General features: G+C 43.5%; 3 long non-coding RNA genes across 3 annotated transcripts; 2 read left to right on the forward strand and 1 right to left on the reverse strand.

Annotated features, from left to right (window-relative positions):
• Positions 1-2,826: 2,826 nt before the first annotated feature.
• On the forward strand, positions 2,827-31,747 carry LOC134808161 (uncharacterized). Its single transcript, XR_010150572.1, has 4 exons — positions 2,827-3,193; positions 24,097-24,287; positions 26,202-26,338; positions 30,485-31,747. It is a non-coding gene; the product is annotated as an uncharacterized LOC134808161 (long non-coding RNA).
• On the reverse strand, positions 20,941-40,119 carry LOC134808162 (uncharacterized). The gene is made up of 4 exons (XR_010150573.1): positions 39,922-40,119; positions 39,622-39,654; positions 24,025-24,200; positions 20,941-21,634 (listed from the first exon to the last, which is right to left on the reverse strand). It is a non-coding gene; the product is annotated as an uncharacterized LOC134808162 (long non-coding RNA).
• Positions 40,120-50,140: 10,021 nt separating this feature from the next.
• On the forward strand, positions 50,141-52,511 carry LOC104001927 (uncharacterized). The gene is made up of 3 exons (XR_001708975.4): positions 50,141-50,237; positions 50,341-50,475; positions 51,426-52,511. It is a non-coding gene; the product is annotated as an uncharacterized LOC104001927 (long non-coding RNA).
• Positions 52,512-72,089: the final 19,578 nt, after the last annotated feature.

A 72,089-nucleotide genomic window follows, 5' to 3' on the forward strand; every position in this document is an offset into this window, starting at 1 on the left:
TCCTCACTTTGCACTTCTCAGAGTCAGGTTCTCTGTGTCCCTGGCGCTTAAATCATTTTAGGCTAAAGGAAAATGATAATGAAGACACACATTCTCCTTCTCATTCACTGCCTCTGTCTTTTGGTGGTTTCTATCTTAATGGATTAGATATAGTTTGGCTCTGTGTCCCCACTCAAATCTCATGTTGAATTATAATTCCCAATGCTGGGGGAAGGACATAGTGGGAGGTGATTGGATCATGGGGGTGAAATTCCCCCTGCTGTTCTCATGATAGTGAGTGAGTTCACACCAGATCTGATGGTTAAAAGTGTGTGGCACATCCCCATTTGCTGTCTGTCTCTCTCTCCTGCCACCATGTAAAGAGGTGCATTCGATTAAATGAAATGAAATAATATTTACTAACTACGTCCTCTTCACCTTTTGCCATGATTGTAAGATTCCTGCGGCCTCCCAGTCATGCTTCCTGTTAAGCCTGTGGAACTGTAGGTCAATTAAACCTCTTTTCTTCATGAATTATCCAGTCTCAGTAGTTCTCTATAGCTGTGTGAGAACAGACTAATACATGGATCTTAATCCTAGAGATGGACTCTTAAGCATTGTCTTTTTTGGGACAGCACTGGAATAAAAATTTTCAGATTTGCGTGAGCCAAGAGAAGAGAGCAATGCTCTGAATTATCCTTGGGGAAACAAGGGGGAAGACAAAGTCTGCGGCACCCTGCAACTCACCCCATAAGCTGTTGGCCTGCTGTAAAGACATGTAGGGTGTTAATTCCTTATATGACAAAACAAATTTTGATAAATTTGATTAGAATTTTATATCTTGTGCTGTTTTCTAGGATGCACATGGGGAAGACAGACATTTTTGTAATTTTAATAAAGTTCTGTAGGATGATGCACTGTGTAGCTAAAGGTGGTTGTTGTTGTGATCTCATGTTATGGTTCTAGATTTCCAGGTAGTAATTTTAGTGTAGAGTAACATAATGGTGCCAGCCATTCATTTTATGTTGTGTGCTTTTCCCACTCTCATACCACAAAGGCAATGTTAAAGAATTACAGAGAATTGGCCGGGCGCGGTGGCTCACGCCTGTAATCCCAGCACTTTGGGAGGCCGAGGTGGGTGGATCACGAGGTCAGGAGATCGAGACCATCCTGGCTAACACGGTGAAACCCCGTCTCTACTAAAAATACAAAAAATTAGCCGGGCGTGGTAGCGGGCGCCTGTAGTCCCAGCTACTCGGGAGGCTGAGGCAGGAGAATGGCGTGAACCCGGGAGGCGGAGCTTGCAGTGAGCCGAGATCGCGCCACTGCACTCCAGCCTGGGCGACAGAGCGAGACTCCGTCTCAAAAAAAAAAAAAAAAAAAAAAAAAAAAAAAAAAAAAAAAAAAAAAAAGAATTACAGAGAATTGATTATGAGGCCAAGAAAATGAAAGGCTACTTTTGAATGATGCTTTAATACAACTTTAAAGTTAAATGTGAAGGAAACAGATAGACTTCTAGATTCATTCAGAGCCCAAGGCCCTGTTACTTCTAAAATCACAGAGTTAATAATCTCAACTTGGGGAGACTGATTTGCTGTTAAAGATCATGCAAAGAGCGAGGCTAGTGAATATTAGTGATCCTAGAAAACTGATTCTCAAATATTTTATTACGTTGCAGCTAACAAAATTGTTAAGGAGAGACCTGAGTAGAGAGACTCCTGAGTGTAACACTTAGTACCCTGAAAGTGTAAGATTTGGACTCCATTTTATGAACATTTTAATCCACGTGATCATTGTTTTGATTGAAATGTCTATATAATTGAGCCTGGTCTTAACATTTCCTTAAATATTCACCATTAGAAGTAGTCTTCTGTGGAAAAAAAAAAAAAAAAAAGGATCTCTTAGTTGGCTGATCTTGGCTTGCTCATTTTAATACTAGGAAAATGATGTTAATTTTTTTAAGAAAGACTTAATGGTGCCATGATTAAGGGTGATGGTTAGTGGTGCTTAAAAAAAACTTCCCTCCCCAATTTTATGATATTTGTGCATTTTAGAAATTTTTGAATATCTATTAAGGAAAGCACTGAGCATGTCACAGATAACCTCTGTTGATATTTTTACATAAACCTTTCTTTTTACTGTGCTTACGACATTTTTAATAAAATAAGATCACATTGTGCAAAGTAAATATGGAGTCCTTTGTAATCTGTATTATTTTAAAACTGAAGTATTAAAGATTATTCCATTCCACTTAATATTATTTTTCTGCATCAGGCATTGGTCTGTGACCCCACATAAGGAAGTGATGGCAGTGATGCCACTGCCCATCAGGAAGGCAGCTGCAGCCTCACACACAACAGCGTTGAACCTTAAGGTCATGGCTGGGAATGTAGACCCGTCCAATGTTCTCAATTTGTTTTCCAGTGAGGGCTCTAGGACGAAATCCTCTTTCATGAGTCATGTGAAAGATGAAATGTGTGGCACTGAGTTTTGTATTCAAAATAGAATAGAATGTTCTAACATCTGTTACGTTGCTGTTTTGCTTATTCTTGTGGAACTTAAGAACAAAGTGAAAACACCTATTGGTTAGTTGCTTTCAAATAAAATGTATTCATCGCTAATTTGTCCTTGTAAAAGCGTACCCATTCCTAATGCAGGTGCACTGGCCGTGTGCACTCCATGGTCCCAGCAGCTCTCGCTCCCTGGACTCCCGCCGTAGTGAGCGTTTACTAAGGACATGTTGATCTGGAAAGACAAACCCAACCCAAAGGAGATTAAGGTACAGGGAATACGTTTGTGGGTCGTTCTTTTCTGAAACAATATTTTACTCCTTTTGCTTCTTTTTAGGGTATCGTGCAGCAGTTTTTGGTGTTACTGACGACCAGCTCTGACGAGAGTCTTCGGTTTCTTAGCTTCAGGCTGGACTTTAACGAGCATTACAAAGCCAGGGAGCCCAGGCTCCGCGTGTCTCTGGGTACCAGGGGGCGGCGCAGCTCCCACACGTGAAGCTCGCGGTCCTCCCAGGGAGCTGCGGGTGATGTTCGTTGCACTGCTAGACACGAAATTCCCATCGACGTCCTGCAGGAACTGCATGCTGCAGGTGTCCTGCCCTTCCGCCCACGAGTGCGCCATGTTTCAGCGGAGCGGCGTGTGGGAGAAGCCACGTCGTGTTGCACACGTCGGAGTCGAATGCATTTGTAAATCACTAAGTCAGGTAGGCTGGCTGCACCGTTCACATATGTCTCTAAAAGTCTTCATCGCCAAAAGATACCATAATTTGCTGAGGCTTCTGAATCTTAAGTGCTCCATGTTATAACTTATATTTGTCACTTTAAAAGAACTGTTTGTTTAGCAAAATCTACGGCAAGGGTATATTTATAAAGTGATAATGTCATTGCTGTTATTTAGCATCCTCTTCAGAAAGTTTTTTTTTGCAATATTATTAGATTAAACTGAAATACATAGAAAACATAGAGAGCATTTTATTATCTTGGTATTCAAGGTTGTAAAGTGTGAAAATTTTTGTATCTTACATATATCTATTCTTTTCTCTCTCCTTTCAAGGTTTACACTTACAGATTTAATTTACTATTCTAGATAACTTCTAAAATAGTACAGAACACGAGTAGGAGTGTTGTGGAACAAAAACATCCTTAAACTTAAATTTCTTGACGCCACCAGCTGAAGCAGTGTGGCAACAGGAATGACTAGAAAGTTAACAAAGTATTTTATTTTTACAATTTTGATGAGCATTATAAAGAAATCGATTTGGATAATGAAGGTTTCTTTTTTCTTTGACTAATTTTTCCTTGTAAATATTTATATACTATTGACCAGATGCTGGGGAGAACGGTCATATCAGTAAAAAGTCACGTCATATCAGCTTGCCTTTATTATGCTGTATAAGTGAAAACTTAGAAAATTGAAAGCAATTATCTTTCAGAGCATTGGCTGTTTTTTGAATAGTCTATTAAGTGAGTCCATTTGCCAGGGGGGCGGGGATTGACAGGATTTAATTCAATGTAGTACAGCATATGAATTATTTAATCATAATTAGAAACCAAGAAATTAGATTTTGTGTGACTTTCGGTGTAGAAGCAAAGGCAATGTCACCACTCAGGTCTCAGGAGCGGTGCTTTAGTTATCTGAATCTGCCTCTGACTCCTTTAGGTGTGGATTCCCTTTAAAACTAAAGGGGCCATCAAGAATCCTGGCCATGCAGAAATGAATTCATGGCAAAGGCCAGAAATTCTTAGGATAGAAACTTAATTTAATTTTAGTTTTCAAGTTCATAAAATCAGAAATTTGAAACAGGTTTTTCTACTGCAAGGTTTTCTAGAAATTATGGCGTATTGTTTATCTTCAAGAGAGGTTTACCAAGGTAATTGACCATGCAGCCAGCTTTTATTTTATTTTATTCAGAGAGTTGTTCCAGAGATTAATCCTCGGTAGAAACCACCCTAGCAAAGGCCCCCCTCAATTTTAGGGATTACGACTCCATTGGAGTGTAGGAGTCACCAGGACTTAGGTCAGATCTGTGGGCCATGGAGGGCTTCCGGGAGGTGCGGCCCTGGGGGGTGCCTGCGGGTCTGGAGGGTGGGAGCTGGGATGGGGTGAGGCCTCTGAGGAGCTGCGTGAGACCCACTCCCGGTCATTGTGGGTGCACAATCAGGCCCCTTAGGGAGCCAGGGCCCCAAAACCCAGCATCAGCCAAACATGGATGACTTGGGGGTTACACACTGGGGTTGTGCGTAAAGGAGAGCTCCTCTCAGGGGTGGGTGCGCCCGGCCCGGGGGTGCCACGTCTTCACCCAGAAAACGAGGCCGAGTCTGCAGGGGCCCTGCTGCATGGATGGAGGTGTGGGTGGTTGGTAGGACCCCAGGCCGGTCTCCAGTAGACCCAGGGGCAGGAGTGCAGGTGCCCTTCCTTCTGGCTTCCACAGTGGGAGGCAGCAGAGCCCGCCGGCTGGAGATAGGGGCCCCCCGCAGTCCAGCCCCCTGCACCTGCAGCACAGGCTCTCGGCGAGGAGGACCAGGCCTGGCTGGAGGCTTCCAGGGCTGCCGGGCCACCCCCAACCCGTCTCTTTTCCTGTGCAGGCCGTGGCCTGTTTTTAAGGCACCTCCTCTTTCTCCATCGTGGCTTCTGGCCCTACCCCCAACGGCACAGGCCACACACCCGGGCATGCAAGCCTCCTCCCGCAGCCGCTTGCTCCGGTCCTGGGGTCTTCTGGCTCTGAGGCCACCCCCGCTCCCCCATCCCTGCTCTGCTCTGAGGTGCCAGCCAGAGCCGCTCAGGGTCCTCCGTCCGGTTTCCCGTGGGCCTAGCAGCAGGGCCCTGGGGCCACCACCCTCACCTCCCTGCCTCCATCTCAGAAACTGAAGCCTGGGAGCCCCCTGGGCCACCTGAGTCGGGGAGACGCAAGCCAATCCCGGGGACGGGCCCCGGCCCCTTCCTAGTGAGGGGCACGCTCTGGTCAATCGTGGGGCAGAGAAATTTGCTTTTTAACATAAAACGTATCCTTTGTCCCTAGAATGACAGGCTACCTCCCTGCCTTATTCTGTGAAGATGTAGTTCTTTTATTAGCAGAGCTTATTCTGAAGGTAGAATAACAATAAATATATAAGCAGTTGGAGAGTAAAATCATTACAGTATTCAAGTCTAAATATATTACAAATGCCAAGTTTTATTGGAAAATTATATATAAAATTCTTATATACATTTTAGTAAGCCTCCATCTTAGTATCTAAAACTTCATCCACTTTAATTACCAGAAGGCCATGTATTTGACTTTTAGAATCAGTTACATTTTCTTTTAAAATAAGTTCTGCTGTGGTTTGAATGTATCCCCCAAAGTACACGTGTTGGAAAATTAATCCCCAATGCAACAGTGTTGAGAGGTGGGGCCTAATAAGAGGTGATTAGATCTGAGGGCGCTAATGTCTTTTGGAGTGAGTGGGTTAGTTATTGAGAGGCTGAATTTGTTATAGAAGTGAGTTTGGCTCCTCTTATGCTCTCTCAAGCACTCTCTTGCCCTTGCAACTTCCACTATGGGATGACACAGCAAGAAGGTTCTCACAAGATGCCAGCACCTTAATCTTGGACATCCCAGCCTCCAGAACTTTAAGAAATAATTTTCTTTTCCTTATAAATTATCTAGTCTGTGGCATTCTCTTATAACAACACAAAATGGACCAAGACAGGTTCCCTTTCTTCTCTGTTGTAAAATGGAAACTTACTAATATTAGTAAGAATGTCTTATGACAAAAACATTATTTTTTTCATTTTTTAGATTTTAAAATGTATTGTAAATTATAAATAATAATTGTATATATTTATAGTGTACAACACGATGTATTGAAATATGTATATATTATGAAATGGCCAATAACATTCTTGACAATTCTATATTAATCTTTCCTTCTTGCTATAAATAGAGGTGTAATCTAACTGTATTAACAATAGCTTATTAAAATCTAGGGAATGTGCTTAAAAGTGAAAGTAGGAGCTGTGATTTAATCTTTTTTGGGAGTTTCTTTTAGTTAGATTTTTAAATTTTGAGACCATTGTAGAGTCACATGAAGTTATAAGGAAAAATACAGAGAGATTCCGTGTATTCTTTATCCAGATTTATCCATGACAACATTTTGCCAAACTATAGTACAATATTACAGGACATGGACATCAATAGAGTCAAGACGAAGGACATTTCCATTACTACCAAGATCTCTCATGGTGGCTTTTGCAGACATACCCACTTCCCTTCCACCTGTGCGGAGGGGTGGCCATCACCACTGCTGTGGCTGCCTGCTGTCTAAGACGTCTGAGCTCCTTGGGGGAAGGGCAGCAGCCAACACTGCAGCTGCAGGGCCTCCCTGCAGGAACTCCAACTCTAGCCAAGGGCTCAGGGACAGAACTCTGATCTCCCTGGTTCTGATTCCCTAGGGGGAGGGGTGGTTGTAGTCGCTGCAAACCAGCAGACTTAGTCTGTCCTTCTGCTAGCTCTGAGGAATCTGGGCAGCCCAGAAGTGTGGGTTTCCCCCAGCACAGCACACCCCCTCCACCAAGGGACAGCCAAAGTGCCTCATTAAACGAGTACTGTTTCCTGTGCTACCCAACTTGGTGAGACCCTCTGCCCCCATCAGGGGTTGTCAGACATGCTATATACAGGAGCATTCCTACTGGCATCAGGTCGGTGCCCCTCGAGGTCAGAGATCCCAGAAGAAGGAGCAGGCACCCATCTTTGCTGTTTTCCAGCCTCTTCGAGTGATATCTCAGGTGCAGGAGTAAACCAGATGAATAGGGCCTGAAGTGAACCCTCAGCAAACTGCAACATCCCTACAGAAACGGGCCCTGACTATTGAAAGAAAAACAAACAAACATGAAACAACAATAGCATCAACAAAAAAAGTCCCCACAAAAACCTCATCCAAGGGTCAGCAGCCTTAAAGATTGAAACTAGACAAACTCATGAAGATGAGAAAGAATCAATGAAAAAAATGCTGAAAACCCAAAAAGCCAGAGTGCCTTTTCTCCTCCAGATGATTGCAACACCTCTGCAGCAAGGGTGCAGAACTGGACAGAGGATGAGATGGACAAATTGACAGAAGTAAGCTTCAGAAGGTGAGTAATAACAAACTTCGCTGAGGTAAAGAAGCATGTTCCAACCCAATGCGAAGAAGCTAAGAACCTTGATAAAATGTTGAAGGAGCCGTTAACTAGAATAACCAGTTTAGAGAGGAACATAAATGACCTGATGGAGATGAAAAACACAGCTTGAGAACTTCGTGGAGCACACACAAGTATCAGTAGCCAAACCAATCAAGAAGAAGAAAGAATATCAGAGATGGAAGACTATATTACTGAAATAAGGCAGGCAGACAAGATTAGAGAAAAAAGAATAAAAAGGAACAAACAAAACCTCTGAGAAATATGGGACTATGTAAAAAGACCGAACCTGTGACTGACTGGAGTACCTGAAAGAGATGAGGAGAATGGAACCCAGTTGGAAAACACACTTCAGGATACTATCCAGGAGAACTTCCCCAACCTAGCAAGACAGGCCAACATTCAAATTCAGGAAATACAGAAAACCCCACTAAGATAACCCCACTAAGATACTCCATGACACACAATCATCAGATTCTCCAAGCTCGAAATGAAGGAAAAAATGTTAAGGGCAGCCATAGAGAAAGGCCAGGTCACCTACAAAGGGAAGCCCATTGGACTAACAGCGGATCTTTCAGCAGAAACCCTACAAGCAGAAGAGAGTGGGGGCCAATATTCAGAATTCTTAAAGAAAAGAGTTTTCAACCCAGAATTTCATATCTGGCCAAACTAAGCTTCATAAACAAAGGAGAAAGAAAATCCTTTTCAGACAGGCAAATGCTGAGGAAATTTGCCACCACCAGGGCTGCCTTGCAAGAGCTCCTGAAGGAAGCACTAAATATGGAAGGGAAAAACTGGCACCAGCCACTCCAGAACACACAAAAATATAAAGACCAATGATACTATGAAGAAACGGCATCAACTAGTGTGCAAAATAACCAGCTAGCATCATGATGAAAGGATCAAATTCACACATAACAATATTAACCTTAAATATAAACAGGCTAAATGCTCCAATTAAAAGAAACAGATTGGCAAATTGGATAAAGAGTCAAGACCCATCAGTGTGTTGTATTCAAGGGACCCATCTCACATTCAAAGATACACATAGGCTCAAAATAAAGGGATAGAAGAAAATTTACCAAGCAAATGCAAAGCAGAAAAAAAGCAGGGGCTGCAATTGTAGTCTCTGACAAAACAGACTTTAAATGAACAAAGATCAAAACAGACAAAGAAGGGCATTACATAATGGTAAAGGGATCAATTCAACAAGAAGAGCTAACTAATATATGCACCCCATACAGGAGCACCCAAATTCATAAAACAAGTTCTTAGAGACCTACAAAGAGACTTAGACTCCCACCCAATAATAGTGGGAGATTTTAACACCCCACTGTCAATATTAGACAGATCAATGAGACAGAAAATTAACAAGGATATTTAAGACTTGAACTCAGCTCTGGATCGAGTGGACCTAATAGATATCTACAGAACTCTCCACTTCAAAACAACAGAATATACATTCCCCTAGTGTCACATCGCACTTACTCTAAAATCAACCACATAATTGGAAGTAAAACACTCCTCAAAAAATGCAAAGGAACTGAAATAATAACAAACAGTCTCTTGGACCACAGTGCAATCAAATTAGAACTCAGGGTTAAGAAGCTCTCTCAAAACCACACAACTACATGGAAATTGAACAACCTGCTCTTGGGTAAATAATGAAATTCAGGCAGAAATCAAGAAGTTCTTTGAAACCAATGAGAACAAAGAGACAATGCACCAGAATCTCTGGGACACAGCTAAAGCAGTGTTAAGAGGGAAATTTATAGCATTAAATGCCCACATCAGAAAGCTGGGAAGATCTGAAATCAACATCCTAACATCACCATTAAAAGAACTAGAGAAGCAAGAGCAAACACATTCAAAAGCTTGCAGAAGACAAGAAATAACTAAGATCAGAGCAGAACTGAAGGAGATAGAAACATGAAAAACCTTCAAAAAATCAATAAATCCAGGAGCTGGTTTTTTGAAAAGATCAACAAAATTGATAGACCGCTAGCAAGACGAATAAAGAAGAAAAGAGAGAAGAATCAAATAGACACAATAAAAGATGATAAAGGGATATCACCATTGACCCCACAGAAATACAAACTACCATCAGAGAATGCTATAAACACCTCTATGCAAATAAACTAGAAAGTCTAGAAGAAATGGATAAATTCCTGGACACATACACCCTCCCAAGACTAAACCAGGAAGAAGTCAAATCCCTGAATAGAACAATAACAAGTTCTGAAATTGAGGCAGTAATAAATACCCTACTAACCAAAAAAAGCCCAAGACCAGACGGATTCACAGCCAAGTTCTACCAGAGGTACAAAGAGGAGCTTGTACCATTTCTTCAGAAACTATTCCAAACAATTGAACAGGAGGGACTCCTTCCTAACACATTTTATGAGGGCAGCATCATCCTGATGCCAAAACCTGGCAGAGACACAATAAAAAAAGAAAAGTTCAGGCCAATATCCCTGATGAACATCAGTGCAAAAATCCTCAATAAAATACTGGCAAACCGAATCCAGCAGCACATAAAAAAGCTTATCCACCATGATCAAATTGACTTCATCCTTGAGATGCAAGGCTGGTTCAATATACACAAATTGATAAACGTAATCCATCACATAAACAGAACCAATGACAAAAATCACATGGTTATCTCAATAGATGCAGAAAAGACCTTTGATAAAATTCAACATCACTTCATGTTAAAAATGATCACTAAACTAGGTACTGTTGGAACATATCTCAAAATAATAAGAGCCATTTATGACAAACCCATAGCCAATATCATACTGAATGGGCAAAAGCTGGAACCATTCCGTTTGAAAACCAGCACAAGACAAGTATGCCCTCTCTCACCACTCCTGTTCAACACAGTATTGGAAGTTCTGGCCAGGGCAATCAAGCAAGAGAAAGAAATAAAGCGTATTCAAATAGGAAGAGAGGAAGTTAAATTGTCTGTTTGCAGATGACATGATCCTATATTTAGAAAACCCCACTGTCTCAGACCAAAAACTCATTAAACTGATAAACAGCTTCAGCAAAGTCTCAGGATACAAAATCAATGTGCAAAAATCACAAGCACTCTTATACACCAACAATAGACAAGCAGAGAGCCAAATCATGAATGAACTCCCATTCAAAATTGCTAAAAAGAGAATAAAATACCTAGGAATACAGCTAAGAAGGGATGTGAAGGACCTCTTCAAGGAGAACTGCAAACCACTGCTCAAGGAAATAAGAGAGGACAAAGACAAATGGAAAAACATTCCATTCTCATGGATAGGAAGAATCAGTATTGTGAAAATGGCCATACTGATCAAAATAATTTATAGATTCAATGTTATTCCCATCAAACTGCCATTGACATTCTTCACAGAATTAGAAGAAAAACTACTTTAAAGTTCATATGGAACCAAAAAAGAGCCTGCATAGCCAAGACAATCCTAAGCAAAAAGAACAAAGCTGGAGGCATCACATTACCTAACTTCAAGCTATACTACAAGGCTACAGTAACCAAAAGAGCATGGTAGTGGTACCAAAATAGACATATAGATCAACGGAACAGAATAGAGACCTCAGAAACAAGACCACACATCTACAACCACCTGATCTTTGATGAACCTGACAAAAACAAGCAATAAGGAAATAATTCCCTATTTAACAAACAGTGCTGGGAAAACTGGCTAGCCATATGCAGAACACTGAAACTTGTACCCCTTCCTTACACCTTATGCAAAAATTAACTCAAGATGGATTAAAGACCTAAATGTAAAACCCAAAGCCATAAAAACCCTAGAAGAAAACCTAGGTAATACCATTCAGGACATACCCATAAGCAAAAATTTTATGATGAAATCGTCAAAAGCAATTGTAACAAAAGCTAAAATTGACAAGTGGGATCCAATTAAACTACAGAGCTTCTGCACAGCAAAAGAAACTGTCATCAGAGTGAACAGGCAACCTACAGAATGAGACAAAAATTTTGCAATCTATCCATCTGACAAAGGTCTAATATCCAGAATTTACAAGGAACTTACACAAATTTACAAGAAAAAAAACAAGGAACCTCATCAAAAAGTGGCCAAAGGACAGACACTTCTCAAAAGAAGACATTTATGCAGCCAACAAACATATGAAAGAAAGCTCAACATCACTGATCATTAGAGAAATGCAAATCAAAACCACAGTGAGATACCATCTCATGCCAGTCAGAATGGCAATGATTAAAAAGTCAAGAAACAACAGGTATTGGTGAGGCTGTGGAGGAATAGAAAGACTTTTACACTGTTTTTGGGAATATAAATTGGTGCAACCATTGTGGAAGACAGTGTGGCGATTTTTCAAGGATCTAGAACCAGAAATACCATTTGACCCAGCAATCCCATTACTGGGTATATACCCAAAGGAATATAAATCATTCTACTATAAAGATATATGCACGCTTATGTTTATTGCAGCACTATTCACAATAGCAAGGATATGGAACCAATCGAAATGCCCATCAATAATAAACTGGATTAAGAAAATGTGGTACATATACATCATGGAATACTATGCAGCCATAAAAAGAAATGAGATCATGTCCTTTGCAGGGACATGGATGAAACTGGAAGATATCATCCTCAGCAAAGTAACACAGAAGCAGAAAACCAAACATCGCATGTTCTCATTCAGAAGTGGGAGTTGAACAATGAGAACACATGGACAAAGGGAGGGGAACAACACACACCAGGGCCTGTCAGTCGGGGAGGCGAGGGGAGGGAGAGCATCAAGACAAACAGCTAATGCATGTGAGGCTTAAAACCTAGGTGATGGGTTGATAGGTGCAGCAAACCACCATGGCACACGTATACCTATGTAACAAACCTGCATGTTCTGCACTTGTATCCTGGAATTTAAACAATTAATTAATAAATAAAAACAAATTAAAAAAAAAAACTTCACTCATAGGCTTTTAAAAGTCCTACAAAGCTATTACGAAAGTTTTGAAAAAGCTGTGCTTTGAAGAAAGAAGAATACATAAATTTTAAAAGATGTGTTTTTTACACACATTTTTGGACAATAAACGTGTACTTCACACTTTATGCTTTCCACCCAATCTGTTCCACACCTATTAGTTCCCAACACCTGGTGATATTTGGGAAGAAAAAAAGATTGCACTTTAATTCTGACCTAATCCACATATGGCATTCCAGTTGTTTTAGGAGAGGTAGACCATGACCAGACTGTGCTGAGCTCCCAGGCTAGGACAAGCAAGTGTTGGCAGGCACACCTAGGACCCATCCTCTGCTGGGGGCGTCCTGCCTTAGGTTTTCCCTAGGGTGCATTCTCGAGGTGGGAGTCACAGCCCGGCATTTGGGAGGATGAGAAGTTGTCTGTCTGTTCCTCACTTTTTCACGCCCTCTCCTCTCTTGGGAGTGCAGACCCATCATTAGCTGTGAAGTCATGCAGCCCTGTGCAGCCCTACCGATCACTTTCCTCTTCCCTGTGCCTTCCTGGCTGTGTGAGGGAGGGTGCCAGGGCATTAAGCCTGTGAAGCAGCCACTGCCCAGCAAGTATAACTGTGCCTTCTGACCAGGGCCCTGACTCAGTGCATCACCAGTCCCTAGCATGAGACCTGGTACTGGTGTGGCAGCTGTCATGTTGGTGTTGGGGAAGAGGTACAGCATGCTGGCCAGAGGCATGGCTCTGACCCCTGCCCAGCCCAGGGTTCACCCCTGGCTCTCCTCTCCAAGGCTGGAACAGATTTTGCTTAACTTCCCTTTGCCTCAACTTTCCTGTCTATACAATGAGGATGTTCCTGCTGCTATAGACTGAATCGTGTCCTACCCAAATTCATGTGTTCAAGCCCTAACCCTTAATGTGACTGCATTTAAAATAGGACTTCCAGGAGGCAATGAAGGTTAAATGAGGGCCTAAGGATGGGGTCCTAGTCCTACAGGATTGGTGCCATATAAGGAGAGGTTTCCTCTCCATGCTCACACGTCAAGGAAAGGCCATGTGAGGACAGTGGGAAGGTGGCCGTCTGCAAGCCAGGAAGAGAGCCCTCACCAGGAGCCAACCCTGCTGGGTCTTAGTCTTAGGCTTTCCAGTGTTCAGAACTGTGAGGAAACAAATGTCTGTTGTTTCAGCCACCCAGTCTGTGGTGTTTGTTACTGCAGCCTGAGCTAGGTCACCTGCCCTGTAGAACCACTGGGAGATGTGAGATGAAGGTGGCCTAGCACCTGGCACAGGGTACATCTTGCAGGGTGGCTCTTACTCCCACAAGAGCTAGCTTCAGAGTCTCTAAGTCCACTGTACTCCCAGGATCATTTTCTCATCTGTCCCTTTTACGACAGGTGTGAGGCTAAGAGAAAGTTCTGTGGAGACTGAAAAGCCATGTGCACCTGTAAAGCCCAGGTGAGGCCTGGACTCAGACCCACTACAGTATGCAGAGGTGGATCACTAGTTCTGCCTTTCTATGGACACCCCAGGGGCTCTGAAGTAGACTTTGAAAGGAGCGTTAGGGTAGAGGGACAGCTCTCTAATCCCTGAGAACTCAGAGAACTGATTTGAAGTAGGGGAGACAGAGGAAGGATGTCCATTATTCTTCAGAACACAAAGTTAGATTAAAAGGGCTACTGGAGTAGCCCCTGTTCCAGCCCTCATGTTAATTCTTTAAAGAACTTGCAGTAAGTTCAGCTTTCAGAAAGCTGTTCACTGTTTGTCTATTTATTTCTTTCTTTTATGTATTAATTTGTGAATATCTGCTATGAACAGCTCTAGGTAGATGCTGGGAGTAGAATGTGGAGGAAAAGAGAAATTATCTCTGCCATGTGGAATGCAGAGACTATCAATAATACTGCAAATAAAAATATGATGACAAATTATGATAAGTTCTATGAAGGGGAAAAATAGAACTATGAGTGGGGACTTGAAGGGAAAGCCACTTTAGCTTGGTTGTTCTGGGAAATCATCTTTGAGGGAACAGAATGTGAGCCAAGGCCTAAAGGACAAAGTGGAGCCGTGAGCACATGTGACATTCTGTGGAGACCATAGGGACATGGTGAGAGAGTCTGAAAAAGACAAATGCAACTAAATAAGCAAAAAACACCTTAGAACTCCAGAAGTTGTAGAAAATGAATAGAAATGCAAATGATCTTGTCCATAGAAATGCAGATTGTGTCCAGTAGAATGCAATTAATTATTGCCCTGTGGATAGTGACCAGTTTTGCATCTATTTATAAATTCATTTCTATATTCTTTGTAGGACCTGAAATGCGGCCGTCATTTATACTCACAAACAACTGTATAAATATGACTAGAGTCATTCCTTACATGACTATAAAACTTTGAATTCTTCTTTGTAACATCTCTATGTCTGAACATCTGAGCACTATATGTCTTGTGATTGTTTGTGCACAATTCAAAGCAGTCTTTACCTCTTGTGGGAGTGTGTAAATGTTTTCTTATCTCTGGATGGTTGTACAGCAAAATAAACTTTAGATCACAGCCAAATATTGGGAGATCAGGGATTCTCTGGATAGAAGGGAACTCCCAGGCCTCAGCAAATTGTCCTGTTGGTTTGAGCCATAAAGATAGCTTTATGAGATCGCTCAAATTGAGTTAATTAAGGTATAATTTGTGGACACTTAGATGATTTCTAAGTAAGATAGAATATGAAACACTGATTACTGAGCATAATTTAAGTTTATATACTTTTGCTTATTTTTATAAGCTAGATAGAGGCTACATCTTTGGGTCATGCTGATGAACTAAGCACGGTAGGAGATTTGTCAAAGGTCAGGGGCACTTCCACTCAGAGTCCCTTTGTGGTTGCCCAATTGTAAACCAAGAGGTATCTGAGACAGTTCTCAGTCAACTTAGAAAGTGTATTTTGCCAAGGTTAAGGACATGCCCGTGACACAGCCTCAGGAGGTCTTGATGACATTTGCCCAAGGTGGTTGGGGGCACAGCTTGGTTTTATACATTTTAGGGAGACACAAGGCATCAATTAATATGTGTAAGGTGCACATTGCTTCGGTCTGGAAAGGCGGGACAGCTCAACTTGGGGAGGAAACATCCAGGTCATAGGTAGTTAAGAGACAAATGATTGCATTCTTTTGAGTTTCTGATTAACCTTTAACTGAATGCACAATTTATAGGAATAGTCATTTATGCCTTAGTCTGGCTTAGTGAAACAAGAGGGCAAAGGAAGCAATCAGATATGCATTTGTTTCACGTGAGCAGAGGGATGACTTTGATTTCTGTGTGCCCTTCATCCACAAAGAATTTCCTTGTGGGCAAATTGTGAGGGAGGTATGTAGCTTTTTTTATCTTGGTACCTATCTTATTTAGGAATAGAATGGGCGGCAGGTTTGCAGCTCCCAGCTTGTCTTTTCCCTTTGGCTTAGTGATTTTGGGGTTCCAAGATTTATTTTCCGGCCGGGCGTGGTGGCTCATGACTGTAATCCCAGCACGTTGGGAGGCCGACGTGGGCGGATCATCTGAGGTCGGGAGTTTGAGACTAGCCTGACCAACATGGAGAAACCTCGTCTCTACTAAAAATACAAAATTAGCTGGGTGTGGTGGTGCATGCTTGTAATCCCAGCTACTTGGGAGGCTGAGGCAGGAGAATCGCTGGAACCTGGGGGGCAGAGGTTGTGGTGAGCCGAGAGCACACCATTGCACTCCAGCCTGGGCAACAAGAGCGAAACTCAGTCGCAAAAAAAAAAAAAAAAAAAAAGATTTATTTTCCTATCACAGTATTGATAAGTTAAATTATAAAATATCTTAAGTTTAAGGAGCTCTGTCTGGCTTACAGAAATAAATAAGCACTTATATAAAGTGAAAATTTCTAAAACTTCAAAAAAATAAGGAAATTGAACTTCATTAATGAAAGCATGCTTTAAATGTGGTGTGTGTGTGTGTGTGTGTGTGTACAAAATCCAATTCAGAAGTGTTCTAAGAATTCAAGTTTAAAGAATAAGCAAAACTTTGGTAAATGAGACTAATTCAATCCAGTCTAAAATCTAGTTTTAAAACAGCTCTCCCTGATTTATCAATGTTAAGTAGAATACCTAACTACTTGGGTTTATTCTTCCTAAACTAAAACAAGTTTACTGATCAAATCGGCTAATATTGCTCCCTTGTAATATACAAGATTATAAAAAAAGTAAGTTTTTCAGTAAATGGAATCCTTATTCTGATGAGCTGTTCTCTTCAATGGCTGTTATGTTGCACCGTCAGCTTGAAAATAGTTTTCAAGATCTTTACATAACCTAAGATCTTAGAGTGATTTCAAACTGAATTAATTAAGGTGTAATTTGTGAATACCTGGATGATTTCTAAGTAAGATAGAATATTGAAACCCTGATTACTGAGCATAATTTTAAGTTTATATACTTTTGCTTATTTTTATATGCTAGATAGAGGCAATATCTTTGGGTCATGCTAATAAACATGTTCATTTTTACCACATTGGAAAGGGATGTGTCTGGCTTGTAGAAAGTGGTATGAAGACATTGCTAGGATGCTAACATGTTCAGGTATGACAGGCAGTGAAACAGAACTCTCGGGATATTCAGATCTAGAGAGAGAGATTTCATATAGGGAACTGGCTCCCATGATCATGGAGGCTGACGAGCCCAAGGTCTGCAGTCGACAACCTGGAGACCCAGGAGAGCCCCTCCTGCGGTATAAGTTCCAGGCCAAGCTGTCAGGTTTGAGACCCCAAAAGGGCCGATGTTTCAGTTTGAGTCCAACGGCAGGACAAGACCGATGTTCAGCCCAAGGTAGTGAGGGAAAGGAGTTCCCTTTTAGTTGGCACGGGCAGGGGGCAGTCTTTTTTTGTCCCATTCAGGCCTGAACTGGTTGGGTGAGGCCACCCGCATTGTGGAGGGCCATGTGCTTTGGCCAGTCCACGGATTCAAATGTTAGTCTCAACCGGAAACACCTTCACGGACACACCCAGAGTAACGTTTGACTAAATACAGGGTAGCCTGCGGCCCAGTCAAGATAGCACACAGAATTCAGCACCACCCTAGCCCCCAGGTTTCTATTCTGAAATATAGGTGAATACACTCATAGCAGCAACAGCAGGGAGACGCATCCAGGCCTGCCTGTGGTTTTGGTAAGGAGAAAGGTAGTTTTGTCCTCAAATGGTGGTTTTACCTTTTTGATCTCTGGGCACCTTTAACACTCTTAGAACTTAACAAAGACCTCAGCTTCTGTTTATGTAGGTCATAGCCATATTTATTACATTCAACACTGAGGTTGAGAACTTTTAAAAAAATATGTATTGTTTCACTGGAAAGCAGCAATAATAAACACATTGCATGTTAACATAAATGAAATCTCAATATTATTGCAAAATCAATTTTGACCTCGTAGACCCTCTGAGATCTGTTTCAGGATATTTAGGATCATCATGAAGGACAAAAATTGGAAAAAGATTTTTATTTGCCTGAGTTTATGATATCTGAATCTGAAAATAAAGGCTTTGAAATGTGTAAAATCTCAGCGAGGGCCACTGAATTTTGATGGGCTTGCCCCGTGGTGACTGTTTCCGACCTTTCCCTACAATATGCAGGGTCATCTTCCCTTCTCAGTCACCCTCGATGTCTGAGTGGGCTTCTCAGCCTCCATGGTCACCAGGTGACATCCAAGCATCCTGCCTGCCTTCCCCAGGAATCCTGCTAGGTGGATTTGGCCACAATCCCCCATGGCCCTGAGATTTCCGCTTACTCATTTTCCATCCACTGACCCCACCCTACTCCTTAGCTACAAATTCCAAGTGCTTGTGCTGTCATCAGAGCTGAGCTCATCTCCCTCCACTGCGAGACCCACAGCAGCAGTCCCTGAACCTGTGGCCACTGCCCTTGAGTAAATTCTGCTTTCCCTCTTCAGCAAGTATCATTGGATCATTTTTCTCTTTCGCCGTAGCTTTAGCTGAGTAATTGGAAGTTTCAAGCCTTCAAAAACACAAGAAACGCCTGCTGTACCCTACTTGCAGGGATGTGTAGAATCAGGTGCAATAATGTGAATCAAAGTATATTTAAATATTGTGGAAGTAAAAGGAGACCACTCAGACGAGAAACGCAGAACCTATCATTCGGAGCTTGCTGTAGCGAGGGCATCAGCTGCCGTCTCAAGAGTTTGAGAGGTACTGGAAGGCAGGCAGGGGAGTGGGAGAGATTTATGATGAAGACAAGGGGAGGCTCCTGCAGGCACGCCCTGAAGGTGGCTGTTGGCCTGAGGATGCTGCAGGCTGTGGCTGAATGAGGCACGCCGTGTGACTGGTGAGGGAGCGTGTTTGGCTCTCTATTCTTGCTCCTGAGTTGGAAGTAGGGACAAAAATTTGGGAAATTATTAATCTAGTGTGGACCATCGGGCCGATTGTTCCAGAATTATTGTTTGCAATCTGACTTCCTGCAAGTTTGACCTGCATTAGACGGCTGCCCAGGCTGGGCTTTGTGTCTCCACCCGGAGCTGGCTTCCGGGGCAGCAGCTGCAGGCTGTGTGTCCAAGCTCTGTTTTTATGTCTGCCCTGGCCACTGTCCATGTGTACACTTCGTTTCTCCACATGTATTAAAGTACTAATAATAATTCCTAATATGTGACTAAACTGATTTATGACATTAGTGTCCAATATTTCTGAAAATAGAGTATTTTTAAGCAAAATTCCAAAATATTAATTGAACTAAATAGACACTTTCCCAGAAACTTCCTTCAGAAAGCAACAGCTGCTGCTATTTAAAGATTTCCCTGAAATCAACTGCCCGGAAAGTTGAGCTGGTTTAATTGTGAGGTCCTCCGGGCTCGGGCTCAGCACAGAGGGTGGGAGCAGGAACAGGTGGCTGGACTCAGTGCCCAGGCCACTCTGTGCCCGGTGCCTGATTCTTCTATCAGAAGTCACAGAATTGGGAAGGAGCTCAAAAAGGGGCTTGTCCGGACCTCTCCCTGGAAGAGTACGTCTACATTATTTGTTAAGCAGTTCTACTGAGACCACAATCATCTTACTTGGCAGCTGATTGTGGATTCTAACTTCCAGAAAAGTCAAGTGGGAGGAGAAATTACATGAGGAGCCAAAGGCAGCCATGGGAACAAGGCAGGGAGTCTGTCTGTGGGACTGAAGGCTCCACACGAAGACGTCGCGACTGTTCTGGAGCCTTCGCTGGCTGAGGCTGAGTCATAGGAGACTGTACTGTCAGCGGGAGACCTCCCACCAGGCCTGAATTGGCCGACCTCACAGTAACACACACTCAAAAGCCCTTGGCTAAACACTCTTATTCCTGTCCTCTCTTTAAGACTTCACTTTCTTAGCAGCAGGTGTTGCCAAGGGATTTTGTTATTTTTAATAGCTTTATGGGATATGTAATAGTCTGTTTTCACACCGCTAAAAAGAGCTACCTGAGACTGGGTAATTTATGAAGAAAATACGTTTAATCACCTCAAAGTTCCATAGGCAGTACAGGAAGCATGGCTGGGAGGCCTCAGGAAACTTGCAATCATGGTAGAATGCAAATGGGAAGGAAGCAAGTCTTTGTATGGTGGGGCAGGAGACAGAGAGAGAGCAAAAGGGGAAGTGCTACACACTTACAAACCACCAGATCTCGTGAGAACTCACTATCCTGAGAGCAGCACGGGGGAAAGTGTCCCCATGATACAATCACCTCCCACCAGGTCCCTCCCCCAACACCGAGGATTACAATTCAGCATGAGATTTGGGTGGGGACACAGAGCCAAACCATATCAGGGTGCAAGTGCATACATAGCTTGTGTAGTGGTGAAGTCAGTGCATTTAGAGCATCCATTACTAGAATGACATGTTGTACCCATTCAAATATTATTTTTAATGCACTTTAGAAAATCTCAAGCATATATAAAAATTGTCACTTGCACTACAATAAAATGCTTCCCCTCACCCTAACCATTTGAGAATAAGTTGAGGTCATGATGTTCCACCGCCCCCAAATGGCCTCAGTGTACATTTTTTATGCATTTTTTATGAGGGGTTTCTCTCACACAGTTACAAAATGCCTATCCAAGTCAGGAAAATAACATTGTTACATTATATATTATGTAATAATACATTTCAGAACCATTACCACTATCTTACCCTTAGGCCCAGTTTAGCATTAACCCTTAGCCTCAAGTTTAGCATGATGATGAATATACTGATTAATAGAATCAAATAAATAGCCTTTCCATATGTCTATGATAACTAACTATAAGATGTAATTTAGAAACATTTCTCACATATGAGAGGACTTTAAAAAGTTTATGAAAAAATGGAATTAAGAGATAAAAGTTTAAAATATGATTTTATTTCTCAACACGAGTTCCATCAAGTTCCAGACACTTTTGTAAGAATGATACCATTCATTTAGTCCATCCCTAAAGAACTAAGTGTCCTGGGAATTTAACCATGTCAGTGCAGTCTTTTTTACATTATTAACTGGGAAAAAATGGGTGCCTTTTACAGATTTTTTAAATATTAGGAAGTAAAGAAGTCAGAAGGAACCTATCCAGGGTGTATGGTTAAAGATTTCCCATTGAAACTCTCGCAAAATCGCCCTCACTTGATGAGAGGAATGAGCAGAACCTTTGTTGTGGTGGAGGAGGACTCTCTGGTGAAGCTTTCTCAGGTGTCTGTCTGTTAAAGCTTTTGCTAACTTTTTACAAGCACTCTCATAATAAGCAGATGCTATCGTTCTCTGGCCCTTCAAGAAGTCAACAGGCACTATGCCATGAGCATCCCAAAACACTGTTGCCACGACCTTTGCTCTTGGCCAGTCTGCTTGTGCTGTGACGGGGCCACTTCCACCCTCGGTAGCCATTTCTTTGATTCTGCTTTGTCTTCAGGATGGTAAAGGGAAAGTTCAGCTCCCGTGGCAATTCTTTGAAGAAATGCTTCTGGATGTTGATCCCATTTCTTTAAAATTTCCATCGAAAGCTCTGCTCCTGTCTGCAGCTAATCTGGGAACAATAGTTTTGGCACCTGTGGAATAGAAAGTTTGCTCAACGTTATTTTTTCAGTCAGAATTGTGGAGCTCAACCCATTCAGATTTCTATAGTGTTGGCTATTGTTTCTGCTGTTAATCATTGGTCCTGTTTAATTATTAAATGAACACAACTTTTTTTTCCTCAAAAATTGATGTAGATGGTCTACTGCAGAGGGCTTCATCTTCAGAATTATCTCATCACTTCTTTAAACAAGGTATCCATTTGTAAACTGCTGATTTCTTTGGGAATAGCATCTCCATAAATCTTTTCATAAAGCATCAGTGGTTTCACCATTCTTCCACCCAAATATTTGAGATCGGGTGCAGTGTTTCACACCTGTAATCCCAACACTTTGGGAGGTCAAGGCAGGAGGATTGCCTAATACCATTTTGAGATCAGCCTAGGCAACATAGCAAGAGCTCATCTCTACAAAAAAAATTTTTAAAATAGCTGTGTGTGATGGGACACACCTGTCGTTCCAGCTACTGGGGAGGCTGAGGTGGGATGATTACTTGAACCCAGTGGTTTGAGGTTATAGTGAGCTATGATCATGTTATTGCACTCCAGCCTGGGTAACAGACCTGGTAAGACCTTGTCTCTAAAAAAAATAAAAAATTTAAAAAGTTGTTTGTCCTTGCTTCTGTCTTAGCAGAATTCATGTTGTTCTGACAGGTGCTCTTTCCAAACTGATGTCTTATCCTTCTTAGTGCCTCAAACTATATCCTGTCCAGACATGTTATAACAAGTTAGTATGAGTTTATTTTAGTGCAAAAAAATTGAATTCACATATAGTTTTTTTCATAATATGCATTTTTCATGGACTTTTTGAAGACCCCTCATAATGGCAAAACTATACTCTACTAGGGATATAACCCTGACACACCCAGTGGAAAATATACAAAAGATGTCTGGTTTTAAGAAAATGTAATAAAGTTGGGCATTTCTTCTTAGTTTTTCAGAAATGGCCCCAAAGCTGAAAGAATAAGAAACAGAAATGCTTACTGTATTATACAAAATATGAATACATTTGAAGCCCTGATGCTCTGAACAGGAGAAAGAGCTGCTGAAGGCAGTAAATTCCCCTTGTAATGGATGAAGTTGTGAAAGGAAGATACACTGTTTAGTTAAAAAAAAAATAAAAACAGACAGTGCAGAATGACTTCTATAAAATCGTTAAATTTATGTGTTAAAGAAACAACACACAAAATCCTAAAATGACACTACATGGTTTGACTACACCGTGTACAGTCACGGACTGCAGAGCAATGTTTGAGTCAATGGCAGACCACATACATGGTAATGGTCCCATAAGGTTATAATGAAGCTGAAACATTCCCGTTGCCTAGTATTTACCATACTGTACATTTTATTATTATCTTGGAGCATACTCCTTCTCCTTATTAAAAAAAAAAAGTTAACTGTCAAACAGCCTCATGCAGGTCCTTCAGGAGGTATCCAGAAGGCATTGTTCTCACAGGAGATGACAGCTCCATGCATGTCATTGCCCCTGAAGATCTTGCAGTGGGTCAGACCTGGAGATGGGAGACAGTGACAGTAATGATTCTGACCTGTGTAGGCCTGGGCTAATGTGTGTGTTTATGCCAGATTTTTAGCAAAAAAAAAAATGAGAAATAGAAGAAAGCTTATGGAATAAGGATATAGAGAAAGAATATTTTTGTACAGCTGTACAATGTGTTTGTGTTTGAAGCTAAGTATTATCACAACAGTCAAGTTAAAAAATTAAGTTTTTGAAGTAAAAATATTACAGTAAGCAAAGGTTAATTTATCATTGAAAAAAGAAAAGTATTTTAAATAATTTTAGTGTAGCCTAAGTGTACAGTGTTTATGAAGTCTACAGGAGTATACCGTAATGTCTCAGAACTTCATATTCACTCACATGTCACCCAGAGCAACTTCTAGTCCTGCGACCTTCATTCAGGGTAAGTGCCTTATGCAGGTGTGCTATTTTTAATCTTTTAGACTGTATTTTTTACTGTACCTTCTCTATGCTTAGATACACAAATACTATTGTGTTACAATTGCCTACTATATTCAGTACAGTCACATGCTGTACAAGTTTGTAGTCTAGGAGGAATAGGCTGTACCATCTAGCCTAGGTGTGTAGTAGCCTGTACCATCTAGGTTTGTGTAAGCATACTCTATGATGCACAAGACAAAATCGACTAACAATGCATTTCTCAGGATGTATTCCCACACGACTGTGTTTTCTATGAGAACACAGAATGTAACTGCATAAAAGATCTGAAAAGTCCATACCACTTGATAAGAGGGTACCTGTGGGAAGCAGAGGCAGGCACTGGGAAGACATAGGTATTCAAGGAGAACTTTAGCTTTATCTAGTATGTTTTGGTTTTTTGGAATTACCTTAAAATGCACTTGCAGTGCTTCTGTCATTGGAAAGCGAATTTAATAACAATCTCTCCTTTTGCCAAGCAGTAGAGATCAGAACAGGACAAATTCTTGTCCTTTCATGTACCTCCAACTGACGTCAACTTGTAGAAACAGCACTGAAGATGGTCTGAATGGGAACTATTACAACACTGGGAGAAATAGAAGATAATCTTATTATCGGGGAAATAGTTACTACAGCCACACCAGCGTACAATAAACTCAGGACTTCAGTGAAGGTGAGATGCAGACTGGATCCAGAGGAACTTTGATAACAACTTAAAACACATGGTTTTCTGAGGACACTGGCACACACTTTCTCAAATGAGGACTTCCATCATTAAAATGAACCTTGAACTATAATCTCTAATCATTCCCAGTCCTATGAGCTCTGTTTTTCTTTATTATTGCTATGTCATGTGTGTTTAAAATAGAGGTTTCCTTACACCTAGCTGCTAACCAACCTGCTGCAATCTGACTTCTGCCGTTGGAATTGCTCCTGCCACATCCATCAAAGGCATAGCAGTTGCCGAACTTGAGAGCCATTTTTCAGACCTTTTAAGTATTCTCTTAGACATTGATTCTGCTGAGAGTTCCTCCTGAACTCTCCTCCCTTGCTCTACGAGGCTAGCATCTCTGACTCTCTTCTTATTTCTCTATGAATTCCTTGGCCTCTTTTACCTGCTATTCTTTTCTTCTGCCTATTTCTTAAGTATTGATGTCCCCCGAGCTCAGTTCTGGGTCCCTGTGTGAGTTGCCAAAATGGTCCAAATTCTACCTCCAACCACCCCACCCAAAGCCCTCACAGTGTGACTTTGTACGGTGGAGTCTGTTTCCCCATTCCTAGAATCAGGGCTGGTGCAGAGGAAGTGATGCTGTACTAGGTCTGGGCCAAGGCCTTGCATGCGTCATCTCTGTCTTAGAGTCTGCCCAGCAGCAACGCAGCAAAAGCCTGAGCTGATTGGCGAGCTGTGCAATTGCAGGGTCAGATCCTATTTGACCTTGCAATCCATGTCCCAACCAATTGCCAGCAGCCCTAGAAACAGAGTGACCTCATTGACCAGCAGCTGAACCTAGACCTTTGAGAGAGTCCAGCCAGGACCAATAAAACCATCCAGCTGAGTCCAGCCCAAAGAGCTGACCCACAGATGTATGTGCTAAATCAATGCTTGTTTATTATGTAGCAAAAAGCCAACTGTTACCTCCTCTTCTCAATTTTGGGGGACCTCCTTCCTCACAGGCATGACTTCAGCTTCTATGACCTGATGATGATTCTAACACAGTGCAAAAAAATGTTTTGATGGGATGAAGACACAGGCTTTTGAGACAATGCTTTTGAAGAATATTCATTCTCTGGATTTCTTAGCTCCAGTACATTCTCATTTAGGACTTCCTCCTTTTGTTATATTCTGGACTTGATGTTATAGCTATGGTTATTATTTTCAAACTTACAATGACTTATTTGAACAAAATAATTGGGAAGATCAGAAACTGAAAGAAAACACACAGTGCTAGCTTTTACTCCTTATTCATGCATTTGAATAAAACCCCACAGTACACTTGAAAATAAATCCTAACGCAGGTGTTTGGCTAAGGTGCACATGAATGTGGAGCCTGCCCCAGTCACTAGTGGTGCCTAGCAAACCACTCCAACATTTAGTGACTACATAAAACTCCATCTTCTTAGGCTCACAGGGTTGGGGATTTGGAAAGGGCTTGGCAGGGACAGTTTATCTCCACCCCATGATGTCTGGGCCTCAGCTAGGAAGGTGAGAAGGCTAAGGGGTGAGTCAATGGCTCAGGACTGGAATATTCTGGCGGCAACTTCACTAACAAGTCTGTGGCTGACACTGGCCATTGGCTGAATTTCAGCTGGACGTTGGACCACTCTCCAAGTGTTCTCTCTGCCTCGGGCTGGTTTGGGCTTCCTTACGGCATGGCAGCTGGATTCCCAGAAGAGGCATCCCAAGAAAGCCAGGTTGAAATGCTTGGCATCTTTATAGTGTCGTCCAGCCTCAGAGGTCGCATAACATCAGTTTAGCCACACTCTTGGTCAAGGCCATAGTGCAATTTGCTCAAATTCTAGTGCAGGAGACTGCTTGCTCAACAGAAGGAGTGTCAAGGTCACACTTTTTTTTTTTTTTTTTTTAAAGCACATGGAATGGATGACATTGTCGTGGTCATTCTTGGAAATTACAATCTGAAACTGAAGCATATGCAAAATGCACCTGAAAATTCAGACATCTGTGCCTTGTAAGGAAAGGAGACACCACAGATCACCCTTTGGGAGGTGAGTTTGAGAAACAAGGAGGCGTCTTCATAGACATTTGGTAGCTTGCCAACTTGATAGGCTGTTTAAATAACCTAAAACAGTGTTATCCAATCGAGGGCCCTTCCTCCATGAGAGGTCTTCTATGTCAGTAATAAAGGCATTTTTAATATTTCAAAATATTAGAGAAATTATGCATTGATTGGGCACGAAAGTAACTGAAATATAACTAAAACTTTTTTCCTACTTTGGGATGGAATGCAGGCTAAATGAAGCTGTGACTCACAGTTACATATGTTTTTATTAAATAAGAAAACAATCACTAAATGAATATATCTTATTTGGTAGATAACTATTTCAAAACATGATAGCCTGCCATAGAAGGACAGGGATTGGAAACAGAAATTTTGCTATAAATTGTTTTGACAGATTGAAAAAAAAGAGCAATAAAAATAGTGGAGCTAAGACCTGAGAGCCTCCCACCCAGAACTGGCGACTGATGACATGATGTCCGATTCACTCCATCTTTTAAAATATAAATGAAATAAAACAAATGAAGCTGGCTTTGTATCATCCCTGCTTCTGTCTCCCTTGCCCTCAGAGATGATCATTAAGAATCACAAATATTCTAACACCCAAAAATGCTCCATATGTATTTATATTCATGAATAGTTTCTATTGCATATCTGATGATTGATATAATTGGTCTCATGCTGCAAATGTCTTTTCCATTCAATATGTTTTTGAGTTTTTACATGTTGTTATAGAAAAATAGCTCACCTCTGCTCTATAGGATTCCATGGTGTGAATGCATCATAATTCTTTTTTTTTTTCTTTTGAGACAGGGTCTTGTTCTGACACCCAGGCTGCAGCTCACTGCAGCCTTGACATTCCAGGCTCAAGTGATCCTCCCACCTCAGCCTCCCAAGTAGCTGGGACTACAGGCACACACTACCACGCCTAATTTTTGTAATCCCAGCACTTTGGGAGGCCGAGGCTGGAGGATTGCTTCAGCTCAGGAGTGTGAGACCAGCCTGGGCAACATGGTGAGAACACATCTCTACGAAAAACACATGCCTGTCTAATTTTTGTATTTTGTGTAGAGATGAGATCTCACCATGTTGCCCAGGCTGGTCTCAAACTCCTGAGCTCAAGTGATCCCCCTGCCTTGGCCTCTCAAAGTGCTGGGATGAAGGTGTGAGCCACTGCTCCTGGCCTAACTTATCTTAGTCTAACCAGCCGGTGGATGTTTAGGTTACTTCCATTGTTGTGCTATTCTGAAGAATGTTGCAGTGGAGCTTCTTGAATATGTCCTACTGTGTCTACGTGGAAGAGTTTCTCTCTGCAAATATCTAAAGGTAGAATTTTTTAGATCACAGGATATGTACATTTTCAATTTTACTACATACTCCAAACAAGTTGTATGTATAAATGCCTTGGCAAATTTTATTGAAAATGTACTGTGTGCAAAACATTGTTTTACCACCTGTGAGAATATGCAGGTGAACCACAGTCCCCGACTGAGGACAGAAGTCGCCCAGTGCTCTGACAGCCGACATACCCCTCATCATAGATGTTTACCAGAGGCCAGATAAGAATCAGTCCAGAAACCAAGGCCTCAGAATTAAGGAGAAGATCCAGATGATTCTCTGGATTCAGGTTCATTTAAGATTCAGTGATTGGGCTGGGTGTGGTGGCTCATGCCTGTAATCCTAGCACTTTGGGAGGTTGAGGCTGGCAGATCACTTGAGGTCAGGAGTTTGAGACCAGCCTGACCAACATGGTGAAACCCCGTCTCTACTAAAAATACAAAAATTAGCTGGGCATTGTGGTGGGCACCTGTAATCCCAGCTACTCGGGAGGCTGAGGCAGGAGAAGCACTTGTACCTAGGAGGTGGAGATTGCAGTGAGCCGAGATGGCGCCATTGCACTCCAGCCTGGGCGACAGAGTGAGACTCCAAAAAAAAAAAAAAAAATGCAGTGATTGCCTGCAATTCTTATGTTTACCTTCCCCTCCAAAGTGATAAATATTTGTTTACTTTATTTTCTACTTAATTTTTTTTTTGTATTTTGCTTTTGTAAACATAATACATGTTCATTGTAAAAAAAATTAAGAAATTAAGAATAGTACAAGGAAGAATGTATTAAAATCACCCCATATGGCAGTTTCTCAAAAAATTAGAAATAGAAGTATTATATGATCTAGCAATTTTACTTCTGATTATATAACCAAAAGAATGGAAAGCAAGAACTCAGAGATATGTGATATATAAACACTCATGTTCATAACAACATTATTCATAATAACCAAAAAGTGGAAGCCACTCAAGTTTCCATCTACAATGAATGGATCAACAAAATGTGGTGTGTGTGTGTGTATATGTGTATATATACGTATACATATATATGTGTATATATATACATGTTTATATATGTGTATATATGTGTATATGTATATACAAATAATATATATACATATAATATATAATTATATGTATATATAAATATATATTTATATATGTTAATACATATAATATATAATACATATGTATGTATTTTATATACATACATAACATAACAGAATATGATTAATATATAATATATATAACATAACAGAATACGATTGAGCCCTAAACAGGGAGGAAATTCTGACACATGCCACAACATGGATGAACTTGAGGACATTATGCCAAGTGAAATAAGCAATAATAAAATAAAGAAAATAAACAGTAATAACCAAGTGAAGAAATATCTAATTATTCCATTAATGTAAGGTATCTAGAGTAGTCAAATTCACAGAGACAGAAAGTAGAATGGTGGTTGCCAGAGGCTGGGGCAGGGAAATGGGGCATTACTGTTTAATGGGTATGGAGTTTCAGTTTTGCAAGGTGAAGCGTTCTGGAGATGGACAGTGGTGATGGCTGCTGATATGGTGGCTCTGTGTCCCCACTGAAATCTCAGGTCAAATTGTAATCCCTAGTATTGGAGGAGGTTCCTGGTGGGAGGTGATTGAATCATGGGGTGGGCTTCACCCTTGCTGTTCTTGTGGTAGAATTCTCAGATCTAGTTGTCTGAAAGTGTGTAGCACCTCCCCCTTTGCTCTGTCTCTCACTCCACCATGGGAAGAAGGTGCTTGCTTACTCTTCACCTTCTGCCATGATTGTAAGTTTCCTGAGGCCTCCTCAAACATGCTTCCTGTACAGCCTGCAGAACTGTGAGTCAATTAAACCTCTTTCTTCCTAAATTATCCAGTCTCAGGTAGTTCTTTATAGCAGTGCGAGAGCAGACTAACACAGTTGCATAACGATGTGAATGTACTTAATGTCACTGAACTGGATGCTTAAACATGGTTAAGATGGTAAATTTTATGTTATGTGTATTTTGCCACAATTAAAAAGAAATCTTAAAAAGTAAGTGGCAAGAATGAGAAATGTTGTCATCCTCAAGATACTAAAGATCTGTTTCAATGACACGGATAAAGAAATCACCCTAAATATCACCACCCAACTTCAATATCAAAGATTCTGAAATTTAGTTAAAGAAAAAGAAGTGAAAGTGAATGATTTCTTTACTCAAAGGTTAATAAGAGAGATTTTGTTTTGTTTTGTTTTGTTTTTTAGTTAAGAGGGCAAGTCATAATGGTCTTTTAAACTGTGTTTAAATTTTAAACAGCATTTGACTTCTGGCTCTAAAAAATGAGGATTTTAGCACTTTTACACTTCTTCCCAACTTCTGTCTTCTGACCTCCTAAGTTTTGTGAAGATTTTTACTCTCAAGGCTGAGAAATATACCTTCTATTCTGTAGTCTTAAAGTGACTGGGGCTCTAGCATTAATGCTCCATTTACATGAAGCATTTACTTAATACCATTCCCGTGATGTGCCTTTATTTTCAAGCATTTTTCTTAAAAAAAGTATTAATTGACTGTATTTCATTAAGAAAGCGTCAAATGTGTTGAGCTTTCTAACTCTTTATTATGTGGACACTTTTCACGTGGCCTATATACTCGAGCAACACCTTGGCTTGGAATAAGTGCCTTTGGTTGCATTGCATTTCCTTCAGAACTTTGTAGATTGCTACTGTATTTTTTGGGAATAGAGTAAAACACCAACTCAATTTATACCCCTTGTGAAGGATTTGAATTTTTTTTTTTTTTTTTGCCCCATAGAATGAAGAATTTTTCCCTCATCTTTGAAGTTCAATAATTTAATACATTTTCCAGACCATGAATCATCAGGGAAATGCAACTTTAAAAAAATGAGATGCTCTATGCACACATTGTAGCAGCCAAAATTCAAAAGACGGACAGCACTAAACCCTAGTGAGGATACAGAACAAGGAAAACTCTCATATCCTGTGGTGGGAATGTGCAATGATACGGCTACTTTGGAAAACTGTTTAGCGGTTCTGTGAAAACTTAATCATACACCTGCCATGACTCAGCCTTCCCACTTTCATGTATTTCGCCAAGAGAAGGAAAAACTTACGTCCACAAAAAGACTTGTGATAAAGGCTTATAGCAGCTTCGTTCAAAATAGCCAACACTGGTGGGAGGAAATCAGTGGTAATTGGATAAGCAGGATATATTACCTCCAGGCAATGGAACACAATTTACCAATAAAAATAAATCACTGGAGGGCGATGTCTTCCTGCGTGGGGTGGGTTGATTCCGGAGCTCTCTGAGGTCCCCAGCGCCGCACCCCTGCCGCTTCATCTCGCAGGGCACACGAGCAGCCCCAGCAGCTCCACGCTCCCATGCGCCCCAGCAGGTTCTGGTCCTCTCCGCTGGGACAGATTAGGACCCTTGGAGGCCACGGCCCTGATGCGCCAGCCCGGGCTGGCGCTGGAGACCGGGGCGCCCTTGGCAGGACGGGGAGGCGGGTCACGGTTGATTTCTGGTTTCCCTGTGACCTGAGCAGGTTTGCACACAGTGGAAAGCGCTGCGTTTCTTTTCTTTTTTTTTATTATTATACTTTAAATTTTAGAGTACATGTGCACATTGTGCAGGTTAGTTACATATGTATACATGTGCCATGCTGGTGCACTGCACCCACTAACTCGTCATCTAGCATTAGGTATATCTCCCAATGCTATCCCTCCCCCCTCCCCCCATCCCACAGCAGTCTCTAGAGTGTGATATTTCCCTTCCTGTGTCCATGTGATCTCATCGTTCAATTCCCACCTATGAGTGAGAATATGCGGTGTTTGGTTTTTTGTTCTTGCGATGGTTTACTGAGAATGATGTTTTCCAATTTCATCCATGTCCCTACAAAGGACATGAACTCATCATTTTTTATGGCTGCATAGTATTCCATGGTGTATATGTGCCACATTTTCTTAATCCAGTCTATCATTGTTGGACATTTGTGTTGGTTCCAAGTCTTTGCTATTGTGAATAATGCCGCAATAAACATACGTGTGCATGTGTCTTTATAGCAGCATGATTTATAGTCCTTTGGGTATATACCCAGTAATGGGACGGCTGGGTCAAATGGTATTTCTAGTTCTAGATCCCTGAGGAATCGCCACACTGACTTCCACAATGGTTGAACTAGTTTACAGTCCCACCAACAGTGTAAAAGTGTTCCTATTTCTCCACATCCTCTCCAGCACCTGTTGTTTCCTGACTTTTTAATGACTGCCATTCTAACTGGTGTGAGATGGTATCTCATTGTGGTTTTGATTTGCATTTCTCTGATGGCCAGTGATGATGAGCATTTTTTCATGTGTTTTTTGGCTGCATAAATGTCTTCTTTTGAGAAGTGTCTGTTCATGTCCTTCGCCCACTTTTTGATGGGGTTGTTTGTTTTTTTCTTGTAAATTTGTTTGAGTTCATTGTAGATTCTGGATATTAGCCCTTTGTCAGATGAGTAGGTTGTGAAAATTTTCTCCCATTTTGTAGGTTGCCTGTTCACTCTGATGGTAGTTTCTTTTGCTGTGCAGAAGCTCTTTAGTTTAATCAGATCCCATTTGTCAATTTTGGCTTTTGTTGCCATTGCTTTTGGTGTTTTAGACATGAAGTCCTTGCCCATGCCTATGTCCTGAATGGTAATGCCTAGGTTTTCTTCTAGGGTTTTTATGGTTTTAGGTCTAACGTTTAAGTCTTTAATCCATCTTGAATTGATTTTTGTATAAGGTGTAAGGAAGGGATCCAGTTTCAGCTTTCTACATATGGCTAGCCAATTTTCCCAGCACCTTTTATTAAATAGGGAATCCTTTCCCCATTGCTTGTTTTCCTCAGGTTTGTCAAAGATCAGATAGTTGTAGATATGTGGCGTTATTTCTGAGGGCTCTGTTCTGTTCCATTGATCTATATCTCTGTTTTGGTACCAGTACCATGCTGTTTTGGTTACTGTAGCCTTGTAGTATAGTTTGAAGTCAGGTAGTGTGATGCCTCCAGCTTTGTTCTTTTGGCTTAGGATTGACTTGGCGATGCGGGCATTTCTTAAGATATTGTGGGTAGCGGCAAAATCATCCGCGAGAAGCTCTGGGAAACTAAGCGCTCAGGCCCTCTTTCCACTCCATTACCCAAATGGTGCAGACCCCCGCAGGCCACCCATGAGGTCGCCCTACCTGGCAGAGTTGGGAGCCGAGGCACAGCCTGTGCCAGCAGGAGGTCCGGACGTCCGAGGTGTCCCAGGTGGGAGTCCACGCAGGGGTAAGGGCGCACTCTCCGGGACACCCCCGCCTCCCTCACTTCCGCGCGCACGGTGGTGACATCTGGGAGGAAACTCTCCTCGATGCAAGCACCCTGCTCCAGCGCTGCGCCGTACCCCACCACTTGGACCCACACGGGGCTTCCTCCTAGGATGAGCGGCCAGCTGGTACGCACATAGGAACAGCTCCATGGGTGACAGCCCCAGGGACTTCCAGCACCTTCAGGGCAGAGCCCACAGCCTCCTGCCAGGAGACTCCATGAAGAAGCCTCACCGTGGCCAGTGGGCTTCCTGACGTGCATACCATTCCCAAGATTGCTTCCTCAATGACGTGGTGGAGGAGCAGAGGGAGCACTCCATGGATGCCGATGACATCGAGCTGGAGAAGGACAGACCCTGGAGGTGGAGACACAGGGCTCCTGAGGGCACAGGCTCAGACCAGGAACTGCAGTCCATGGTGAGGAAAAGGGCGCAGAGAAAAGCCCAGGCTGGCCACCACCTGCTGGTCCCTGAGTGCCCTCCCTCCTCCTGTCCCCCAGGTGGGAGCTGCCGGGCTCTGCTCGCCCTCCCTCTTCCTGTCCCCTAGGTGGGAGGGCAGCCAGCAATGAATAGTGGACCACAGCATGTCAGCACCCCAGGGATCTAGTCCAGGGATTCTTTTTTTCAACACCTGTAAACATGGGAAGCTGTTTTTCAAACAAATACAATGTGTGAAACAGATCAAAATGAGAAACTGGAAAAAAAATAAACAAATGACTGATATGCACAGCACCATGGAAAAAATCCCCAAACCATTATACACAGTGAGAAAAGCTACACACAAAAGATATATAACTGAATGTTCCTTTTTGTATAAAATTCTAGGAAAGGCAAACTAATCTATAATGTCAACAAGCAGATCAAGAAAGCTTGGGTCAGAGGGAGGAACAGACTACACAGGAGGAATGTCTGCCATTGATGGAGATGTTCTGTTTTCTGGGTATTTGCAGTGGTTTTTGGGTGTCTCTGTCAAACTCAGTGAACCACACACTTTGAATGAGTGCACTTTATTGCACATAAATTAGACCTCAATAAAGTTAAATCTTATCAACAATATAATAATTTAATTAGTGTATCTCTTGGCATTGAGTCCTAGAATTTGATGTGTTCTTTTGGTCTAAAGATTTAATTTATTTTTCATTTAGGATAAATTTTCTTGTAACTCTTCTTAATGTACTGTTTATTCTCTGTTTAGTTTGAAATCTCTAGAACACCAATTATGCATATGTTGGATCATCTTTTTTGTCTTCAATATCAATTAGTTTTGCTCCGACCTCTAGGTTTTTATTATCTGCATTCATTGTGATTATGTTAAACCTTTCTTCTATGGCAGTAATTCCCTTTCAGCCACGTCTGTTTTGTATGTAGATTTTTCAAGTTTCTTAATTAGTTCTTTAATATTATTTTGTCTCTGGTTTTATGCTTTTCACAAAATTTTTCGTATCATGGCAGACACAGAAAATGATAATATTTTTGCAGCATATGGATATAAATGGCTGATGTTCTTTGTGGTCAGAAGATAACTTATCCAATAATCTTCACTATTATAGGCCTTCTTCAGCCTTCCTGAAGGCCAAGAATATCAGTATCTGACACAAGTTGAGCAATTCTGCCCTATTTGTTTCTTTGGGCTGCAATATTTCATTTAATTTCATTTACTTTTTTAGACATCCTGTCCTTTAACTCTTTTGTTTTATTAAATTTCTGTTGTTAAATAGTTGTTTTATAATCACAGCCAACAGGCATATAAAAATATGATAAATATCACTAATTATCAGAGAAATGCAAATCAAAACCACAGTGAGATTATCATCCTCCTCCAGGTAGAATGGCTATTACTAAAAAGACAAAACCAACCCTCCAAACAAACAACCAAACAAACAAAAAATAGATGAGGGAGAGGATGTGGAGAAAAGGAAACTCTTATACACTGCTGGTGGAAACTAGTACAGTCACTATAAATAACAGTATGGAGGTTTCTCAATAAACTAAAAATGGAATTACCATTTAATCCAGCAATCCCACTACTGGGTATCCACCCAGAGGAAAAGAAATCAAAATATCCAAGGGTTATCTGCACTCAGGTGTTGATTGTAGCACTATTTACAATAACTAAAATATGGAATCAACCTAAGTGTCCACCAGTGGATGAATGATAAAGAAAATGTGGTACATATACACAATAGAATACTATACAGCCATGAAAAATAATGAAATCCTGTCATTTGCAGCAACATGGATGGAACTGGAGGTCATTATCTTAAGTGAAATAGGTCAGGCACAGAAAGACAATATCATGTCTTCTCACATGTATGTGGGAGCTAAAAACTTTGAGCATGTGGAGGTACAGAGTGGAATATAGAGAACAAACTGGGAAAAGTGAGTTAGGGAAGGCAGGGGGAGGATGAAGAGAAGTGAGTTAAATGGTACAATCATACAATAAGATAAAAGGAATAAAACCAATGTTTGATAGCAGCACAGGGTAACTACGTTTAACAAAAACATTGCACTTGGCAGATGGACACCCTGAGGATCCTGGCTTGAGCACTACACATGATACGCATGTCACACATTTCTTCATGCGCCTCATGAATTTGCACAAAAAAATGTAAAAAAAATTGTTTTATGTATCAAAGCACTTTTGGAGGATTTACTCCATTTTTTGGAGGAAAAGATTGTGTGTACGTGCATGTGTGTGTATTTTACATTACTCTCAAGATATATTTCCATTTGGATGAAGTAATATTGTATAGAGCCAGCATTTAAAAAAAATTCTTGCTCATACTTGTGTGGCCTTTTGTGTTGATACAGCGGTTATTTTCTCCATTGTGCTATTGTTTGAGATCCAGGAATTTTGCATTCCAGACAGTTTTTGGATAGCCTATGAGTAAGGCAGGGAGGAAGGTGTCCAGCTGAGGTGATGTTCAGTCTTCCTTAGACACTTGTACCCTAGTCTCGTTTCTGAGAGTTTGCTATACATCCATGGCAGTATTGACTCCTCCCACATGGAATGTATACACCATCACAGTGGTGGGGTCTGACCCTGGCTTCAGGAGTACAATTCACTGTATAAGCTTCCCTTTCATGTGAGGTCACTAGCCATTGCTGTTTGTGCCTCTTGTTTTACGTATTTTTTCATCTTTGCAGCTCTTTGTATTTTAGAATATGAGTACAAAATTCTCAGATTTTATTTGTTTATCTGACTTTTTTTGTTTTAATTTTTATTTTAAGTTCAGGACTACAAGTACAGGTTTGTTATATTGGTAAACTTGTGTCATGGGGATTTGTTGTGCAGATTATTTCATCACCAGGTATGAAGCCGAGTACCCATTAGTAATTTTTCCTAATCCTTTCCCCCTCCCAACCTCCACCCTCCAATAGGCCCCAGTGTTCCCCTCTATGTGTCCATGTGTTCTCATCATTCAGCTCCCACTTATAAGTGAGAACATGAAGTATTTGGTTTTCTGTTCCTATGTTAGTTTGCTAAGGATAATGGCCTCCAACTCCATCTATGTTCCCACAAAAGACATGATCTCATTGTTTTTCATGGCTGAATAATGTCCTTTATAGTGAACCAGATCCTTCACTTTAAAGGACATTATTGTGACACCTGGAGACACATGAATAAAGCCTGAGGTTGGGTGGGGTGGTGGTCAGCAGAGCTGCCCTGCGTCATGGCCAGGGGTAGTCTAGGAGGAGTGTGTCCTTGTTTCTCAGAATCACACACCAAAACTTTTGGGCATGATAGGGGAGGAACTTCAGATAGTTTAGAAAAGAAAAAGGTATAAAGCCAGTTCAAAATAAATAAACCAGAAACTGACTAATGAAAAGAGGAAATTTATATATAATGTTATCAGAAATCAGTAGGGAGGGGATTAGATATCATGACTTAGCATTGGGGGAAATAAGTTTTAAATCACCACCTCACACCACTCTCTCAGGTATATTCCACGTGGAATAAAAAGGTGAATGTCACAAGCTAGACCAAGGGCTAATGTTCTGCCACATGTAGAGAATACTTTAAAAATACCTGTCAAATCCCAATGGCATTTTTGCAGAAATAGTAAAATCCATCCTAAAATTCATATGGAATTCATATGGAATCTCAAGGAACATTGAACTGACAAAACAGTCTTGAAGAACAAAGTTGGAGGTCTCACATTTCCTGACTTCAAAACATACTACAAAGCTATAGTAGTTTTAAAAATGTGGTACTGGTATAAAGATATACCTATAGACCAATGGAATAAAATACTCAGCCCAGAAGTAAACTCTTGCATATATTGACAAATGGTTTTCAACAAGGGTGCCAAGATCATTCAAAGGGGGAAAAAGCAGTCTTGCCATGAAGTGATGTTGAGAAAATTAGAGATTCATTCACATGCAAAAGAATGAAGATGGACCCTTACCTTCTACCACGTATAAATATTACTTAATAGTAATTACCATATATGAATACACTTACATTAGTTATAATTTTAGCTCTTATTAAATATTATTTTGTAAGATTCAACTCTTACTAAACATAAGATTAAAACTATAAAACTCTTAGAAGAAAACACAGGGGAACCTTCATGACATTGCAGTTGGCAGTAATTTATTGAATATGATACTGAAAGCACAGGCAACAGAGGAAATAAGACATAAATTTGACCACATCAAAATTTAAAACTGCACCACAGGACACAGCCATCAAAGGCAACCCATGGGATGTGAGAAAATATGTGCGAATCAGATACTTGATAAAAGGTTGATATCTAGAATATGTAAAGAATTCCCACAACTCAACAACAACAACAACAACAACAAACATTTTTAAATGGGCAAAGGAATTAAATAGACATTTCTTCAAGGAAGATCTACAAATGGCCAAGAAGCACATGAAAAGATGCTCAGCATCACTAATCATTAGGGAAATGCAAATCAAAACCACAGTGAGACACCATCTCACACCCACTAGGATGCCCACAATGAAAGATGATTCGAGTTGAAGGATATGGATATTTTCTCTCACCACAATGAATTAAACTAGAAATAAGTAATAAAAAGACACTCGGAAAATCCTCACGTATAGCAAGTAACATATACACATCTAAACAGCCCATGAGCCACAGAAGATAACATGGTGGAAATTTAAAAGTATTTTGAATTAAGTGATAATGAAAGTACTACGTTTCAGTAGCTTTTAGGTTACAGCTAAAGCCTTGCATAAAGAGAAGTATGAATTTAGAAACATATATTATGGGGGGAAAAAAGCCAAAATAAGCTGAGTATGCATTTTAAGAAGTTAGGAAAACAGCAGCATTTTAAATCCAAAGAAACTATAAAAATAAGATAAAAGCAAAAATTAATGAAATAGGAAATAAGTGTATAATAGAGAAGATCAATAAAACCATTATTTTATTTGGTTCTTTGAAATAACTAAAAAATCTAATCATCCATTGGTGAGACTGAGCAAAAAAAAGAGGGACGGTATAAAAATTTCAAGAATATAAAAGGGCACATCTAATCTTATTAAAATAATAAGAAGATATTATAAGCAACTTTTTATTCAATAAACTTGAAATTTTACATAAGATAGACAAATTCTTTTAAAAAGTACAAATTTCCAAAATATACAAAGAAAAAATCCTTTATCATCCTAATTCTGAATTTATTGTCTGAAGATGTAACTTAAAACCTTCACGCAAAGAACTCTTTAATCCCAAATGAATTCGCCAGTAAATTCTTATAAACATCTAACAATGAAATGGCAGTCAAACACAAATTCTTACAGAGAATAAGTAAAGAAGGAGCACTGCATATTTATTTTATGACACCAAAACAGCATTGATGCCAAAACCTGACATTTCAGGAGAGGAAAACTCCAAGCCAACTGTGTTAGGCCGGTTTTGCATCACTATAAAGAAATACCTAAGACTGGGTAATTTGTAGAGAAAAGAGGTTTAACTGGCTCCTGGTTCTGCGGGCTGTAAGGAAGCTTGGCTCCAGCATCTGCTCAGCTTCTGGGAGGCCTCAGGGAGCTTTCGCTCATGGCGGAAGGTGAAGCGGGAGCAGGCACGTCACCCACTGAGAGCAGGAGCGAGAAAGAGAGGGAGACGGAAGGCGCCACACACTTTTAAACAACCAGATCTCGGGAGAAGTGATTCACTATCTTAAGGATGCACCAAGGGGATGATGCTAAACTACTCATGAGAAATCCACCCTGTGATCCAATCACCTCCCACCGAGCCCCACCTCTAATACTGGGATTACATCTCAACATGAGATTTGGCAGGACGAATATCCAAACCACATCACTAACCACTCACGAGCCTAGATGGAAACCATGAGCACGTCAGGTTTATTCCAGGAATACAAGATGGGTTAACGTTTGGAAATTAACCAGTATAATTCATCACGTTAACAAGAAAGAAAAAAGAAAAATCATTTGATTATCTTAATCTGTGCAGAAAAGTGTTTAATAAATACACATTTGTAATATAAGAATATGGAACTTTCTTATCCAAATTAAGGGAAACTACAAAAACCTTACAGCAGGCATCACACGGAACATAGTGAAATGTTGATGGTGTTCTGAGATTAGGAACAAACAAGAACGCTCACTTACCCACATATGTTCACCTTTTACTGGAGGTGCTCGCTGGTGCAGTATGGCATAGAAATAAAAAAGATTGGGTAGGGAAAAAAATAAGACAATTCTATTAGTGGATGTTGTGATTTTATATGTAGAAAGCTTAAAAGATTTCAAATATAATTAGAATTAATAAGTAAGTTTAAATCGTTTATGGGTGCAGGGTCAACATTTTTTTTTAAGATGGGGTCTCATTCTGTCACCCAGGCTGGAGTGCAATGGCATGATCAGAGCTCACTGCAGCCTTGACCTCCAGGGCTCAAGCAGTCCTCTTACCTCAGCTTCTGGAGTAGATGGGACTACAGACACACACCACAACGCCCAGCTATAGGGTCAATGTTTTTTAAAAAAACAGTTGTGTTTCTGTACACGAGTAACAAACAGAAACATGAGTAAAAACATCAGCTGTCAAATGTATTTAACAGGAGCTGTGCAAAGGTTCTGTGCAGAAACAGCATTACTGTGAGAAATAAAGAAATTCTAAATAAATGGAGGGAGATGCTAAATTGGGAAGATGATGTCATAAAGGAGTTAATTCTCTCTATAGTGATGCGTAGATAGCTGAAATTGCACTGCAAATATCAAAGGATTTTTACAGGCTGTTGTGTGGGAATGACCTTGATGCAAGGGTGGTCTCAAGGTCACTGTCAGGCAGGCGGTCCCAGAGGCCTTTGACGTACTGAGTCTCTCACACATCTTTGCCGGTTGAGATGTGTAACTGAAAAATCCCTGCCCAAAACAAGAGTGTTGGGGTCATGTGAAAGGATTCCTTTGTTCATACCCATGGGATCCACAATGTGGCCTCAAGTTACATATAAACCTTTGTGCTGGTAGAAGAATGATGATAGTTAATGCTCGCTGAGTACTTACAAGGATGGCAGTACTTTAATCTTTTCACGTTATGCGTGCCACTCGCATGACATGTACACACACCGGCTCATTTACTCTATGTATACTGCTTTGATTCTGAAATCTTGCTCAATACTATAACACAAAATGCATCGAGGAGAGGTGCTAGAGAGTTAGGAACTGCATCTTCAAGTGGAAAAATACCAAAACTCCATAAAATATGTCAAAGAGGTTTATTCTGAGCCAACATGAGTTACTGCAGCCTGGGGAAAACACAAACCCAAGAAGCCCTGAGTGGGTGGTTTCGAGGCAGTCGGTATGCAACTCATACATTTCAGGGAGGCAGGAGGTACAGGCAAAGTCATGAATCAATACCTGGAGGTTATACTTTGGCTTGGCACAAAAAGGTGAGATATCTTGAAGTGGCGGCTTACAGATCATAGGCAGGATTAAAGATTCTTTGATGTGCAGTTGATTAAAAGAACAAAGCTTTCTCTGAAAACTCGGAGTCAGCAGAAAGGCATATTTAAGTTGAGATCAGGACTTCTGCTCATCATCATGGGGTACTATGCTGGAGCCAGGTCGCAAGTGCAAACCACAAGACACTGGAAGAAAATGACCTGTTTAGCAAGATTGACAGTCTGCAGAGATGACTCCTCCAGGCCCCTTAGGAAGGAATTTTGAATAAAGAGAAAAAGTTCAGGTCTCAGACTCCTAAGGCAGCATGTGGCTTTAGTCCCAGGGCCAAGAGCAAGGGTGGCCCTTGCTGATGCCTCCGAGGCCCTGTGTGCCCTCTGAGGCTGGTTGAGGGCAGCTTGAGAAGAGTCTCTGCTTTATCTGGATGATGAGGAAGCCTGGCAGCGTCCTCTTTTGGAAGATCCCCACAGAGGCCCTGCAGAGGTACAGTCAGGCCAGCATGCTGGAGAGCCAGGAGAAAAGCCAGCAGGCACTGAGCTAAGGCTGTGTAATAGGCTGGACAGGAGGGGAGAGATTTGGGAGAAATTTAAGAAGCAGGCTGGGCGCGGTGGCTCATGCCTGTAATCCCAGCACTTTGGGAGGCCCAGGCAGGCGGATCACAAAGTCAAGAGATCGAGACCATCCTGGCCAACATGGTGAAACCCTGTCTCTACTAAAAATACAAAAATTAGCTGGGCATGGTGGTGCGCGCCTGTAGTCCCAGTTACTTGGGAGGCTGAGGCAGGAAAATCGCTTGAATCTGGGAGGCGGAGGTTGCAGTAGCCGAGATTGCACCACTGCACTCCAGCCTGGTGACAGAATGAGACTCCGTCAAAAAAGAAAGACAGAGAAAGAAAGAAAGAGAGGGAGGGAGGGAGGAAGGAAGGAAGAAAGGAAGGAAGGAAGGAAAGGAAGAAAGAAATTTAAGAAGCAAAATTCTCAGGACTTGGTGATCTAGTGGGTGTAAACATTGCGAGGAAAAAGCCATTTAAGATGAATTCCAAGTGACCGGCTGAAATGTGCAATGGATATTCACTTTGTAAATAGAGTGCGCAGGAGAGGGTGTTTGGGTGGAGAAAATGGGGAGATGATTGGGTGCCTGCGAGCTGCAGTGTGGAGCACTCACGTGCCATAGAGATGCCGGGCAGGGTCGGGAGACTGGGCTCAGCAGCTCGGGGGTGCCGAGGTGGTAGCATCCAGGAGACCACCTGGGAGCGTGTGTCCAAGGGAAGTGGACTCCTTCCCCCACCACACTCTTCTCTCTGCTGCAGGGACAGCCCCCAGAACAGTTCTTCTGTCGAAGGTTCTGAAGGACCCAAGACAGGTCAGTTCTCCATGGAACGTGGAAAAGGCTACTAAAAAGTACAGGCGCGTATTAGTTAGAATCTGGTTTGGGGGACACGAAGCAGAAAGAAAAGCACGACATTGTAAAACAGATATGACTGTTGCGCCCATTGCTAAATTATACAGTGTGCCACAAGGGTCAAAAGGATGGTCCGTGAACACGCAGGCTCAGGGTCGGACTCCGATGGGGATGCATTTCCAGATGCACGCCAGGTCAGTGCTGGGCATTCCTGCCACTCGGGTCCTCTCCCTAACGCCTCTACTGGTCCAACTGCCTTGTAATCACCGCTCTCCACTGGTTCTTTGACAAAGCGTTTTCAACCCCGATCTGCAGGCTTTAAAAGTGTTTTTAACCCCTACCTTGTTGCTGACCTAGGAAAAGGTTGCTGTCCCATTCTGTGCTAGTGATGCTAGCTGAGCACTTTTCTTTTTTACAGTGAAATTCTGGCCAGAGCCCAGTGGGACCCGTGACAGGCTGTTTCCGAGTCCTCCCAGGCTCTGCTGGAGGCTGCACACCTACGTTCGGTCTTGTGCCTTTGTCCCACATCGCCACGATGGGCCTCGAGCGGTCCCTGCTGCCCAGCGCTGTGGAGCTCCCCGGGTGTGTGGGCACAGCATGGCTGCAGGGCTCACTGCCCTCAGCTGTTGGGACTGCCATCCTGGGTCGCCACTCACTCCAGAGAGTGCCTACCATCCCCACGCTGCAGCCATGGTTACAGGACAGAACTCCCTGTCTTCGTGGGCAAAGCCTCCATGACTCACCGCTTTGTGCCATCGAATTGCAGCAGTGTGGCTGGAGCAGTTGGCGGCCCTGATGCCCGGCGCTCAGAGAACGCATCCGGGATGCGCTCAAGGATGCTGCCAACAGGGTTCTCAGCCTGCCCGTGGAGTCTGTCTTCCTAACTTGGCACCCGTGCCATCGTTGGACCAAGTTGTCATTGGGCACCGTCCCCTCCGGACAGATGCTTTCCAGCCCAGGCAGCCAGAAGGACACTAAGCTTGTGGCATCTGGGACGGCACGGATAGACATGGCATTAAAGCCGACTTTACCCTCTTCTTCTTCCTCTTTGTCACGGGGTAGAAAAGTGAGCCGCTCCAACACCCAGCTGCACCAATTTAAGGTCTTAACCATAGCCTCTAAAGGAGGTCTAAAGCCCTCCCAAATGTGGTTGCTGTAAAAATTGAGACCGTTTTCCACATGCTGCTCCGAAATCCTTTACCTCTTTCCACCTTTTCTCTCCCCATAGGCAAATGGCAGCTACGGCCACAAGAGAAAGCCCAGCTCATTTAAGTAAAGTAATTGATTTGGACACCTGAAAACTAACAGCAGTTAGAAATTTTAGAATGAACCACTGAGTAGACCAAATGAATTTAAATCAATTATCTAAGGTTTAATGTTTAAAGGGGGTTTAATTTTATGTATCTAGTTGCACCTTGATTATTCAGTTTTGAAGTTCCATGCATCAAAGTTTTAATCTCAGAATGAACACTAGACTCCCTGGGCTTCCCCTGCAGACTGGCATGTGCTTAGGGAATGCAGGTGAGCCAGGAGGCAGCCAGTCATGAAGTCAACCGAGGCTTCCCAGCTGCCATGCCAGCCGCTGTTGTAGTTCCCGAGCAGAGATCACCCTCAGCGTCATCACAGACAACTTTTGTGGAGAGCTCATGTGTGCTGGCCAGTTCTCTATGCCTCTGTGGCTTTCTCACAATGGGCCACATTGGGTCTAAATCTTAACTTTCTTGCAAAGAAGTCACACTTCTCAAATACAGGCTGTGTTAAGCGAATGATCATTTGGGCAGCCATGTTTAATAGAAATGCTGTTGCTATCCCAGGCTCATTCTTGCTATCTTAAGATAGATTTGTTCTTCATTAACAGCTGTTTCACCAATGGGTGTCTGTTTGCTGAATGACAAGTCCTGCAGTCTCATGACTTCATGCTGGATAACGCCAGGCACAGGTGCATTTAGAAGGGTGAAGTGGCTCTTTCTGTAGGCCCAGGCCAGCTCTGGCCTTTCTCTTGTAGCCAAAGAGCTGTGGTAGAGACACCTGTCCCCAGGAAGCAGCTCACTCCTGTCCTACAACCCTGAGGCGGGCAGGGCAGGCACTACCGCCCAGCTGTCCTAGTCCTGATGTGAGTCAGTGACCTAGAATCCGGAGTCTTCCCAACAGCCAGTGGAAACATCCTGTCACATGTGGTTTTTATTTCAGAACTCGGGCTTGTGGTGCTGCCCTGCACCCTGAGACACCCTTGCTGTGGTCGGATTCGTGGAAGCACACTGGCTTACCCAAGTACCTCAGTCGATTGCTCGGCAGCTCTTACTTGTGATCAGAGCCGATGGGGTGAGCAACTTATTCTTGGGGAGAATTAGCTCCTGGAAGGTCTGGCTTGGGGCTGGTGCCGCATCCCATGGCCTCAGCTTGAGGATGGAGGAAGGGGCCAGCTGGGGAGTGTGGAGGGATGGGGAGCTGTTCCCAAGCTTCACACCGCTGCTCACCACTGGGCAATCCAGTGAGCTTCCATGGATCTGACCACAGCTATGGGGTCTCAGGGCACAGGACTCTGCACTGAAAGCCCAAGGTTTGAAATGAAAATAACATGTCCCCCACTCCTCCAGGGGAATGTGTGTAGAACAACCTGGGACCAGCCAGAGAAACATGGCGGGCGGGTTCCTGGCTTGGTGCCCCTTTCCCACTCCTCTCCCAATAATCTGGTCCTGTGAGGATGCCCCACACTCCTGACCACCTCAGGCCTGCACCCTTGTCTGAGCTAACCCTCATCTGAGCTGTTGGGCCTTGCTGGAGAGATGGGGGCTGAGCAAGCACAGGCCTGCTGGGGCCTCTGGATCCTCTCACTGTGGTGATGGCCAGGCCACCTCCTGCAGGAACTGCTGGTGTCTCCTCCATGACCAGAGGCCACCACTGGGGATGCCCAGGCCTCCCTGTCACATCCTCCCCACTTCTGGTGCAAACTCTCTGAGAGATACATGCAGGACAGTGCTTGGACCCAGGCCCACACTAGCTTCCTACCAGTCACTGCACCCCAAATCAACTCATCCACTGAGCCACAGGTGGGGCAACTGCACCCCAGCCCAGGGGGGTTCCTGACGGGGAGAGTGAGTGCATGTGTGTGAAGAGTGGCAGGTCCTGCAGACCGAGAGAGTCTAGAACATCCTCTTGTGGGAGGAATGGCCTAGAGTCAGGGGAGGTAACGGTATTCCCCCGGTACCTCCTCAAGCCATCATGTCCGCCTTACAAGCTCTGGAGGGTTGAATACTCCTCATGCCCCACGTGCAGGATTATGCAGAAGCTCAGAATGTGCCCTTATTTGGAAATAGGGGCTTATACATGTGCTTAGCTAAGGATCTTGAGATGAAACCATCTTAGATGTAGGGCGGACCCTAGTCTAATGGCTGGTGTTCCCATAAGAAGAGGGGATGACACCACAGGAGGAGGCCATGAAGTCAGAGGCTGAGATTGAAGGGACACAGCCACAGGCCACAGAACTCCTGGGGACACCAGACCCCAGCAGAGGCCAGGAAGGACCATCCCTGGAGCCCGTGGAGGGAGTGCAGCCATGCAATGCCTTCACACAGACTCTGATGTTCAGAATCCTGAGGAAAAAACTCCTTTGTTACAGCAGCTCTGGGATGGTAAAAGACAAGCCAAGGCAGAAACAAGGGGGAAGAGATAGAAACAGAGAGAGAAAGAGAGGAGAGAGAAATGAAGAGAAAAGAGAGAGAAACAGACAGAGAGAGAGAGAGAGAGGAGAGGGAGGAGAGAGGGTGGGAGAGGGAGACACAGAGAGAGATACAGAGACAGACACAGAGAAAGAGAGGAGAGAGAGGAGAGGGAGGAGAGAGTAACAGAGAAGAGAGGAAGAGAGAGGAAATAGAGAGAGAGAAAGAGAGAGAAGAAAGGATGGGAGAGGAGAGAGGGAAGAGGAGGAGGGAGTCCTCTCTCCCGGCAGTGTGTGTACAGGGCAGGAGGCGGCTGGAATCGGGAGGTGCTCGTGCTCCCTGCTCGCACCTCCGTGAGCCAGGGTCCTCACGAAGGTATCTGCATGGGACACGGTGCTGCCTAATCGCGTTCAACAATCTGTTCCATGAAACTGCTTTGCCTCTGAATAGCGAGTCACAATATTGAGTCACAATTTGTATTAAAGTTATGATATTTGATTTCACAATATTTGAAAGTCTATAAACTCCTCCTTACAGTTGATTGAGGTTTTCCCCACCATAAGCCTCTAGCTCCAATGCTGTGCTCATCGCATCCTAGAAGTGACTTTATAGGTGGGAAAAGAAAAGAGAAAAACTGGGAAGAACGCCTTTTTCTGGAAGCAGTCCCCGAGCCTGTGCAACCACCTGTTGCCCTGAGCCAGGAGGAGGCGGGCTCCACCACGTGGGGCGGCCTGGACAAGGACTCCTGCCACTGCCAGAGGAGCCCATGAGAGAGGAGCAGCTCTCAGGGTCCAAGGATGGGTTGCAGGGCGTTTAAAGTAATTTTTAAACTGTTGGTTTTATTAATATCAAGTGGCATTTTAATATGACTGAAACCGTTAGTGAAAAGGTACCATGCTTATAACTGATCACAAAATCCCTTGTGTGGGCTATCTCATGCCTTAATTCTTCTCCCGGACAAGCTTATCGTGGTCTGTTCCTCTTTGTCTCTCCCACTTAACTTCAACAAAGGAGCCAGAGGTGATCCTCTCCCCTGGAAGTCCTCTCTGTACCCCCAACTCCTGGCTAGACTCAGACGTGGAGTGGAAAAAAATCTGTTAAATTGGACTGAATAAACATCAAAAATCAGACATAAGTCATAATTAAAAAAAAACAATATAATACCAGGTGTGGTAGCTCATGCCTATAATCCTAGCACTTTGGGAGGCTGAGGCGGGAGGATCACTAGAGCTCAGGAGTTGGAGGCTGTAGTGAGCTATGATCGTGCCACTGCACTCCAGCCTGGACAACAGAGTGAGATCTCACCTCAAAAAATTAATTAATCAATTAATTAAATTAAAAATAATCTAGTAAAACAGTGAGGAATCAATTGCAGAATGTAAAAGGATTATGGCAAAAATTATTAAGAGACTAAGTGGTTCTAAGCATACATGTGAAAGTAGACTCCATAAAGGACCAAAGAGACATTGAAGGAATATTTTAATTGCCTAAATTATATTTATAAACAAACACACTGGAGGAGTAATGACAGATGACAGTATAATAACACATGAAGAATGCTTATGGAGCAACAAAAGACAAATATACTAGTAGGAAAATGAGCAAAGGACAGGAACAGATAATACACAAAAAGCATAGAAAATAAATATCCTGTAAGCCTATGGAAAACATTTTTTCTCACAAATAATCAAACAAATGAAAACAGTATATCTTCCCCAATTGAGGTACCAAATATCAGACAATTCGCACATGTTGTTGGTGAGAGTGCGATTCATGTCCAGGGAATGTGCAACTCACAAGACCTTTTGGAGAACAGTTTGTCAGTATCTCTAAAGTCTGGCTCATGACATCCACTTCTAGGAACTTATCCTAAGGAGTTACATAGATGTTTACACAGATTTGTCTATTGTTATCTCAATAAGATTTTTTAAGTCTGTGAGAAGTTGCAAACAACCTATATATTCACTCATAAAATACGTAAAACATAGGCGATGGTACCTCCATAAGGTGAAGACTGTAACAATTTTAGAAAATCTATATTTTAATCCTTATAAACAGATATTTATTTGTATGGGAAATATTAATAATATGAGTAATAAAAGGCAGATTACAAAACTGTATATAGCATGATTCTATGTTTATGTAGAGATTCTGTACACCTATGCAAAGTATTAACGACCATCTTATCTGCGTAGATAGGGTTATGAATGCTTTTATTTTCTACTTGGGCTTCACTGTATTTTTCACTTTTTAACTTATAAATGGACAAAGACTATTACTTATAAACAGTTCAGAACTATTATTAAAAATTAAGCTGTGATAGTGTAGTGGTAAATGAAATAGTAAATAAAGTTACTATATTTTAATGATATTTAGGGAGGTGACTGAACTAATATTGAAAATGTCCAAAAACACTTTTGTTGACACACTAGTGAGCACGTATTTTTTGCAAAGCAGCTTCATAGGGTACGCTGGGGTCAGATTCGACTCCCACATTCCCCAGAATGAACAGTGGCCTGGCTTGATCACTCCCCCTGCCATTCTTTCACCTCTCCGCAGAAGACACGCTTATCAGGTGATTTAGAGCTCTGCCAATTTGGGTGATTTTGAACAAAGATTATTCTCTCTGCTTACGTTATTCAGATGATTGATTAACTTCAAATTCTAACATAATTATCTCTCGACTACTTAATTTTCTAGAGTGGGGTCTCTCGACGGGTGACCTTTCAGCTGGAGAATTCTGTCGTGGGGCCGTCCTGTGCCCTGGCGGGCACTCAGCAGCCTCCCTGGCGTCTATTCGATGTCAGGAGCCCCTCCGCCCTCATTGTGGCAACCAAAGACGCCTGCAGACATTGCCAAAGGTGTCCGGAGGGGAAAATCACGCCCAGTTAAGAACCACTGCTCTAAAAGAAGCATTGTTTTTCACAATGAGAGAAACAGACTTGTCCATTTCTTTACCTAATTTGCACTCCATTTTCAAAATTGCTCCTCATTTTGTAATACTTTTATGTTTAGACATTTAATACATGAAACATTACATCAGTAGAATCAGATGGAGAGCTCCATGACCTCTTTGACAGAGTATTATTAAGAAATAAGTTTCAGCCTGCAATTATAAAATGGGGTAAAATTATTCACTTATGGTATTCAAAATGCAATTTTTTTTGGTAAAAAGTATTCCAGCTAAATTTTAAAATGGTGACCTGTGTTTTTTTTTTTGTTTTGTTCTTTTTTTTTGTTGTTTGTTTTTTGAGACGGAGTCTCGCTCTGTCACCCAGGCTGGAGTGTGGCGGCACAATCTTGGCTCACTGCAAGCCCTGCCTCCCAGGTTCAAGGTATTCTCCTGCCTCAGCCTCCCAAGTAGCTGGGACTTCAGGCACGTGCCACCATACTAGGCTAATTTTTTTTTTTTTTTTTAGTAGAGATGGGGTTGCACTATGTTGGCCAGGCTGGTCTTGAACTCCTGAGCTCAGGTGGACAACTTGGGTTTTCATAGAGCCCAGAGGAACATCTCCTACTCTTGGTCTGAACTTGAACTGCAGCTGAAAGAATGGTTAAAAGAAGAATCTGAGAGTTGAGTAGTGAGGCTCCGATGGGCAGCCAAGGACATTTCTGCCAGTGAGCACGAAAGTGCCCAAGGCAGGAGTCAGATAAACATCCTTAAGAGATACCAGATTATTCTTTTCTGTAAAGGGAACCCGCCCTGGTTTTTTTCCTGTCCACCCAATAAATTCGCAGCAGTCAGTGCACATGGAAAGGCCCTGCTGCAGCCTTGGTTCCCGCCTGGGAACACGCTCCTTTGCGGTGTCATGATTTACTCTGGGTTTTGCTTTAATCGTTATCTTAGTCTATTTGTGTCTCTCTCTGACTTGTAGGTTTTAACATGTGCTGACTTAAAGGAAGACAACAGGCTGTAGACAAGGGGTTGCAGCTCCAGTGCTCTAAGGTCCAATGAGGTGGGGAAGTGGGGGAAGTGGCCCAGGCGATTGGGAGGGTGGGGACTCATGGGGGCAGCTCTGGGGACAGTGGAATTCATGCACAAGTGCACATCCCATATTGACAGATGGCCCTATTTTTAAAGACAAGTCAGAAATTCATATTTTATGTGAACTTTTCCTATTTTTAAATGTGCCTAACCAATTTAAAAGAGATTTAAACCATTTTGCAGCTCAAACACATTTCTGCAAGCCAGGCACAGCACCCACACTGGGTCGGAGGACCATCTGTTCATTAGGAAACCTGCGTGGAACCTGTTTCCACACCTGGTAATAACCCTTCAGATGGAAACACTTTTGCATTTAGATGTGGTAAGCATCTTGCCAAACCCCACTTCTGAAAATTCTGTAAACTCTTCCCACCTCCCTAAAGATGCCCTGGTGTGGAGCTCACCAGCCTGTCTGGCAGATGAGATAATTAACTCGAGGAAGCCTCTGCGTGCAGGTCTCCTGGGCTGAAAGAGCACTGTGGATGGAAAGCATGGCCCCTCCCTGCACACCTGAAAAGGTAAGCCTGCAGCTCCTGGGAAGCAGGTGGGCCTGGGCCTCATCTCAGCCTCAGGGGGTCCATCTGGCTCTACTGGACATTGAAATCCCAGGGGCTCTGGGACTGGAGGGATCAGGGCAGATTTTCTGCAGGTGCATGCCAGCGTTCTCTATCTTCGTGTGATAGGAAATGGAAGGAGAAATGGAGGGCGGTTCTAACAACAGGCAGGAAGCCAAGGAAATGCTGCAGCTCAGATGGGATTTTTGCACGTCTCACTCCTCTCCTTACCTCTTTGCATTCAGAATTCCCAGAGACACTTGGCAAGGAAAACGGCACTTTTCAGCTAGCATTGATATCACTGTTGGGTGATTATTGATATTCATATGCAAACCTGGAGATCTTTAGAGAAGGAAACGAGTACATAAAATAATCCACAACTTGGAGCTCAGATGCAGATCAGCGCCAGACCTTGGCTGAGATGCAGGGAACTGCATTTAGGCCGTGTTGGTGGTGAAGTGCCTCCATCTCCCGGCAAAACGCGGCTTCACTCTTCACGCTGAGATAATTTTTGACTGAAATGTGTGGTCTTAACCAATTCTATTCAGTTTCATTTAACTTACTTTTGTCCATAAATGGGGTAGAAAAGCTCCCCCAGAAATGAATTTATAAAAGCTTCTGAGTATCTGACCTATTACATTTAGAAATAGAGTCACATTCGAAGACACTAGGAACTAAGGACTTCCACACATGAATTGGAGGGAATGCAATTCAACCCATAACAACGGTATAATTATTATTGGCATAGAAGAGAAACCTAATCCTTGCCCCATTGATCAGTCGCTCCAAAAAATTTTTGGAGCAGTGACAATTTGTCATCATTTATTTTTTATTTCCTAGCAACACTTCACAAAACACACCTGCAGGGCAGTTTGACCTATCAATAAAACTAATTGAAATTATCTGTGTCTTAGAAAATTTGCAGTGCTTATTTGAGATGCCTTGGAGACAGGAACCACTCCAGCTCACCATGGAAATCCCACTGGATATCACTGGCCTGGAAACAGCTTAATGTTTCTGAGCAAGAAAACGGACATGAACATTAGGTTTACACAGATTCCTTGAGGCTCCACCTTTGGAGAGGCTTGCATCTATCTAGGTCTAGAGAGAATTAAAATAGAAATGAGCTGAGACAGCCACGGGGCCCCTGTGATCTGGACAGGGCTGTGACTCCCATCTAGACAGCCCTAGGCAACCGTGTCCATACAGAGCAGAGACCCAAGGCTTGGGTCATCCATGAGTGATTGGCACTTCTGGTTTGGACCAAAAGCTGTAAGCACTGCTGCATCTAGGAGATATTCAGGCTGAGGTCTGACCTCCTGGGCCTCTCCCTGCACCCACGGCTGTCTGGTTGCACACTCTACAGATTCAGGGATTTGATGTCCAGAAATGAAGGTGCAGGACAGTGGTGGAGAATGTGGGCTGACTTCCCACATCCGTTTACCCACAGGGAGCCACATAAGCCAGTAGTTTTGGGCCCTGTGTGTGCGTGTGTGTGTGTTTGAGAACTTATGTATTCCTATGATCTTTTGTTCCAAGATAACCAAAGAAAAATGATTCCTTACCTGTTTCTCGTCACCAGCCTGTGGACAATCCATGACATTTTACCCTAGGTAATTCCTTCTTTGCTAATTCTCCCTATCTTCCTAGAAAGGATAGTTCATTCACTCATTTGTCAAGTATTTATTGAGGTTTTCTGTATGCAAAGCATTATGACAGAAACTATGGATGTGAAAAGGGTGATTAAGTCATAGACCCTGCTTTTAATTAATCGATAATCTCCTAAAGGAAGTTACCCAAAAGACTATGAATACAAGCAAAAATTTACACCAAAAAAGGTGTGTTCTGCAGTTGCGTGAGATTCTATAAATATCAGTTAGATTGAGGTAGCCGATAGCGTTGTCCGGATCTTCCATGTCCTCACTGACTGTTCACCTAGTTGATCTACCAATTACTGTGAAAGAGACGTGAAAATCTCCAACTATAAATGCGAGTTCATCTATTTCTTCCTTTAATTTTTTTAATGTTTGCTTCATGTATTTGGAAACTCTTCTTAAGCATCCGCACATTTATGACGGTCATGTCTTCTTGATAAGTGATTTTCACTGCTATGAAACATCTCTCTGTACGTCTGACAGTACTCATTGTCTTGTGGTCTATTATCTGAGCCACTGCAGATTTCTAACACCATCTGCAGGGTAGAGATTTTAATGTCTTGTTACTACCAACCTAGTCATGTTTCTATACCTACAATGCATATATTGCAGACAGTGTGGACTCAGATTGGGCACTGGAAGCACCACTATGGGAATTTGGAAAATTGAAATTAGAGACCCTTTGATGAAAAGGCAGCATTTCAAGTCATTGGGATAGATGGGCTCGTGGCGGGTTGGAGAGTGCAGAAAGAAAAGTATTACAGGAAGGACCCTGGGGAGGTCCCAACATGTAAGAGATGGACGAATGCAGGGAATGCCACTGAAATCAGGGAGGCAAGAACATCAAGAAGAAAGAAGCGACTGATGGTGTAAAATACGTACAAGAGTTTCGGTAGAATGAGGACTGGGGAGAAAGTCAGTTTTGACACTGCTCATTGTTCCTAATCTATCATCTGAGCCACTCCAGATTTCTGATAGCATCCATATGGTCTATTTTTAAATATCTTTTAATTGTTCTACTAAGCTCTTTTTGCATTTTTTCCTGATTGCTATAAAGTTAGCAACATCAGTTTGTAATTTCCCACTGTCTACTTAGTTATTGTCGTGCCACTTTATGTAAAACATAAAACAACTTTACCGTCACATATTTTTATTTATTTCTGGCAGTCATCCTATGGCCATGAGATAAATCAACCTTGGATGACATTAACCTTACAAGCAGAGGGAGAAATAGGTCTATCGGGGTCTACAGCAACCTAATGGAATGCTGAACCAACCCGAACTAAGTCCAGACTTTTTTTTTTTTAGACAGGGTCTCTCTCTGGGACTACAGGCGCATGCCACTACACCCCTCTAATTTTTGTATTTTTTGTAGAGACGGGGTTTCACCATGTTGCCCAGGCTGATCTCAAACTCCTGGGCTCTAGCAATCTGCCCACCTTGGCCACCCAAAGTGCTGGGATTACAGGCGTGAGCTACCCCATCCAGCCAGTTTAGACTTCTTGTTGGTAAGATAATGAATATCTTATTGCTTAAACCACTTATAGTCAGGTTTTTTCACGATTTGCAGCCAACCCGCTGTAACTGACAGAAGCAGCCTCTTCTTCACTGCGGAGTCACTCAGTACTGAGAATACTAGACGTGCTGACTCAGACAGAGCAGAGTGAGGGGAGGGGCACATCTCAGGGAAAGCCTTGGGAAGGCACACCACTGTGCTCACAGTGACCCCTCTTCTGCCTGGGACTCTTAGCACTTTGCACATAACGTTTAAGCATAACAGTATTTTTTCAGAGTATAAGATGCTCTTTTTCACCCTTTTTGCTCTAAATAGTTCAAGAGAAAATAGGCATACTTTTGCCCTGTAACACTTTGCTTCACATGATTTTGGAAGACAGCAGGATACAAACAAGCCTTGTCCTATTTAGTCTTTGTCCTAAAAGCCACAGGTGGGCCGGGCACGGTGGCTCATGCTTGTAACCCCAGCACTTTGGGAGGCCAAGGCGGGCAGATCACTTGAGTCCAGGAGTTCGAGACCAGCCTGGCCAACATGGCGAAACCCTGTCTCTACTAAAAAATACAAAAATTAGCCAGGTGTGGTGGTGGGTGCCTGTAATCCCAGCTACTTGGGAGCCCGAGGCCAGAGAATTGCTTGAACCTGGGAGGCAGAGGTTGCAGTGAGCCGAGATTGCATCACTGCACTCCAGCCTGGGCGACAGAGGGAGACTCCATCTAAGAAAAAAAAAAAAGCCACAGGTGAATGACTTTGACTTATTTGTCCTGATGCTGAGCTCATCTGTTGTCTTGTCTGTGAGCATGTGGTCTGTAAGGTAAGTAAATACACCATCTTGTCTTATGTCTCACAACCCTTTACCAGCCTATGTTAAAAGGAAGGCATACTCCCTCCTCTTCCTCACTTGTCAGTCATGCCTCAACTCCGAGAAGTGTGACTTCTGATGCATCATGGAATGGAAACCACACTCTTTAAGAGCACTAATCACTTCTCAATTCACCAATCCAATTGGCTTCTCTTTCGAGTCCTCGTTCTGCTTAAACTCTTCTCCATATTTTACACCATCAGCCTCTCCTTTCTTCTCGACATTCTCTCCTCCCTGATTTCCATGACATTCCCTGCGTTCGCCCATCCCTTAAATGTTGGACCTCCCCTGGGTCCTTCCTATAATACTTTTCTTTCTGCACTCCCCACATCCCATAAGCCCATCTATCCCAATGACTTGAAATATGAATACCACCTTTTCATCAATGGGTCTCCCATTTCAATTTTCCAAATTCCCATCGTGGCGTTTCCAACTCCCAATCAAACATCTTCATTTGTTTACCCTGAGAGACTTCAAGCAGAATATGTCCCAAGCTGAATGTTTGTTTGGGGACACATTATCTATTCCCTCTCCTGCTCTCCTTCCCAAATCTGTTTTTCCTCCCCAGTTCCCTCTCCTCTTACCTACTTGTCCAAACTCGAAATTCATAACTATAAATGTCTACTCTCTTTATTCCCCAAATCCACCTGCTCACTGAGGCCTTTTGATTCTGTTTATGATATTGTCCCACACTTTGCATCATTGGTCATGGGGCACACGGGGACCTGGGCTGGGCTTGAGGAGAGGAGGGTTAAGCCCTGGGGGTTGGGGCAGTGGCACACTTGCCTCTCTCCACAGTGGCCAGGAGACTTGGTCCCCAGGATGAGAAGGAACCATGTCTGTGCGCAATCCAGGTGGAATATGTCATCTGAGGCTGCCTTTCCACCCAGAGGCTCAGAAGTGGCCTGGGGCTCTGTCACCCGAGGGTGTGGTTGAACACTGAACATCCGGGGGATCAGTCCCTGTTCGCCTGGGCACCTAAAGTGGCTGAATCCATTCAGAGTCCAGGTCCACAGGTGAAGTGAGGGTGTGGCTGGGACCCATCCAGCCTGGTGTTAGGCACTCAGCAAACTAGAGGAGGGGCTGGCACCAGCAGGGTTCATCAGGCTTTAGCATCAGTGCCCTTTCCTTTAAAGAAAGGTCACGTGGAACTCACCCTCAGCAGATAAGACAGGCCCCGAGGATGAAATGGGTGTGGAGCTCACGCCCCCTCGGCAATCTGACGCACCCTGACACAGAACAGGCGGTCGGTGAGTGCATGCTAAAGGCATGACTGAGGGTGGTGTCCTACCCTGCCAATGTGCCTGCAGCCAAACAGTCCCTCCTCTAGTTTCCAGAACTTTCCAGTAAAATATACATGGGCCTCCAAGGAGGCACAGTGGTGAAAATGTTCTTACATGACTGCACAGTCAGCAGTGTTCATGACTGTATACATCTGTTGAAACTCATCAATTTATGTTCTTAAAGTTGGTATGTGTATGTAAATGATATGTCAGTCAAATTGATCCCCCGCAGAATAAAAGAGCCTGGTGTTTATGACATTTGGAAGCTGAAAAGAAGTAAATATTTTAATACTTTTAATTAGCAACAGTAAAAACACGGGAAAAAAAGTCTTAATGGCTGTAAACAAATATGACTGAGTTGTCATGAAGTGTGGGATTCACACCCTATCTCCCTTCCTTCTGCTCCACGTTCAAATGACAGTATTGAACGTATTGAAAGTATTGTCACCTAAATCTTGACCAAGTCCGCCCCCTTTGGCATCTCCGCTGTGGCTTCCCTGTGAGGACACAAACCCCTGTGTGGCCTCCCTTGGTCCCTCTCTGTTGCGCTGCTCTCCAGCGCACTGTCCCACGCCCTGAGTGTGTAGCGTCTGGAGGACGCGTGTGTCCCTGGGGTTTCTGTGCTCGTCATGGATGACAGCACAGAGTCCATGTCATGTGAAGACCCATGTTCAGCCTCTTCCTGCCCTCCCGGCCCGTCCTCTGCACACACCCTCCCCTGGGGAAGGCCCTGAGGCTCTGGGGCCAGATGGCTGGGCAGTGAATCATCTTGTGGCCTCAATATCTCGTCTGCAAAACAGGTACCATGGTAATAAGTGACAGCAGCAACAACAACAACAAGAAAAACACATCAGGGTTTCAGGAGGGCCACGTGAATTAATATGAGCGTGTTCAATTTACAATAGTGCCTGCATCTACTATGAGCTCAATATTGTGGGCCAGTGTTGTTTCTCATGATTTCTTGCCTCACAGCTTAAACTTCAGCAATTATAGAAATACTTGTTTGCTCCAGCACACACATACATACACACATACACACCATGCACACACACACCACACACACACCATACACACATACACACCATGCATGTGGACACACACACACATGCACATACACATACACGTGCACACACATACGTCACATATACACACATACACAGCACGCAGACGCACACACCATACACATACACACACATATACATGGCATGCACATAGACACACATGCACATACACCATACACTCATGTACACATGCAATACATATACACACATATGCAGCACACACGTGCACACACACCACACACATACAAACACATACACATCATGTGCATAGACACACACACCACGTACACATGTACACACACACTACATATACACACATACGCAGCACACACACACACACACCATGAACATACACACACATATACACATCATGTGCATAGACACACACGCACATACACCACATACACGTGTACACATGCACCACATATACACGCATATGCAGCATGCACACACACACCCCCAGCCTCACCTCTGTTCCTCTGTCCCCTGGCCAGATACTGCCCTCTTGGCTGCCTGAGTGCTGGCTGCTCACAGCTCAGGACTCCTTCTCAAGATGCTCCTCTGCCTCTCTCTGAGCTGAGTTAGGGACCCCTCTGTGCTCCGGGAATAACTTGGGTCTGCTCTGCGTGGCCCCCGCACACTGGATAAAATGACGCATGTTGATGGAATCCTGGCACTTGGACGGGGGCGTGCATGCAGGTCCTGGAGAGGCAGGGGCATGGTCTGGATCCTCTGCAGGGGCCCCCTCTATGAACAAACGTGGGCTCTGTTACACTCCCGGGGCCCCCCAGCACTCCCTGCATCTACATCTGCAGCCATGCCAACCCCAGTAGGGCCTGCGAGGAGGGGCCATGCCAAAGGGACCATGTGACTCTTCCCATCTGCACGACGGGAGCGGGGAATCTTCATGGGGGTGGACAGTGAGGGCATGGGGTGATGGTGGGTGATGCTGAGCCAGGCTGAACCCATGGGTGTGCGTTCACTATGTGGGGATTGCAGACTCCATGTTCTAGGTTAAGGCAGAAAGGGCTCTGGGGCTTGCTGGCTAAAACATGGGCCTAGGGGTGCCCCGTCCTAAATGAAGTCAGTGTGTAACCTGCCTTGGAATGCTGTGGAAGAAACTGCAGCTCACAGCAGTGAGGGGAGAGGATGCTGTGAAAGAAGCTGCAGCTCACAGCAGCAAGGGGAGAGTGGACCAGCAGAGAGGATTGCCATGCAAGACCTGCTTATCCTGGGAGAGTCTGGAAACCCTACCTGACTGTGAGAGCAAACCTGGGAGGGGATCTACACCCTTGCAGAGCTCTTCTCTGCAGCCCAGGCCTCACAGTCAGAGCCACAGCCACCGCCGGAAAGCCAAGGGCAGCGAGAACCATCAGAACATGGTTTCAGGGTGGGGTGGTGCCCACAGGCACAGCAGAGGCCAAGCAGCAGCCAGGGGAGGATGGCTCCCAGGGCCCCGTGGCCTTGGCTGGTGATGGTGGTGTTCCTAGAAGGGAAACGGAGGGAAGCCTACTCAATTCCTTCTTGATCTACGTAAACAGAGAAGTTCTAGGCCAAGTGAATGAAAGCCTAGTCTGAATCATAAAAGCAGAGTGTTGCTGCCCCTAAAACAATTCCCAAACAGACTTGAGCCAGCTGACAGACCCAGAGCCCTCAAAGAAGAAGCCCGAGGAAGGACCCCACTCTCTGCCCAGAGTTTGTATTGTTACTCTTTCTCCCAGACCCCCCAAAAGGGACAGCCTTTCACCCACGTCACTGTGCATGGGAAAGGAAATAATCAGAACTTTCCAGGGCTATTGGACTCTGGTTCTTAACTGACTCTGATTCCAGAAGACCCAAAATGTCTGTGGCCCCCAATCAGAGTAGGGGCTTATGGAGGTCAGGTGGTCACTGAAGCCTTAGCTCCAGTCTGTCTCCCAGCAGGCCCAGTAGATCCCCATCTTGTGGCTCCTTCCCCAGGTCTGGGGAGCATAAGTGAAACAGACACACTCAGCAGCCAACAGAACCCCCTCCTACCCCTGGCTGTTCCCAGCATAACGTAGTACACAAACTATGCTCTCAGAAGTGCTGTGGAATAGAAGAGACATCTAAAGAGTAATGATATTATTGAACACGGTGCGAGCACCAGGGGTCTGCTCACTGGGTTTGTGTTTGCAGCTGGTGGTGTGGTTCTGACTACCGGCCATGGCTCTGGCCCATCCTGCTGTCCTGCTCTTGCTCAACGGGACCACGTGCAACAGGGGCACCTCCTGGGCCTCTGCAGACTTGGTTCTGGTGGGACAGCTGTCCCATCATAAGCTGCAGCTGTCGCAGCTGCTCTCACTCCCACATCCCTGGCACATGACCCTTCCATTCATGTTTTAGGATTCTTCACTAAGACCCCAAACAGCCCCCGGTTAACTTAGGTCACCTTGGAACACTTGGTGCACTTTCTTCCTCAATATGTGTTGAGAGAAGATTCGGAGACATGACTTCATTGGTGCTTCCGTTTTCTCTATTTACTGGGTCTCTTTGTTTTGATGTGGGGGTGTCACCCCATATTTTTAGAACGAAGTCCACATGACAATGACTCACCCCTTTTAAGCTCCCCTTGTGGCAGCACAGGGCTCAGCCATCTTTCACTTCATCTCACTGCCTTAAGAGTAAGCAGAAATTTGAAACTGAAAGATGTTGATTATAACAGTTTATTTGCTATTTCCTTCTTGCTCCATAAAATGGAAACCACTGCATTGAATCTCTTTACGTGTCCAGTCACCTGTATTTATGCAACTGCATTTCATATCAAATATGAAATAAATGATCCAAGATGCCCCTAGATGATTCTACAGTCAAATTCAGAAATTATCTTGCTAACTCTTGCATTACAATAAACTGAAGACCAGGAAGTAGTGAATTGCCTCAGATTACATAAAATATGACATAATATTATTAATTTTTAAGGCACTTAGGTTACACAAGAAATAAGAAAAGAAAAGTGAGAACTGAAAAGGGAAGTGCAAGGCACAATGGGAGTAAAACATGGGCTTGTGAGGGCACAGCCAGGCCACCTCGCCCACCCTCTAGTCCACAGCCCCGCAGGCTGGGCCACCTTGCCCACTGTCTTGTCCACAGCTCTGGCTCTGCACCCAGCATGCAGTAGGTCCTCAATCAGGACTCGTTAAATGATCACTAAGTAAACAGACAACAGAACACAAGCCCAGTCACCACTTTGGTTGCTTTTGTTCATGAACTGACTGTACATGAAATAGAAAATAATATCTATTATCTATGTACAGGAAAATACCAATTCATTGTCAAAATCTGGTTGTAAACGTAGAAATGAGGTAAGAAAATGCAAAGTATGGCATGATGAATCTAAGCTCTGTGTCTATATCTTCTCTACTTTGTTATTTAAAATATGAGTTTCACCATTTTGGGAGGCTGAGGTGGGCGGATCACCTGAGGTTGGGAGTTCAAGACCAGCCTGACCAACATGGAGAAACCTTGTCTCTACTAAAAATACAAAAAAATTAGCCGGGTGTGGTGGCAAGCACCTGTAATCCCAGCTATTCAGGAGGCCGAGGCAGGAGAATCGCTTGAACCTGGGAAGCAGAGGTTGCAGTGAGCCGAGATCGCACCATTGCACCCCAGCCTGGGCAACAAGAGCAAAATTCCATCTCAAAAAAAAAAAGTTTCTGAAAAGTCTTCAGCTTTCCCTCTTTCTTAGGAATAGGATTTGTGTTTCACAATATGTACAGTTAGGGAGACCCAGGTAAACATGCTGATGCTGGAACAAGAACGAGCCTCAGAAAAGTGGAGTCCTGTGGTTCTCTCTCTTCATCAGAAAAAGAGGACAGTGTATTTATTTTTAAAATCAATAAGTTCCTAATAAAATTGAGAGAACTGAGGGTCTTTTTCTTTCCCTTTAGATAAAATTAATTTTAAGGTTCTTTCTAGAATGGCAAAGTCATTGTAGGGGAATAGACTGGCTCCCACGTGAGTCAGGGAGGACAGTAGACAAGGGACCAGGCAGTGCCCTGGGGCAAGTCGGGATGCAGAGAGTCACTCCCTGAAAACCTGGAAAGAGGATCTAGGGCAGAGCTCCTGTGGGCTAGCTCTGGCACCGTGGGCTAGCTCTGGCACCTTGCTACCTCAGCTTGCTCCACGCACACACTCTCAAACAGCAGAAGGCACAGCTAGCCAGGTGGGAGAGATGCCGTGTTGGTGGAAGGCGTCCACATGAAGAGTGGTAGTGATAAGTCGACATGCAGCAATGTCCAGTCCATAAAAAGGATATGCATGTCCATCAGTGAGCACATCCTTGTGAAAACATTTTCAGCAGAAGTAGAAATGATGTAGGTGTAGGGACATCCTCCACAATATCAGCTCCTAGAAGCATCATGGAGAAATTTCATTAAACACCACCTACAGAAATATGGTGGAAAACAGCTATGGGTCTTTGTAAGCAAATTGACCAGCCCCATGTAAACTTAAGCCTAAGTATTCCAGGGAAGGCAACTGCAGAAAATCCTTTCAAAAGAAAGAAGGCTTCACTGCACAGCCCTGGGGTTTGTCTACCCTGTTCGCCTCCCTCTTGGGGAACTCTCACCAGTGAGGGCCCTGCCGCATGTGGAGGACTTGGGACTTCAATGGCCTCGTTCCTTGAGCCCTGTTCTCTTCTCACATTTCCCATTCCACTTGGTCTCTGTGAGTGGGTTTTTTTGTTTTTTTTTCAGATGGAGTCTCGCTCTGTTGGCCATGCTGGAGTGTAGTGGCATGATCTTGGCTCACTGAAACCACCACCTCCCAGGTTCAAGTGATTCTACTGCTCAGCCTCCTGAGAAGCTAGGACTACAGGCGTGCGCCACCACATCCAGCTAATTTTTGTATTTTTAGTAGAGATGGGGTTTCGCCATGTTGGCCAGGCTGGTCTTGAACTCCTGACCTCAAGTGATCCGCCTGCCTCAGCCTCCCAAAGTGCTGGGATTACAGGCGTGAGCCACCGTGCCTGGCCCTCTGTGAGTGGTTTCACCCACGCGTGGCCTGAAGGGTCATCTCTCTGCAACTGACTCCCAGCCCCATGTCACCCCGGGGACAATGCTGCAGCATCCCGGTATTTGCAAGTTTAATGTGTATAGAACAATGCAGTCCCATCCAGTCACAGTCAGGTTCAGCTGGCCTCAGTGCTGTGACGTGGGCTTCCACAGCAAAAGGGTCCATGTGGAATTACTGGGTGCCAGGCTAGCCATGGGCAAGGATGACAGAGTGTTTGGGGCCTGCCACCATACACATTTCTAAGGCAGGGCTGCATTAGAGTTCTCACCAATTTTGAGAAAATTGGCAATTTTAAGCACAGCTCTATGGAACAAATGGAGTTGCAGGTCGTCTTGGTCTCTGCACCTGACTTCAGGCTCGTGGGCTGCCGCATCTTGGTTGACACAGCGGCCCCTACCACTTCTGCAGAGGCTTCGAGGCCCCTGCAGCTTCTCCACATCTTCCTCTTATGACGTCAAGCTGCCAGAGGGGACAAGGCTGGGCTGCCTGGTTCTTTGACCCAAAGAGCACTGGTGATGAAGGGACCATGAGAGAAACCGTACTCGCTTTGGTCCTGTCCCCTGGAGATGGAGGCGGAAGGGCAGGATTACAGGGGTGTGTGTGTGCACATGCATGTGTGTGCGTGTGTGTGCAGGTGTGTGCGTTTTGTGTGCACCTGTTCATGTGTGTGGAGTAGGGGTGGTAGGGTGCAAAGAGGCCGAGGTTGTGGGAAAAACCAAAGGACACTCAGGGGAGGGGTTTTGGAGCTGGGGAGGGGTGTGGAGCTGGGGCGGGGCCGCACCAGCACTGACCTCTAACTGCACATTTGACCAGACCTACCCTTGGCGGGTTGCCAGCCATCCAGTTCAGAATTGGGGTGCGCAGTGGGGAAGGGGAGGGGGCGGGATTCCTGAGCAATTTAATTATGCCTGGGGTGCCCTCTGGTGGCTCACCTTTTATTCTGACTCCAAGTTCCAGGAACTTGGAAACTCACTCACTTAGAAAACTGGGGCAGTTTGGGAGGACTTGGACATTTGTTGTGGCTATGAATGAATGAAGCCTCTAACAAGATCCTACTCACTGGAAACACAGAACCTACAGAGGAAGCAAACAGGTTTCTGTCTACAATGACGGGAACTGGGGAAGCAAAGTGTGTTCAGTTTGCTAAACATTCCTCAGCCAGCCTGGGTTATAGAACAAGGTCACAGTCCTTTTGTTATTAAATAAGGGTGGCCCTGAGCCCTCATCTCTCGATTTTGGAAATGTCTGACTTTCGTCCTCAGGGTCTACCTTCTGTGATATGTCCAGACACCTCAGGCCAAAAAATCAGCCTCCTGGATAGAAAACCAGGAAACGTTGTCACCCATCAGAGGCCTCATTCTCACGGTCATCGCTCTGTCAGGTCATCTGTCCTGCTGTGCAGGAGCCCTTAAAGACCAGGCACCTCTCTGCCCACTCAGGCCATAAGCAAGGTCACCACACGGCCCTCCGAGAGGAAGGGAGGCTCTCTCCTAACAGCTTCCATGATGCCAGGGCTCATGGTGGCCCAGTTCTTCTTCATGTATCTATGCAGCTCATGTGTGTGTGCACACATGCATGCATGTGCAAACGCATGCACCCACTTACACACATGCTTGCACACACAGGCATATGCACCCACTCGCATGCATGCACACATAGACATAGGCACCCACTCACACACATGCACGCATGTGCAAACACATGCACCCACTCACACACATGCATGCATGCACACATAGACATATGCACCCACTCACACACATGCATGCATGTGCAAACGTATGCACCCACTCACACACATCATGCATGCACACACAGACATAGGCACCCACTCACACACATGCATGCATGTGCAAACCCATGCACCCACTCACACACATGCATGCATGCACACAGACATATGCACTCACTCACACACATGCATGCATGTGCAAATGTATGCCCCCACTCACACACATCATGCATGCACACATAGACATATGCAGCCACTCACACGCATGCATGCACACACAGGCATATGCACACACATTCACACACAGGCATATGCACACACATTCACACACGTGTGTGACACACTCCTACATCTCTCTTGCCCACAAGAACAAATTAAGGGAAGAGCATAGAGAGAAGTTTTGAGAATTTCCGACAGAGAGGGGTCGCATCTCTTCCCTATCTACCCCTTTTGCCTCCAGGAGGTCTCTGCCTGGTGAGACGCCAGGAGGGTGGGGACTGTAGCGCAGCTGGCAGGGAGCTGGTCAGTGCTGCTGGAGCACTTGTTTTGAAAATGTAAGTTTTTCCCAGCACATTTGAAGTATTAGAAAACATTTTGAGCATAATGCAAGATATGCATTTGTTTCTGTGTGATTTCATCCACTAGAAGCACTAGGTGAAAGTGGGAATACAAAACACACACGTGCTCGTACCTCAAGCGTTCGCCAGCCCCCTCAGCCCGCCGCGGGTGTTATGAGCCACCCCGCCCTGTCTGTGTTACAATGGACAGGGTCAGGACACACTACCACACACTGGGGCGCCTGGCACACTGGCTATTACTACCCACACACTGGGGTGCCTGGCACATTGGGTATTTCCAGTCGAATATTTTCAGGTGGCAGATGCGGGAAGAATTTTCTGACCTTCCCCAGAAGCAGGTCACGAGACCCTCATGTGAGAGCAGGTCACGAGACCCTCATGCAAGAGCAGGTCACGAGACCCTCATGTGAGAAGCAGGTCACGAGAACCTCATGCGAGAAGCAGGTCACGAGACCCTCATGCGAGAGCAGGTCACGAGACCCTCATGTGACAGCAGGTCACGAGACCCTCATGCAAGAAGCAGGTCACGAGACCCTCATGTGACAGCAGGTCACGAGACCCTCATGCGAGAAGCAGGTCACGAGACCCTCATGCGAGAAGCAGGTCACGAGACCCTCATGCGAGAGCAGGTCACGAGACCCTCATGTGACAGCAGGTCACGAGACCCTCATGCGAGAAGCAGGTCACGAGACCCTCATGCGAGAAGCAGGTCACGAGACCCTCATGCGAGAAGCAGGTCACGAGACCCTCATGCGAGAAGCAGGTCACGAGACCCTCATGCGAGAAGCAGGTCACGAGACCCTCATGCGAGAAGCAGGTCACGAGACCCTCATGTGACAGCAGGTCACGAGACCCTCATATGAGAAGCAGTTCACGAGACCCTCATGTGACAGCAGGTCACGAGACCCTCATGTGACAGCAGGTCACGAGACCCTCATGTGAGAGCAGGTCATGAGACCCTCATGTGAGAGCAGGTCACGAGACCCTCATGCGAGAAGCAGGTCACGAGACCCTCATGTGACAGCAGGTCACGAGACCCTCATGCGAGAGCAGGTCACGAGACCCTCATGCGAGAAGCAGGTCACGAGACCCTCATGCGAGAAGCAGGTCACGAGACCCTCATGCGAGAAGCAGGCCACGAGACCCTCATGCGAGAAGCAGGTCACGAGACCCTCATGCGAGAAGCAGGTCACGAGACCCTCATGTGACAGCAGGTCACGAGACCCTCATGTGACAGCAGGTCACGAGACCCTCATGTGAGAAGCAGTTCACGAGACCCTCATGTGACAGCAGGTCACGAGACCCTCATGCAAGAAGCAGGTCACAAGACCCTCATGCGAGAAGCAGGTCACGAGACCCTCATGCGAGAAGCAGGTCACGAGACCCTCATGTGAGAGCAGGTCACGAGACCCTCATGTGAGAAGCAGGTCACGAGACCCTCATGTGAGAGCAGGTCACGAGACCCTCATGTGAGAAGCAGGTCACGAGACCCTCATGTGACAGCAGGTCACGAGACCCTCATGTGAGAAGCAGGTCACGAGACCCTCATGTGACAGCAGGTTACGAGACCCTCATGTGAGAGGGGCCCTCCCTGTATCTGGAGGGACACCAAGGGAACTCTGAAGAAACAGGCTTTGCTTTCCACAGTTTGCTACACTCAGCTCATACTTTTTTAGTCCTATCACATTTTCCCATGACTTTCCACTCTTCACGAAAGCTGGGATCTTCAGTTACCTATGAAGGCTCATGAGTCACAAACAACTTATATGAAACCAGTGTATATGCTGTTCTCTTGGCAATCTGTCTTTTGTTGCAGGGGCCCAGCTGATGAACCTAAGACGGTTAGAAGAAACAGGTATTTTTCTTCCCCTACACGGTTTTCCATGTGATAGCAGGTAACTGCCCCCACACTTCGCAATGGTCACAGGCAGCCACCCCTATCACCCACGTCCACAAAAAAACATCAGGGCTCTTTCAGGGTAAACTGGTATTTTTTCTGTAGCTTTTATGTATTTCTTAACCATTTAATGTGTGTAAAGCTGTTCATGTTTTTATTGGGCTAATTTTTTTCTATTTATTAATTTTTTACATGAATAAGTTTTTTTAGCGGTGATTTCTTAGATTTTGGTGCAGCCATCACCCGAGCAGTGTGCACTGGACCCAATGTGTAGTCTTTTATCCCTTACTCTCTTCCTACCTCTTCCCCTGAGCCCCCAAAGTCCATTGTATCATTCTTAGGCCTTTGCATCCTCAGAGCTTAGCTCTCACTTATGAGTGAGAACATATGATGTTTGGTTTTTTATTCCTGAGTTACTTCACTTAGAATAACGGTCTCCAATACCATCCAGGTTGCTGCAAATGCCATTATTTCATTCCTTTCTATGGCTGAGTAGTATTCCGTGTTATACATATACCACATTTTCTTTATCCACTCGTTGATTGATGGGTGTTTCAGCTGGTTCCATATTTTTGCAATTAAGAATTGTGCTGCTATAAACATGCATGTGCAAGTATCTTTTTTGTATAATGACTTCTTTCCCTCTGGGTAGATACCCAGGAGTGGGATTGCTGGATCAAATGGTGGATCTACTTTTAGTTCTTTAAGGAATTTCCACACTCTTTTCCATAGTGGTTTTACTAGTTTACATTCCCACCAACAGTGTAAAAGTGTTCCCTTTCACATCCACACCAGCATCTATTTTTTTTTTCATGTTTTGATTATATCCATTCTTGCAGGAGTAAGATGGTGTCATATTGTGGTTTTGATTTGCATTTCTCTGAAAATTAGTGATGTTGAGCATTTTTTCATATATTTGCTGGTCATTTGTATATCTTCTTTTGAGAATTGTCTATTCACGTCCTTAGCCCACTTTTTGATGGGATTGTTTGTTTTTTCTTGCTAATTTGTTTGAGTTCCTTGTAGATTCTGGATATTAGTCCTTGTCAGAAATATAGATTGTGAAGATTTTTTCCACTCTGGGGGTTGTTTGTTTACGCTGCTGATTATTTATTTTTCTGTGCAGAAGCTTTTTAGTTTAATTAAGTCTCATCTATTTATCTTTGTTTTTGTCCCATTTGCTTTTTGGTTCTTGGTCATAAAGTCTTTGCCTGAGCCAATGTCTAGAATAGTTTTTCCAATGTTATCTTGTAGAATTTTTATGGTTTCAGGTCTTAGATTTAAGTCTTTAATCCATCTTGAGTTGATTTTTATATAACGTGAGAGACAAGGATCCAGTTTCATTCTCCTACGTGTGGCTAGCCAATTATCCCAGCACCATTTGTTGAATAGGGTGTCCTTTCCCTACTTTATGTTTTTGGTTGTTTTGTTGAAGATCAGTTAGCTGTAAGTATTTGGCTTTATTTCTGTGTTCTCTATCCTGTTCCTTCCATCTATATGCCTATTTTTACACCAGTACCATACTGTTTTGGTGACTATACCCTTATAGTATATTTTGAAGTCAGGTAATGTGATGCCTGCAGATTTGTTCTTTTTGCTTAGTCTTGCTTTGGCTGTGTAGGCTCTTTTTTGGTTCTATATAAATTTTAGGTTTGTTTTTTCTAGTTCTGTGAAGAATGCTGGTGGTATTTTGATGGAAATTGCACTGAATTTGTAGATTGCTTTCGGGAATATGGTCATTTTCACATTGATTCTACACATCCATGAGCATGGGATGTGTTTTCATTTGTTTGTGTCATCTGTGATTGCTTTCAGCAGTGTTTTGTAGTTTTCCTTGTAGAAGTCTTTCACCTCCTTGAATAGGTATATTGCTAAGTATTTTGTTTGCAGCTATTGTAAAAGGGGTTGAGTTCTTGATTTAATTCTCAGCTTGGTTGCTGTTGGTGAATAGCAGAGCTACTGATTTGTGTACATTAATTTTGTATCCTAAAGTTTACTGAATTAATTTACCAGTTCTAGGACTTTTTGGATGAGTCTCTAGGGCTTTTTGGATGACCCTAAAGTGAAACAGTGACAGTTTGACTTCTGCTTTACCGATTTGGATGCCCTTTTTGTTTTCTCTTGTCTGATTGCTCTGGTTAGGGCTTCCAGTACTATGTTGAATAGTAGTGGTGAAAGTGGGCATCCTAGTCTTTTTCCAGTTCTCAGGGGGAATGCCTTTAGCTTTTCCCCATTCAGTATAATGCTGGTTGTGGGTTTGTCATAGATGGCTTTTATCACCTTGAGGTATTTCCCCTCTATGCTAATTTTGCTAAGGGTTTTAATCACAAATGGATGCTGGATTTTGTTAAATGCTTTTTCTGTGTCTATTGAGATGATCATGTGATTTTTGTTTTTAATTCTGTTTATGTGGTGTATGGCATTTGACTTGCATATGTTAAACCATCCCTGCATCCCTGGTAGGAAACTCACTTGATCATGGTGGGTTATCTTTTTGATATGCTATTGGATTCAGTTAGCTAGCATTTTATTGAGGATTTTTGCATCTATGTTCATCAGGGATATTGGTCTGTAGTTTTCTATTTTTGTTATGCCCTTTTCTGGTTTTGGTATTAGGGTGATACTGGCTTCATAGAATGACTTACAGAGGATTCCCTCTTTCTCTATCTTTTGGAATAGTGTCAATGGGATTGGTACTAATTCTTCTTTTAATGTCTGATAGAATTCAGCTGTGAATTTGTCTGGTTCTGGATTTTTTTATTGGTAACTTTTTAATTATCATTTCAATCTCACTGCATGTTATTGGTCTGTTCGGAGTTTCTATTTCTTCCTGGTTTAATCTGGGAGGGTTGTATATTTCCAGGAATTTCTCCATCTCCTCTAGGTTTTGTAGTTTATGTGCATAAAGATGTTCATAGTAACCTTGAATGATCTTTTGTATTTCTGTGTTATCACTTGTAACATCTCCCATTTCATTTCTAATTGAGCTTATTTGTATCTTCTCTCTTCTTGGTTAATCTCACTAATGGTCTATAAATTTCATTTATCTTTTTAAAGAATTATCTTTTTGTTTCATTTATCTTTTGTATTTTTTGGTTTCAATTTCATTTAGATCTGCTCCGATCTTCATTATTTCTTTTCTTCTTCTGGGTTTGGGCTTGGTTTGTTCTTATTTCTCTAGTTCCTTGAGGTGTGACCTTTGATTGTATATTTGTGCTCTTTCAGATTTCTTGATATAGGCATTTAATGCTATGAACTTTCCTCTTAGTGAGAGACAGGACTAGCTGGATTTCCTAGGCCAGCTAAGAATCCCTAAGCCTAGCTGGGAAGGTGACTGCATCCACCTTTAAACATGGGGCTTGCAACTTAGCTCACACCTGACCAATCAGGTAGGGAAAGAAAGCTCACTAAAATGCTAATTAGGCAAACACAGGAGGTAAAGAAATAGCCAATCATCTATCACCTGAGAGCACAGTGGGAGGGACAATGATCAGGATATAAACCCAGGCATTCAAGCCGGCAATGGCTACCCTCTTTGGGTCCCCTCCCTTTGTATGGGAGCTTTGTTTTCACTCTATTAAATCTTGCAACTGCACAGTCTTCTGGTCCGTGCTAGTTACAGCTCAAGCTGAGCTTTCACTTGCCATCCACTGCTGCTATTTGCCACCATCACAGACCCACTGCTGACTTCCATCTCTCCACATCCGGCAGGGTGTCCGCTGTGCTCCTGATCCAGTGAGGTGCCCCTTGCCACTCCCAATTGGGCTAAAGGCTTGCCATTGTTCCTGCATGGCTAAGTGCCCGGGTTCATCCTAATTGAGCTGAACACCTGTCACTGGGTTCCACGGTTCTCTTCCATGACCCACGGCTTCTAATAGAGCTATAACACTCACTGCATGGCCCAAGATTCCATTCCTTGGAATCCGTGAGGCCAAGAATTCCAGGTCAGAGAACAAGAGGCTTGCCACCATCTTGGAAGCAGCTCACCACCGTCTTGGGAGTTCTGGGAGCAAGGACCCCCTGGTAACATTAGCACTGCTTTTGCTGTATCCCAGAGGTTTTGATAGGTTGTGTCACTGTTATTGTACAGTTCAAAGAATTTTTAAATTTCCTTCTTGATTTCATTGTTGACCCAAAGATAATGCAGGGGGTTATTTAATTTCCATATATTTGCATGGTTTTGAGGGTTCCTTTTGGAGTTGATTTCCAATTTTGTTCCACTGTGGTCTGAGAGAGTACTTGATATAATTTCAGTTTTCTTAAATTTGCTGAGACTTGTTTTGTGGCCTATCATATGGTCTATCTTGGAGAATGTGCCATGTGCTGATGAATAGAATGTATATTCTACAGTTGTTGGGTAGAATGTTCTGTAAATGTCTGTTAAGTCCATTTGTTCTAGGCTATAGTTTAAGTCCATTGTTTCTTTGTTGACTTTCTGTCTTGATGACTTGTTTAGTGCTGGCATTGGAGTATTGAAGTCCCCCACTATTACTGTGTTGCTGTCTCATTTCTTAGGTTTAGTAGTAACTATTTTATAAATTTAGGAGCTCCAGTGTTAGGTGCATATATTTTTAGGATTGTGATATTTTTCTTTTGGACGAATCCTTTTATCATTATATAATGTCCCTCTTTGTCTTTTTAAACTGCTGTTGCTTTAAAGTTTTGTCTGATATAAGAATAGCTACTCCTGCTTGCTTTTGGTGTCCATTTGCATGGAATATCTTTTCCCACCTCCTCACCTTACATTTATGTGAATCCTTATGGGTTGGGTGAGTCTCTTGAAGACAGCAGATACTTGGTTGGTCAGTTCTTATCCATTCTGCTATTCTGTATCTTTTAAGGGAGTATTTAGGCCATTTACATTCAATGTTAGTATTGAGATGCGAGATACAATTCTACTCATCATGCTAGTTGTTGCCTGAATATCTTTTTTTATTTTTTTGCATTGTGCTATTGTTTTATAGGTCCTGTGAGATTTATGCATTAAGGAGATTATTTTGGTGTATTTCAAGGATTTATTTTGAGATTTAGAGCTCCTTTTAGCAGTTCTTGTAGTGCTGATTTGGTAGTGGTGAATTCTCTCAGCGCTTGTTTGTGTGAAAAAGACTGTATCTTTCCTTCATGCATGAAGCTTAGTTTCACTGGACACAAAATTCTTGGCTGATAATTGTTTTGTTTAAGGAGGCTAAAGATAGAACTCCAATTCCTTGTAGTTTGTAGGATTTCTGCTGAGAAATCTGCTGTTAATCTGATAGGTTCAAAGAGAAGATCTGGGACTCAAGGGCTGCTGTTCAGATTCTTTTGTCCCATGGGGGTGCTCCCTTGATGTGGTGCTCTCCCCTTTCCCCTAGTGATGGGACTTCCTGAGAGTCAAACTGCAGTGATTGTTATTTGTCTTCTGGATCTAGCCACCCAGCTGAGCTACTGGACTCTGGGCTGGTACTGTGGGGTGTCTACAGAGTCCTGTGATGTGCTCCATCTTCAGGTCTCTCAGCTGTGGATACCAGCACCTGCTCTGGTGGAGGGAGCAGGAGACTGAGGTGGACTCTGTGAGGGTCTTTGGTTGTATTTTTGTTAAGTGAGCTGGTTTTGTTTGTTGGCCTCCAGCCAGGAGGTGGTGCTTTCAAGAGTGCATCAGCTGTGATTGTATAGGGAGGATCAGGTGGTGGGTGGAGCCATGGAGCTCTCAAGAGATTATGTCCTTTGTCTTCAGCTACCAGGGTGGGTAGAGAAAGACCATCAGGTGGAGGCAGGGTTAGGCATGTCTGAGCTCAGACTCTCCTTGGGTGGGGCTTGCTGCAGATGCTGTGGGTGATGGTGGTATGGCTCCCAGGCCAATGCAGTTTTGTTCCCAGGGGGATTATGGCTGCCTCTACTGCGTCACACAGGTTGCCAAAGAAGTGGGAGGAAGCCAGCAGCCACAGGACTCACCCAGCTCTCATGCAGCCCACAGCCCAAAAGGC

This window comes from Pan troglodytes, chromosome 14, assembly GCF_028858775.2.
Source record: "Pan troglodytes isolate AG18354 chromosome 14, NHGRI_mPanTro3-v2.0_pri, whole genome shotgun sequence".
In the NCBI taxonomy this organism is placed as follows: domain Eukaryota; kingdom Metazoa; phylum Chordata; class Mammalia; order Primates; family Hominidae; genus Pan; species Pan troglodytes.